At 43.4% G+C, this 71,887-nt stretch overlaps 2 protein-coding genes and 1 pseudogene across 3 annotated transcripts in view; 2 read left to right on the top strand and 1 right to left on the bottom strand.

The window, feature by feature from the left end:
* LOC125416536 (protein NEDD1 pseudogene) overlaps window positions 1–1,525 on the bottom strand; it is a 1,912-nt pseudogene extending 387 nt beyond the window's left edge.
* Window positions 1–3,341, top strand: part of Bloc1s6 (biogenesis of lysosomal organelles complex 1 subunit 6) — a 14,647-nt gene extending 11,306 nt beyond the window's left edge. The window contains exon 5 of the mRNA XM_048459529.3: window positions 1–3,341. This exon is cut by the window's left edge and continues 2,963 nt beyond it. The gene's annotated coding sequence lies outside the window, so the exon portion shown is untranslated.
* An 11,415-nt stretch (window positions 3,342–14,756) lies between these two features.
* Window positions 14,757–54,086, top strand: Sqor (sulfide quinone oxidoreductase). 2 transcript variants are annotated; one of them, XM_048459672.3, is made up of 10 exons: window positions 14,757–14,914; window positions 30,917–31,167; window positions 33,385–33,555; window positions 37,946–37,999; window positions 40,701–40,895; window positions 41,942–42,151; window positions 47,822–48,005; window positions 52,097–52,164; window positions 52,429–52,607; window positions 53,761–54,086. In XM_048459672.3, exons 2-10 carry the CDS (start codon window positions 30,934–30,936, stop codon window positions 53,816–53,818), a joined length of 1,353 nt encoding a protein of 450 aa, XP_048315629.1. In that variant the 5' UTR covers window positions 14,757–14,914; window positions 30,917–30,933; the 3' UTR covers window positions 53,819–54,086. The 2 variants fall into 2 exon arrangements, with proteins under 2 accessions (XP_048315629.1, XP_085552531.1); XM_085696405.2 differs by lacking the exon at window positions 14,757–14,914 and adding an exon at window positions 25,755–25,773.
* The last annotated feature ends 17,801 nt before the right edge of the window (window positions 54,087–71,887 follow it).

Here is a 71,887-nt window from a genome sequence, read left to right as displayed (position 1 = left end):
GGGGAGGTATTTCGAATTCCTGGTTCAGTACCAGAGGAGATCAACTTTGCAAGCTGCTTTAAGGAGTCCTTCAGCTCCTGCTTCCCCAGGTGTGTTCTCTTCGCCTCAGCTTCCAGATCATGGCTTTCACTGTCTTCTTTCCCGGAGATCCCATGAGGACAGAAGAGGACTGGAGTGCACTACCAGAGGGCTGGAAGTGACTGAATGTTTTTCCTCAGTGGGAACGCTGAGTTCAGCTGCAGTAGAAGGTCAAGGCCATCTCCTTTGCCCACAGATTCATCACCTCTGTTGAGTATAGAGCATCGTCTCTGACTGGTGAGAACATGTCACCTAAACTTCTTTTCCTAGTATCATCAAAGCTGGAGAAATCTTGACTTATTCCGCCATCTGTTTCCTTAAAATATCTCTATTTATGCTTCAAGAAGACAAGCCTGTTTTATCCTGAGCAGCAATGGCTCCTTTGGCCACAGCTGTCGTCACAGGCTGTGGGAGAACTGTGGCAGTGGGAGGGGCAGTTGCTTCTCTGACGGGCCCACTGCTGCTTACGGCAACACTCCACTTGTTCACTGATGTGCCCTTATTTGAGCAGCCATTATTTAAACTTGCCTTTGTCAGAGACGTGGACTACTGAAATGCTCTACATGTACAGATGTCTTGTGGGCTCTGATGGTTTTCACGGGTGATTTCAGCATCCTTGCGTCATACTGATATATTTTCTCACGGGAAGATCCAATAGCCAAAGTGGCTTAACCGGGCATAAAATCTACTGAGGTCAGAGGAGTGCCGGTCACTAAAGTTTTCACCAGCTTCTTACTTGAAGTGTCATAGAGGATGATTCTTTTATCCAGGCCTGTGGATAAAACAGCAGTTCATGGACAGGAGAGAAACAGATGCCTGAAGCTGGAGCCTCGTGCGTACTGTCAAAGCTACGGTGTGAGCTCTGACTGTTGACATCCCAGAGGGTTATTGTTCCGTTATCTGATACACTGCTGAGGAGAGACTTCTTAAACAGGAAGTACGTCACGTGCCGGACAGGCCGGTTACTTCCATGGCCAAAAGGTATACCAGATGTATTCGTGGTTACGTTGTACAAAACAGTCTCACCACTGAGAGACCCAGAAGCAATGTAGCAATCATTCCAATTGTGTGCCACACAAGTGACTTCACCTTTATGATCCTTAAGAGACCAATGAACTCATTTTGATTTTAAATCCCAAATATTAGCAGTGTTATTTAGGCCTCCACTTGCCAAATATATTGATGTTGAATTTAAGTGGACACACATCTGCTTTTGCCTTTCAGCAAGCTCCAAAAGCGGGATGGGTTTATATTTGCACCTCGACACCACCATTTTGTCATTGCTGTAGGTTGCTGTCACTAGGAAGTTATTATTGCTGCCCCAACATATCGAACTGATTCCATGTCGTGACGTGTGGGGGTTGAATTTATACACCAATGCCATGCACGAAGCATCCCATATTTTAATACCATTGCCTGATGAAGCAAATCTGAGGTTTTCTTGCATGACTGAGCCTCTCAAGCATGGGACCACCCGCTCCCTGCTAGATACCTTCAGTTATATTCTTGATGTGATATGTGGGGACTTATTCTGTACGGCAAATGAAGTTTCATTGTTAGAAATCAAGCGTGTATTAGTATACTTCCCCCTTTAAGTGTTTCATACACAACTGGGCTCCCTCCCTACTGTGTGTGAACAGTGCAGAACTACAAAGTAGGTACTAGAATGCATCTTTTATACTCCACGTTACACCTTTAGTATGCTGGAGCCACTACCTCCGATCTCATGCTGGCTCCAAAGATCAGATCTTTAGTGATAAAGAGATCACTAAAGATGAAAGATACTAAAAACTTGTCAGTTTAAAGGCTTAACTACTTTGAAAGAACCTTTTCTTTCTTTTAATGAATGAATGGTAGTCCGACAAATCACTGCTCTCAACCTTCTGTTTAACAATACAAATGTGTCTATTTGAAAGGCTCTTACCCTAGCCACTTGCTGTCACTGCCAGAGCAGGAGTCTCTAGAATTTGCAGGGCAATGTCATTAAATTACAGAACGTACTGTTATAATAAGATATGTGACATCTGACAAAGGCTGTAAATTGTTTTTCACGGTGATTTTTGACTGATGGTATTGGTTATTTAAAATACTGTTCCTAAACACTTTCCTCAGTCCATTGAAGTGAATCTATCTTTTATTTGTTTTGCTTAAAGTTTTCTCCAGTGATTCTGGTGTACCTCAAAGGAAAAGACACTCCCAGATCTAGTCGCCAGCAGCAGGGTTTCCCACTTTCCCACGCTAAGGCGTGTGTCCTTTTCACCTGGGAGCTTGAGAAAATATCAACATCCTTAGTTTTTACTTATTAGTTTTGATGTGGCGCTCATAGAAGTTTTAGAGTGCTAAAGACAATTCTGATGCAAGGAACTGGTGGTATAGATCATTCACTGACTACAGTTATAAGGATGGAATAGCTTCAAAGCTCTCCAGTAATTTATGGAATTCATCTTAAATGTAAGAAACAACTTGTTAACTACTGCTTTTGATATATAATCAGATTTAAAACTAAACCCTAGCTGGCAGGAAATTATAAGAGCCCTGGTTAATTAATTGAAGTTTTTGACCTATAGTAAAATAAATCATCTTTAGTGAATAAATGGCAAGGCACATGTGTTTTCAGAATTAAGTTTTAAAGACTTTTAAAATATCAAAAAGAGGGGCTTGAGAAATGGCTCAGCAGTTAAGAGCACCAACTGTTCTTGCAGAGGACCCAGGTTCAATTCCTAGCACACACATGGAAGTTTACAATTGTCTGTAACTCTTATTCCAGGGGATTCAGTGCCCTCAACTGTCCTCTGCCTGCACCAGACACACATGTGGTACACTTGTTCACATTTGGCAAAACATTCATTCACATCTAGAAACAGATAAATTTACAAAAAGAAATATATGTAATTATCCACTATTTTAAGGTCATTGGTTAATCAGAAATGTGTTAGGTGATCAAACCCTAAAACTGTAGCTGTATTTCACATATAACCTTATAATAGTCTTGCTGTGTTTTTCAACAGATAGAAATCGGCTGGAAAAAAAGTTGTGCTTGTTTTGAAACAATATTAGATATATACAGAACTGAAATGTATGGTGTTCATTTTGTGTTGACTTTGCCTTGAGTTCCATGTAAATATGCAGACGTTGAATGTAATGTAATATGTCCACTGTGAGTTTAACGGTACCAATTGTATGCCCAAATACCTTTGTCTGATTTTGATCTTATAAATGAAAACTACTTTTTATGCATCTAATAAAACATCAGAATCACGCGGTGTTATTTGTCAAGCACTATTCTGTACACATCAGTATGTATTTCTCTATGTACATTACTCTAGACATCTGACTGTTTTACTACCTCTCCTATTTTTTCCCTCTTCATGTCCTCTGTTTACTAAATGATCTTTATATCTCATTTAAAAAATTCCAGCACTCAGGAGGCAGAGGCAGGCAGATCCCTGTGAGTTCAAGGCTAGCCTGGTCTACAAGAGCTAGTTCCTTGACAGGCTCCAAAGCTACAGAGAAACTCTGTCTTGAAAAATAATAACAACAACAAAACAAAAAAACAAATTGCCAGTCCAGGGGCTGCAGAGTTCTAACTTTTCTTGCAGAGGACCCAGGTTTGGTTCCCAGCACATCAGGTGTAGTAAGGAGGCCACTTGTTCATTTCCTGGCCACCCATACTCCCAAAATAATCACACAGAAACTGTATTAATTAAATCATGGCTTTGCCAATTACTTAAGCATATCTTACATCTAGAATTAACCCATCTCCATTATTTTATATTTTAGCACGAGGCTCGTGACCTACTGGCAAGTTTCAGCATGTCTGTCTGGCAGCAGCTCCATGGCTTCTCCTTACTCTGCCTTTTTCCTCCCAGCATTCAGTTTAGTTTTCCCTGCCTACCTCTGTTCTGCCCTGCTCTGCTATAGGCTCAAAGCAGTTTCTTTATTCACCAGTGGCATTCACAGCATACAGAGGGGAATCCCACATCACCTCCCCTTTTCTGTTTAAATAAAAAAGGAAGATTTATCTTTAACATAGTAAAATTACATATAACAAGACAGATATCAAGCAAGAATTACGGTTACAATATTTCTATCTTTTATCATAACTAAGGTAAACTAATTATAACTATCAATTCTTCAATTTCGCCAAAGGCCACAGAAAGATAACATTACCTAAGTAAACAGGAAGTGCATTGTAAGCAACTTCCAAAACTCTAGGATTGACAGAGACATCTTTCTGCCTGGATAGTCACCCAAAGTTCCTCTGTACTGTTGGGGCATCCATCTTCAGCCTGCAGGTCCATAATGTCCAGCAGACTTTTCCATGAAACAGGAAGTTTCAAAGAAAGTTCCACCTATATTGGCAGTTTGTCAGTCACTTTCTTCTATGTCCTGCAGAATATCTGGCAGACTCTTTCATGAGGCAGGAACCCCAAAGGATTGTCTCGCCTTCTTTAGGCAACTTCAGCAGTCATTTTCTTCTGTGGGTCCTGCATGTCCAGTTTATAGAGCATAACACCAAGCAGTCCAGGCAAGAGTAATTTCTTGCCCAAATGGCTAGCAAACTCCATAAGGAGCCTCTTCTATGCCCATCTTCCTCTTGAAGTTTATGGATGCTGCTAGGAACAGATGTGTCTCACTGTCATGAAAAGTCCTAAATTATTAAAACATTTTAAATGCCATATTCTGTAGCTCTTTGAAGTGGTTGAAGAATACCTATCTATCTGAAATATATCTCTGTACATCTAGAAAACCTAACTAACATGACAATAAACTTGACTAGTATAGATGATTATCTATTAACCTATATTTCTTAATTATACATTACATTTTTAAATGAGCTGCACAAACAATACCTTACTCAAGAGCAGAAATATACATATAGTAAAATTGACCTTAAGTTTGTATCAATAAACCAAAATCCACACCAATGCAAATCCTTTTTAAATGTAAAGAAACATTTACAAATAATATTTGGGAATATGGGCATAGTTCTCTCCAAATTGCTTCCTGCTGTATATTGTGCAAAGTAATTTTTTGGGTTTGTTCATGGTGATCTCTCAGGGGGTCGAGGTCCATCAAGCCACATTAGCCTGGAAGGATTCCACAGGTTCTTATCCTTTGTAGAAACAAAAGCAGAACCTCTTTTCCAAAGCAATAAATCTTTAGACCCAATCTGAAGTCATGGTACCTTTAGAACATATATGCTGGTTTAGGTTAGCAGCCCATACAGTGAAATGTCTCTCTGTACTTAGCTCCTTCACAGTCAAAAAAATTCAGAGAAAACACAATAATATACATAATCCAGATGCTCTGTGTATATTCAATATTTATATGACATTTATTTTTATTCTGTTACTTTTTAATATTTATTTTATTATCTTTACTCCTTTAATCTATGACTGCACTCTGTCTCTTTAAAGACTGTTTTTTTAAACCCATTTATTTTTATAATTCTCTATACTCTTTCTTCTCTCTCCCAAGCCAATGTACATTTATCCAACACTGTGACTTGTTTAGATGTCTTTTCTATCTGGATTTGTCTTTATTGTGTATCTGTATTGTTTTCTGACCAGAATGGCTTCTTAAAATGCTAAGCACTTCTTTAAAAACCAAGTGGCAGCCTTACTAGGGTGAGCAAGGCCCTGCCTGCTTGCTCTGCCCAGTTCAGCATGGTAGAGCTCTTTGCTGCCTCTGAGAGCCATGAACCATGCTTAAAGTCCCATTTTTAGGCACACAGCCAGTCTATGTTGTCATTAAGCAAGTAGTAGCACTCTGTTCCCAAACCCTATTTTAATGCTTTATAGCTGGACCACCCAAAAGAGTCAGGACTATTCGTTCTGGCAAACCAGGAAGCCACCGTTTTGAAACCATGCTTTTTTTTTGCTGCTACCACTGAATTAGGAAGACCTATCTTAAGAAAGCTGTGGCAACTTTTCTGTGTGTGTGTGTCTAGAGTTCCCTTCCAAGCTTTCTCAGGTTTAATGTGGATATAGTTGACCATGTTGGAGTGCCAATTTGTAGTAAGGAGGCCGCTTGTTCATGTCTATCTATCTATCTATCTATCTATCTATCTATCTATCTATCTATCTATCTATCTATCTATCTATCTATCTATTATCTATCTATCTATCCATTCATCTATCCATCTATTCCATGCCTATAACAGAAACTGAATTGCATAAATATAAAACAAAGATTATCACGATATAATTCTTGAAACCAGGACATGACTAGGAGGCTTCTAGTTCTTTGATAATTTAAGCTACTCTTTTCATGCTTAATTTATGTATAATTAGGTTAAATACTGGGTGCCAAGATCTTGGGAATCAAGCCCAAAGACAACAAATGGATTGGAAAGTAGAAAAATAGATGCCAAATGCATTGTTTAGGTATGTATTTTTTCCCATCAACTAGAAGTTTCTCAGATCTCTCAAGAATTAGCTTCCGGACAAAGTGGGCAATTGGATAAAGGAGCTAGAGAAATGGACATTTTTCACAGCTTGATAAACCACGCATGGGACAATGCTGCCATCTGGTGGTCCTATGCGGTATGCTAGAACAGATTCTTACTGTACTTTTTCGCTTGCTTTGATGGCATTTGGATAATCCTTTCTTAAAGTTATTTTAGTTTATTTTTGAGACAGTGTCTTAGTACTCTATGTCAGCTTCAAACAATGATGATGATGATGATGTGTGTCATAGAGCACATGTGTAGGTCTGTCTATCTCCTTCCACCTTTATGTGGGTCCTGGGTATTGAACTCAGGTCACTAAGCTTGCATGGTAAATTCCGTTACACACAGAACCACCTCGTTATTCCTCAATTAAAGTTTCTTAATATGAGTTTTTGCTTAAACAGTGAGGTTCTGAAGGTATATTTAACAGATTTAAAGCTCCATTTTTCTAATTTTTTTGAGTCTTCTAGTTTGATGTAAGACTTGAGGGCTTGAAACCGTTCTTCTCTTAAAAACCATGACCAGTTAACTTATCATTATCTATCCAACCATCAGTCTCTCAATCACCTATTCAATTGTCTATCACCTATCTATCCCATCCCCATTTATCACTGATTATGCTTAGATTATCCCAAGGAAAGTACTGAATGCCTGCTGTAGGTAAAGATCCTGAAAGTCCACCTCTTTCCACCTGCCTTGGCTGACTGGGCTTGGGGTGGGCTCTTGGTACAAGGACAAACAGCCCGTGGGCCAGTGCACTGGCCTGGCAGAAGTTCTGTCTACATGGGGCTCAGAGTGACTCTCATCGTCCTAGTCGGTGACTGTCAGGGAATGTGTCCCAGAACACATAGAGAATCCCCTTTAGTAATCAGAGGAGAAGAGGCTGGGGGTGCAGAAGCAGAGAGCAGCTAGGCATTGAGTGGGGACCAGTCTGCAGTCTGTGAACTTGTGCTTCTTTTGAAGTGAGCAAATCAACCCCAGGTTTCAAGATGCTTTGGTTTCTTTCTGGGTTCTGTGTAACCTGCTACTAGACTTCCTTTAGGATTTGGTTACTGGGATCTTTCCTGTTTTCTACATTTCTACATTTTTTCATAATATATAATATCTCACTCTGTTCAATATGTAAGATAGCTTTATCAATTACCCATTCATTGCAACCATTTTTCATTGTCTTTTGGTAGCTCTAGCATGCTATAGTTTTCAAAAAATTTTACATGTATTATTTAATAACAGAGAGATACTTAAGCACCTAGGTATTTCCACACTCACTAATTCAGAAATTTGTGGAAAAATGTATCAATGACCAGAATCTAGATTCAGTCCTGCTATCAGTCACAGTACTGTCTTTGTTATTTGTAGGATGCTTACCTGTCTTTATCCAATTTCTTATTTCTATCTCTGGCCAGATCTAGATCCCTAGATCTGCTCCCACCATTCTGAAGATCTGCTTCCTGCCTGGTGCTTAGCACCTGTTACCTACAGCAGCAGTATGAAACAGTAGAAACGGAAGCAGGATGAGGGAGTTAAAGCACACTTGTGGAAGTGATGGGGCTGGGATGTGACTTTTGGGACCCCCCAAACTACCACACTGCAGCAGAGTTTTCTTGAGTGGGACCCCTTAGGAGTGGGGACAAAAATCAACCTTGGGTTTTATTTTAAATTTTTTGAAATAAGTAAAAGGTGAGGAATTATAGAAAATGTGACAACCTGACCAGTACTGGATGAGACTGACTCAGGAGGCTTCCTCTGCAATCATAATGGGACTTGGCCTGGCCCATTTTGCCCACTCTGTGGCATAACTGAAATTACAAAGAGAAATAATATTAGATAGCCGTATGTGTACTGAGAGAGCTAGTCTCAAATCCACCTCCCTGAGGGAGGCTTTGGGGTATTTATTTCCCTATCCTAAGGGGTGGGGAAGGTGACAGGAGGTTAATTAAGAGGAGATTAAATCTAAAGTGTCCCCCCCTCATCACCCTGGGGCTTTATCTTCTGTGGCCAAAAGACTAGACAAAAGGTACATCTTGGTATGTAGGCTGCCATTCACCAAGTCCCTGAAGTGAAGTGATACGGAGGGTCCTCAGCACCAAGGAAGTCTGTAGAGCATGGCTGATTGTGAGTTTGTGAGTATCCGCAGACATGGTAGGCACTAGGAGGACAGACAATGGGATTCATTTGCCGAGGACTGGAAACATGTCACTGAAGTACGGTGTCTACTTTGAACCTAGGCAAAAGAGACAGTCATGGAGAGTCCTGTTCATCATCAACACAAAGAGTTACCTTACTACTAAGTAAAGGTTTAGACAGTAAATACTTCAGGTTTTTTTTTGGGGGGGTCATTGACCCCCTAGTATAGCTGCTAAAATCAACTGTCATAGAACAAAAATAGAGATAATATTAAAATAAATGGGAGTGGCTGTGTTTTAATGAGAATTTGTTTATAAAGATAGGTGGTTGACAGACTTTGGTTCATGGGCCACTAAAGGGTGATCTTTGATTGGTCTGAGAGATAGACAGACACAGGGCAATGAAGGACAAGATGAGAAAAGTCCTATCAGTCACAAGTCACGATCCTTTGCTCAGTTCCAAAATGACTCAGTTTTCAGATCTGGAGCTCACTGACTGACGAGGTGGCTGAAGGAAGTACGCTGCAACATGACCAGCAGACACCTTGATGATTTCCCATGCCTTCACCAAAGGGACTGTGCTGCTTGATTTGGTAATAGTGGGAAAGGGGACAATCAGGCATTTTCAGGACTATTAGAAAAAGAGTCTGAGCTGGCATTGATACTGAGAGCTCAAAAGATATATCTGACCCCCTACTTAAATGGGACACATTGAAACCAAGGAAGGAAGAGAGTCCTGGAGAGAGTCTAGCTTACAATGGGCCCGTGTGGCCTGCTTATCTGTGCAATGGTCATACTGCATCTTTGGTCATTACCGGTCCCTCCGTCAGGATGGGTGTCTGCTGGCAGGACTGGCTGTGCTATAGCTCACACCTGCTCTAACACTCTGTCCCATTCCAGTGCCACACAAAGCTGGCAGCTTTCTGCTTTCCTCAGAGTGAGGGTAGAGAAACATCCCAGAGGTGGAAAGTGCTGTTTCCAGAACACAAGGCAGTCAACTGGAATAGATGTCCTTCTTTGTGACAATATTAGAAGACACATCCGTTTGGGGTAGGGGAAGAGATTTCAGAATGTTACCACCCAGTCTTGTAATTGTAACTCCCCATAAACAACACAGAGACACCCTCTTCTAGATGCTTCATCGGGTCCACCTTCTGAAGGGCATGTGCCTTTTCAAGGACTCCAGCACACAAGTCTCCTCCGGCCTATCCTGTTCAGTTAGCTTTGTATTGTCTTGGTGGAAAGGACTGGCATCTTTTGAATTTCTAAGAGGTTCTCATTTCTCTAATATTTTAGAAGGTGGAAGAATTAGCAGAACTGTAAGGTAAATGGCAAATAAATATTGCATCCTTTTTTCCTGTCCAGAGAGCCTTCTGTGGCACCTTCATACAGGAAATTAAAAAAATGGTACAGAATTCCACGTAGCAGAGCAGTTAACCAAGGCACCAGCTTCAAGTGAAGAAGCCATGGATCATGATCATGGGATTTCCTGGTTGTCATGAATTGCACGCTCTTCCAGAGGTAATCGGAATATAAGGCTGTTGGAGTCAGCGCGCAGTCACACTCGAAGCACCAGCTCTGAGATGATCTGAAAGGACAGCACCACTTTTCAGGACCTGCTGCACTTGTTACAACGGTGCTGGGTCCCCAGAAGGAAGGATATAAGAGTCTAGTAACCTTTCTGTGGCCCCCTGTATATGGTGAACCATTCCAGCCTTGCTGATGCACTCAGGCAGCCAGGCCTGTGCATGCAACATGAACTTTTACCTGTTGTGCTTAGAGCTTAGTGTCATATGATGCCATCAGCTACACTGATGACTGTGTAGCCCTCATAACACAATGACCTCAGAGGTCCCACCTCTTAATACTGCTATAATGGCAATAAAATTTCATCATGAGCTTTGGAGGGGGCAAACATTCAAATCACCTAATAGCATAACGACACAGTAACACTAAAACCACGCAAACAGTCATCGTCAACGGAATACTTTTTCTATGCCAGAGACAGGGCCGGTCAGTTTTAAATATTAACTAGCTTTATTTTGCAAGGATCCTATGAGGCAGGAACTTAAAAAATGACCTGTCTGCTAATACAGTTAGCTGAGGCCAATTAGTACATTCTCCTTGAGAAAGGTGATGTATCTGAACCACACCCCTGCTCTGCAGCTCTCAAAAATGTGGGTCCTCAGCAAAACCCTTTGTGGCTGAAGGGCTCGGGATCTTACTATATTACCTTGCTTGGGCAGATGGTAAATAACGTGTGAACAAAGACCTTGTACTTGCAAAGCTTTGGCAGTCATTCTTGAATCCCACTGTTCAGTATTCACTCCCTTCCCCGTTTGGGGTAGAACACCCATTGTGGTAGTCCTGGGACAAGCAGCAAGACCAAGCATATTCTCTTCCTGCTCGGGTAGCTGTGATGTTAGTGGTTTCTGTACATTCAGTCAGGTGGACACTTCCCTTGAAGACTGGGCTTCTTGGCTTCTTTTATATTTGTGGCACTCACTTTTAAGTCATTTGTGGTGATGTTGGGAGTATTCCAGCCTGTTTCCCACAATGATCAACATGGCAAAATGTACCCAAGGGTGCAATAGTGGCACTTATATCTTGGGGGTAACCAATAGCTGCCTAATAAGACTTAATGGTCACTCAATTGGAAGGAATTTGTGATTGGTGTTAGTATTTGGGCATCTGTACTGGCCTGCCCTTGGGGTTCTGATAGGCTATGTCCTCCACTGTAGCCACGCAGGGCACCTCCTGTGCAATTCACTATGTTTCTTTTCAAAAGGGCACCTCCCATCTCTCTCTCACTTTCTCTCTGTCTTATGTTCCCTTTCCCTTAATAAAAACTCCTTCATGTGAATTCTATTGCGTGGCATCTTTCTCTTGTGCACCACTTTTTTTTTTAAAATTACAACAATTCGTTTTGTGAACCTAGCCAACTAACAATGAGCCCTAGAGGAAGTCCTGTTACTGATCCTTTCCTAAAACGGAAAAATTCCCAACTTAATTTCAAATATTTATCCTTATATTCACAGATAAGTGTAGCTCTCACCGCTCACCAAAAGGTCTTTTTTTTTCTTTCAGTAGATGGAGACCATCACAGAATGCCACTACTGGTTAAAAGGCCCCAAACAACTCCTCAGGGGATCTGCATTCCTAATAGATACATCTGCAACATAACTCCATACGTCTAAGGCTCAGGGCACACTGTGAAAGAGGGGGTGGAAAGATTGTGAGTCAGAGGATCAGGATGTCTGCTGTGGGATAGTGTGCTCCACATGTGAAAGGGAGCTGCGCCGTAGAAATTTCAACAATATGGTCACCTAAACAAGACTCACACAATGCCAACACCAGTGACATCCCAGTGTGGATGAAGGAAATCTCACAGGCCTTAGCCTAGATGAAGAGCTATAGGCAATGGATTCTAAGAAAGGGGAAACCAGTATTCTCTGGGCCTGAGTGCCCTGGGATGCCAAGAGGTCAGTCCTAAACACAAATACACACGAACTCAGCAGGTGTGCATGTGTGTGCGCACGCGCGTGTGTACCAATAACAAAGAAGAGAGGTCATGAATTTGAGGGCGACATATGATGAACTGGAGTGGGGAGAAGGTAAAGTGGGAATGATGTAAACATGATGCCAATGTATGACAATCTCAAAAAGAAAATAAATTTTATATTTTAAGGAGAAAAAAAGTAACACCACCCACAAAAAGAAGCTGTTCGGGCTCTTTGATTCTTTTGAACGTCCCCAAGTCAGGTTCTCTTCCCTGTCCACAGTCTCTGCAGCATTTGGGGAAAGTTTTCTAACAACCTCACCTCAACCTAAGGTGTCCATAGCTGATTTCTTGCTTGCTACCAAGATTGCTGTTTGGGATGGAGTCCTTTGTCTTTGTGATGTACCTGTGTAGACACTAGTGCTTTCTGCCTGGAAAACAACTCGATCTTCCCTGGCACAGATGAGGACACTGACGCCCTGGAACTCGATAGCCGTTTTGGTTATTTTACAGGCAGTTTGGTTGTGAGGAAAGCAGCAGTCTGAGAGAGATTGGAACTCCCTTTTAAAGGCTACATGTAAAAAATGAATCATACTCTTTGTGTTTCTGTTCACTTCCCTTCTGGTTAGGGCACTTCCTGGTGGTCTGGTAGGACAGACAGTGTGTGTGCTGCTAGGTCCAGAAATCCCCGCCCCCAGTTCCCAATCAGTCTCATAGCAGCTGGAGATGCGTCTCTTTGGATGGGTAACTATCACAGCCAGGAAGGTTTACTGGGGCGGAATAAGCCACTTCTCTAGCTACACATTCACCCAAGGAAGTATTCGCTTCAGGGATGAGGGCGGGGCTTGCTTAATGAGCTGCAAGCAGGTGCATTTAAAGCGGCACACCCGCAGAATCGCTCTGCCTCACCTTTATTCCAGTGTCTTCACTTTTGACTTCCTTTCTCCCATTCTTTATTGCTGCTCATTCCTGCTGCCTGCCCTTCCTTCCTAGCACAGGTCTGCCTGGTTTCCCTGGATCTTCTTGAACAGGGATTTGTTCCTCTGAGCCCCTGCCCCTCCCCCGTGTAGTTCCAGCCTTCTGCCCACCCCCCACCCGCCCCGGTTGCCCTCTTACCAACCTTTAATATCTCTTAGTTTCCATCTCCCTTACTGCACACTCTTTACTCTGGGAACTTCGTATGGGTAGGAATCGGGTGTAGGTTCAGACAGCAGCCATGCTGCTTGCTTGACACTCAGCAGGCAAGGATTAGAAGGACTGGGCTGGTGAGATAAGATAGCTCAGCAGGTAAAGACGCCCCGGTTCTAAACCTGATGACCTGTGATCCACCAGGAAGGACAGACAACTTCAGAAAGTGTCAGGGCACATATGGACACACTCACACATAAAAAGTGAATAAAATGCAATAAAAATTAAAACAGGATGGCAGCAGAGTAAATTCTCGGCCCTCACCCTTGATGTCTGATAGGCCAGTCCCAACCCCTGCTCTCCCTGATGGAAAGAAGGGTCTTGGGTGAGATAATAGAATGATACACAGGTACTCCAGCGTGTGGGAACTGTTTAGGTCATACGTATTAGCGCGATTCTCCAGCCGCCAACATTAAAACACCCTGCATACAGATAACCCCTTGATTCCTTCCCTCCAGGGCTTCTTCATGGGGATGGAGAAAGAGGAGAAACGGAGAGTAGGGTGAAACAATTTGGCAATGTGAGCGTGTAGAGTTTTATTTTTGTCAAAACTTTGGGCTACGATGTTGGCGTTTAGAAGGTGGGAAGCCGAGATGGCAGCCTCTTGTACTGTGTGCAGTACCACATACCACAGAGTCTGTGCCCAGGCCTGAACAACTTTTCTGATGCCCTGTCCCTTGCCTAAACTTTTAAGAATGTGAAACATTTTATTGGTAAAATAAATTCAGTTTTAGATAAGATAATGGCAAGGGTTAAGGAATTTTGCATAGTCTTAATACACCGTTTCCAGCAATATATCTGTCAGCAAAATACAGATTACATTTTGTTTCGTTTCCAGGTTCTTCACCTGGAAATGGTCACTGCAGATAGTCACGGAGGAGGCAATGCTGCAGGTGCAAGTGTCAGGGGGTGACCATTAAACCCAGAGTCTGCATTTATAGCCATGTCACCAGATATGAAGGTAGAATGTTTGAAATAAGAGGCTCAAAAACTATTAAAATGCACAAAACCAAACAAGTGCAAAAGAAACATAGTTACACTTCTGAAGTTTTGAAAGCTGAGCCCGGTAGCAACTTTGGAGATCACAGTTGCTTTTAACACAAGGGGCCATGGGCTCTGGCTTATAAACCTTAAAACAGTTCACACGAGAAGGGGCGGAGCCGTGACCAGTCCGGCCACAAAAGTACAACTACACAGGGCTAGCAGGTTCCTGGGGAAGGCCGCCGCACGGCCTTGAGTGGCGGTGGCGTTATCTGCACCACCGGCGTGGGAAAAGCGTCTGGGCTGCGTGAGAAAGTAGCGCGGCAGCGCGGGTCGCAGCTGTGGCCAGGGAGCAAGGGCCACCTATGCCTCAGAGCGCTCCGGGTTCGGACTGGGCAACGCCCGGGGAGGCCATTCCTGGGCGGGAGTGCTTGTTCTGGGGGTGGCTGTCCGGTTCCCGGCCTCCGCCCCCGCCCCGCCCCCCGGCCACCCCTTTGCAGCCGGGCGGGGCCCCAGCGAGTCCCGAGCTCCAGAGCCACTGAAGTTTCTGCTGCGCCAGCGCTGGGGCCCACGGTGTCGCTCAGCCCGGTAAGATGCACCCCACAGAGCTCCGGCCCTCCACCCTAGGACGCTGTCACCCCTTACAAGCCGCTCGCTGTCTCCGCTCAATCCCAGCGCTTCGGGGGCCGCCTCTCTTCCTTTCCAACTCCTGATTCCCACCGCTTGAATCGCCCTAGTCTGGGACTCAGTTCGTGGACTCTAGAGCTTTCTCGGCAGTGGCCGAGCCTCAGTAATGCGGAGAGGAGGGCCGTGGCACCCTCCCCACCACACAGTCAGGACCTATGGTCTCGGTGTGTGGGAATTTCAGGAGCGTTAGTCCCACTTGTTGCCTGTCACTCAACCCTTAGTCCCGAGAGCAGCCTGCCTGCCCGGGGTTGATGAGGGCAGTGAGTCAGGGGACATGCCCCTGCGCTGGGGGTCAGAGGAGGGGGTCAGGTTAATTGGCAATTAGTACAAAGTGGGGAAAGGCTCTTTGGTAGAACCTTTTCATCTTTCTTTTACTTACCCGAGTTCCATTCCAGCTTCTAGGACTCACAGACTCAAGCAGAGCCCGCGACTTTGTACAGGATTTTTTTAAATCCAGGGTTCAGATTCATTGTGTCAGGTACCTTGGGCAGTTTTGAGTCTGGGGGAAAACGAAGGGCTCTTTCTCATAAATTTTCCCTTTTTCTTTAAACTTTATTATTTTATTTCATGTGTATGATTGTTTTGCTCGCATGTATGGGTGTGTGCCTAATACCCATCAAACTCCTAGAACTGAAGTCTGGACGTTTGTGAGTTGTCATCTGGGTACTGGGAACAGAGCCCCAGTCATTTGGGAGTAAGTTCTCTGTAAGAACTCATAACTACTGTTCCATCTCTCCAGCCCCCTTCAAAAGACTTTAAAAGCACAAAATTAAAAGTAGACCATGATGAAAGAAAACAGCTACTAAAGAATTAAAAGAATATCATGCAATGTATGTTTTTAAAAAAGCAAATAGCCACTTCAAGTTTGAAATACTAGAGAATATAGAATTCAAGATAATTACACCCCCTGTAATATAAGAAAATACTTTTAAAAAGGTCATAAATACTGCTAATATTGCTGTAGCTGGCTGTCTACACAATACTGGAAAAGTGTTCAAGTTCAAGTAGATGGCAGTGAAGGGAGAGGTTTTTCTTTCATTCAAATGAATGGGCCCCGATTTAGATAGATAACCTGTTAATAGAGAGGTAACTTGGCTTCTGAGGTTTAACGCTTCCTTGAACCTACCATTGTGCCCTCTAATCTGGGTTTCTTTGGGCCTCTGCTTCACATAAGGAGGAGAAAAAGAAAAGATCACCTGCCCCAACAAAACAAGCCAAACATCTCCCCATACCCGAGAAGCACCCAAACTAAACTTGATGCAGAGGGTGCAGAGAGATGGCATACTCACCACTCCAGACCTCCTCTGTTTCTCTTCCCAGTGTTGGCCACTGCCCCTGTGTCCCCTAACCTGGTACATCAAAGGTTTGCTGAATGTCTTGGAGAGGGTAGCTTGTTATGCTCGAGGCTTGGGAAACGACTGTTTAAAATGAACTGCTTCTTTTGAACCTGGCAGAGCAACTCCATAAACACACTAGGACTTGGGAGAGCAAAATGAAAGTCAGGGCTCTTGGGTCTGTTGTTGGTTGGCGCCCTCTTGATAGGAAAGTGGGATTCCAGGAGTTTCTTTTGCCCATGTGTAGGCTTGCAATCAGATGAGTTGTCATATAGGAAGTGTCTTGTAAAGAATGGAGACAGAACCCATGACAAAGCATTTCTAGATACACATCTCTTCCCTCTTTGTTTTTTTTTCTTTTTTCCATCCTGCCCCTCACCCATCACAAAACTCTTTGGAGATTTGGTAACTAGGAGAAAGAATGGTGGGTAATTTACTAAAATTACCAAGACTAGGCCTACTAATGCCAACTGAACCTCTATTATAGACCCTGAGAACTTCCATTGAAGTGTTGGTTCTGTAATATGACACTCAAGATGGATGAAGGGCACCCCATTCTTCAGCTGTCTAAGTTTGGGTGATTATCATGAGATTTTCCCCAGGCCCTCAAATCTAAGCTTGCATTAAATAATAGAGAAAGGTCTTTACGTTCAAGAGAATTCACCTTCTCTTATATTCAAATCAAACTTCCGAGCTCAAAGTGACCTACCTCTGGTCCTATAGCCTCCATTTTCATACTTATAAAATGGGGTCAATAATTCCCTCTTCAGCGATTGTTATGAGAAATTACATAACGTATACTTTACACTATCCTACACATAGCAACTTTCCACGAATGATTCCCCCCCCCATGCATTTCTTCTGCCTTGGACCCTTCACTTAACCATAGCTGCTTCCCAGAGAATCATGGTGCTTAATGGTGCAGAAAATGGAACATCTGGCTTCCACCCTGATTATATTGCAGGCCTAAGTATTTGACCTTGCCATTCTTTGCCACAGAAATTTAATCCGAGGATTCAGTAGACAAATATCCACACCCACTTCTTTCTCTTCCTCAATGAGACAAATGCAGTTTAGGAAGTCAAGGGGCCTTTGACCCGTCTATCCCAGCCCTTTAACCTGGTGTAAGGAAAGCATGAGCTCTATCTGGTACCATCTGAAATGTGGACCTGGGTGTCCTGACTCAGGGTATGCCCTCAGAGAAAGTGTCCTAGTGCATGGGTAACTGTGCTATCAGGTCCAGCTTAGGAGAGATGTGAGCTGTGGGGGAATCTGACATCCTGTGCCTGTGTGTATCTCATTGTGTCCTGACTACCAAAGGATCGAATTCAGCATCTAGGGTCAAACAACAGATATGTAAATTGTAATTAAAGAGTCTTTTCTCATCAAGACTCTACAAACTCGATTCCAGGTAATGGTAAGTCAACGTAATTGGCTAGTCTCTTTACAGCGACACTCCACCCTTCCTCACTTTCTGCATGTATGTTTGAATCCCAGTGTACTTTGGCTTGATGAGTAATTTTATTGTGATCATTTTAATAACTCAGGAAGCCAGGTGTGGTGGCTTAAACACCTATAAAATCTCAACACTTGGGAGATGGAGGCAGAAGGACTAGGAATCCAAGGTTATCCTTCTCTTGGAAGCTTTCCTGGACTACACGACAGCCTGCCACCTCAACCATCCATCCATCCATCCATCCATCCATCCATCCATCCATCCATCCTTCATCTATCACCCCTCCCTCCCTTCCTCCCTTCATTCATCTATCCATCATCCCTCCCTTCCTCTCTCCCTCCCTTCATCCATCCATCCATTCACCCATACAAAGAAACAAATACCAGGTTCAGGAAGTCTGGGCCTCTGCTGACCTTCGCTGTGTGACCCAGTTAATTCACTGGAGACCTCCCTTTGCAGAGGGTCTGTGGCTAGGCCCACATGGGTTTGTCCAGGCCTTGGATAGGAAACCTGACTAGAAGCCTGCTGTGAATCATGCAGTAGAGGAGTAGGGAGTCATTTGTTTTTATTTACCGTGCATTAGACTGTGAGAACTCAAACTCCCCGGCAATTAGGAAATGTAAGCGAACAGAAAACAAGACTTATTTAATTTTCGTATGCTCCAGTCAAAAACCTTAACTTTCAGCTAAAGCAATGCAATTCATTGATGCACAGTTTCCCTTTTTGAGGGCAAAATCTTTTCTTTATGTAAGTATTATCTTTGTGTTTTGGCTTTTTCCTTTGTGAAATAGTCAGTTTTATCATTATAATGATTGTTGTGATTATAAACTATTACAAAAACACACAAAAAATATAACAAAGTACTTAAGCTTGGAGGGAATTTCTCAGCCGCAAAGGAAATCACTTTTTCATTATGAAGACTTCATCAAGAATTTTTTCATTTCCCTTTTTATTTTAGAGATTATAATTACATTATTCCCTGCTTCCTTTTCATCCCTCAAACCCTTCCATACATCCCCAGGACTCTATTGTTTCGTGTGTGTGTGTGTGTGTGTGTGTGTGTGTGTGTGTGTGTGTGTGTATACTCAGTATGTACAATGTATGTACGTTTTCAGGGCTGACCATTTAGTATTGGATACAAGCTGGATAACCAACTTGTATAATCTTCCCTGGAAAACACTGTTTCTTTCACCCTTAGTGTTCCTTAGCTGCCTAAAGTTCTTTGTGTAGGGTTGGGGCTTTGTGGGCTCTCCCCCACCCACTTATTCTATTGTTGTCTTGTTCAGTTCATGCTTAGGCAGTCAGGTTGGTGAGACTTTATAGGGGCAGCTTCTAACATCCCTAGGAGATCCAATCTCACAGCAAACTGCATGGTCCTCTGAATTTTACAATCTTTCCACCCCGTCTTCTGATATGTTCTCTGAGCCTTAGGTGCAGGAGTGTTTTGTAGATGTATTCATTGGGACTGGGCTCCATAACTCTGCATTTTGATCGGTTGTGGTCTCCATCTGTTGCAAAGAAAAGATTCTTTGATGAGAGCTGCGACTGTACTTATCTGTGGGTATAAGGACCCATGCTTAGGTTATTAGGGAGTATGTTGGTTTAGTAAAGTAGTGGTTGTAGGTTTTCCATCGAGCTCCATGACTTCACCACCCCAGGGTAGCTGGCTAAGTTTCCAGTACCAGGCACAGCATCCCTCTTCTTGAGTGGATCTTCAATCCATTTAGTGAGCTGATGATTATCACACACCAAGCTATGTGTGCCGCTACTGCACCCTTATGGATATGATGCCATGTGGCTGGTTGTTGTTCTGGCTCACAGCTGGGTAGGACTGTTGCTAGCTCTTAAAAGACAATTCTAACAGTGCTCCCTGGAGAGGGGCTACAGGCCTTACAAAGTTGCATGCAACTCTTCCTGTTTTGTGGACAAGTTAGCTCTGGTCCACAGTTGGAACTCTTGCTTCACAGCTAAATAGTTAAGCAAACGCCTGCACTGATTGGAGCCCACATAGAGTCCTAGCATGCAGGGCTTAGTGGAGATTGCTTCATTTCCTTTATTTGTTAACAATATAGTAATCCAGTTCCTGTATATGCAGGCAGGGCCAGCCCAGCATTACTCAAGAGGAGGCGAGCCAAAAGCAGGGGTGAGGCCCATGTGATCCCTTCTGTTTCCAAGGAGCATATTTTTCACCTCACATCATGCTTCGGACCTTTGCTTCTCTCTGCGTAATCCCACAGGATTACTTTTGTCTTTTTTTCATCACACCCAACCCAACAAGTAGGACTAATGTCAGGGTTCAAATCCTTCCTCCTTTAATCCCCATAACTAGCTGTTTTCCTCCATCATGTTTCACGTTCACTGTAATTCTCTCCTGCTGCTGAGACCCAACCTTTGCTGGTGCCCGGAGTTCTGAAACAGCCGCTCGATGGATCATCACATTCCTGGGCTTTGCTGTGAAAGTAGACAGACTCTCACCACTTTTTGTCTGTGCCTAGCACAACGCCTGGCATGGAGTAAACACCTGGGAATGCTGACGTTAGCTAAAGTTCTCCAATTCATTCTCCCAGTTTCTCTGTCTAAATTCCACTCCATTAAGAACTTCCAAGGCTCTCACTGCCATTAGCAGGGCACAGAAGCTGAAATCCAAGCTAGGCAGAGCAGGGACCATTCATGACTCACTCAGGCTGGGTGGGGCAGTAAACTGGAACCCTTTGTAGGGTAGAGATGGCCCCACTGACCATGTAGCTCCAACTAAGTGTTTCCCTGTGTGAATGTGGGCTTCCTGTTTGTCAGTAAGACCATAGGGTCGTGTTTTAGGAGATATTTCCAAGAATTTTCACATTGGCAAGTAATTCAGAATTTAGGAAAATATAAGCTGAACAAACAGTCTACAGACGTGGACTTTGGTTTCTGCTTTCTCAATGCTGGATGGTTGATAGTGGTTGGTTCTAGATTAAGCTTTTGCTTTAGTCAGGGTTCTCTAGAGTGGCAGAACTATACTATCTGTCTGCTATCTATCTATCTATCTATCTATCTATCTATCTATCTATCTATCTATCATGTATATGGAAAGGGGATTTATTAGACTCACTTACACACTATGGTCCAGCTAGTCTAAAAATGAATAGAAAGTCTAAGAATCCAGAAGTTGTTCAATCTATGAGGCTGGATGTCTCAGCTGGTCTTCAGTATCTGCTAGAGTCCCAAAGATGTAGGTTCTAATGCCAGCGAAGAAATGGACTTGCTAGCAAGACATGAGCAAACAGGCAAAGAGCAAAAGCTTTCTTCTTCTATGTCCAGCAGAAGGTATGACCCAGATTCAAGGATATCTTCCGACTTCAAGATCAGGATCCAAGACATGAGTCTTTCTACCTCAAAGGTCCAGACTGGAAGTGGATTCACCCATTACAAACCAAGCAAAGAAAAAAAATCCCCTCACAGGTGTACCTTCCATTTCTAGGCTCTAGTTCATTCCAGATGTTGACAACCAAGAATAGCCATCACGGCTTTCAATCCTAAATGTCAGAAACATAGGCTTGTCCAGTTTCTCTCTCTTCCCAGTGCACCCTCTTCCCTAGAGCTGCCCCCCCTTTTCATCGACAGCTATGTGGGTCCCATTCCAATTGAGTCTCCTTTGTGAGCCCCAACCTCAGCTGTGCAAAACTAGCTCCATCAGGCCCTTGACATAACCTCCCTGTTCTGCTTACATGATTCCTTTCTTCTTGGCTTCCTTGTTTGCTCTCAGAGGCCCTTTCCATTTCTCGCCTACTCATTCTCTGTTTTATCTGATTATTTATTTGAATTTCAGGCCCTTATCATGTATACTCATTAAATGCAGTAGACTCGTAACAGACTTAGAGGACTGTAGTTGGGTTTATTGTTTCCTCTGATGAATTTATCCCCTTCTTATCTGATATAGAAATTTATTTCATAAAAGTACTCACCAATGAACTTATTCCTTTTAGCCAATATTTCTGAGCTTGTTCATTGTAACAAGTGTGTTAGTTCCAGGGACTAAAACCATCGGTAAACCAAGGCCCAACAGAGCTGAAGTGAAGTGGAACATAGTATGTGTAAGCTTCCCTCTCTCTGCCCCAGGACTGTGTCCTCCTGAAAAATGCATGGTCCCTGTCTCACCTTCCTTCCGCTGGAGTCTTATTATCTACCCTATCCTTCTTGGGACTTGCTTGTGGGCAAGCTTCATTTCTTTTGTTGACATTTGGATGCATCTCTTCTCTCCAGAGAGAGTGAATTTTCCTTGTGGTTTCAGATTCTAGCTTTATGTGCCACTCTGTCACTCCTGAAATTATGGAGTATCTGGGCTCTTCCTGCCATTCCCTGGGGCGCTCTGGATGGTTAGGTAGACAGGCAGAAGATCTGTGCTCCCTACCAAGAGAGTAACATCAAGCTTTTCAGCCACGTCCTTAGGAATAGTTGTCAGGACACGCTTGTATCTTTACTTTCCAGTCCATCTGCTCTAGACTAGAGGAAAGAGTAAGGAGGTTAGCTTCCCCCCAAAATCTAGGTTCGTATCCATCTTAGACTTAACTGGGGCGCTATTTAACTTCTTTTGAAGGATAGCATCAATATCTGTAAAGGGAAATAATAGTACCCACCTCTTGCTGATTTGTTGTGGAGATGAGATGACATATGTATTAGTTTTCTGAAGCTGCTATAACAAACCTCAGACTTTGTAGCTTAATGCTACACACCCGCCTGCCCCTGCCCCCATTCTGTGGCACTGGCAGTTGAACTCCAGGTCTGTGCATGCTGGGCAGTTGTTGTACCAATCAGCTGCAATTCAAATTCCAACAGCAGATTTTATTATCTTACAATAATCTACTTCAAGGTTCCAGTACAGACCTCCATAGGCTGAAATCAAGTTTCTGGCAGGGTCTTGCACTTTCTGTAAATTCTGAAGGAGATTCTGTTTTCTTCTTTTTTTTTCTGGCTTCTTTAAGTTGTCCATATCCTTGGTTCATTATCTTCATCCACTGTTTTCAAAGCCAGTGACCTTTCATCTTTATGGCCACTCTCCCGTGATCATAGCTCCCTCGCTGCTGCGAAAGTCTCTCTGTTTTGAAAGGATTTAGAGAGTTAAAGTGTGCTCACCCGACTAATTCAGGGTAGTCTCTTGGTGGAGATTTAGATGCTTTCCAAGGTGAGCTGTGTTTTCCTCTGCCGTTTTCTGAGTCTTCACTAAATGGATTTTCAAAACAATGTATGACATTTCTATCACGCTTTCAACAGTGAGATAGCTATTCTTGGTTGTCAATTTGACTATATCTGTAATGAATTATAATCCAGAACTGGAGGACACACTTGTGATCTGGATCTTGATGCAAGAAGACAACAAGCCTTTGATCTGGAACTTGAGGATGGAAGACACATGCCTTTAATCCAGATCTGGAGGGTACACCTTTAATCTGGGCCACATAGTCTTCTGGAAGCTTATATAGGGACAAGGAAGAAGGAAAGGTTTGTTCTTCACCTGCTTGCCCTTACCTTGTCAGTACATCCATTCCCTTTGTGGGGTCCCAGCTGTGGAACAAGCTGAGACACCCTGCCTCCTGGGACTGAGAAGCTACTAGATACTTGGACATTCCATTCAAAACTAGCAGTTGTTGCACTGAATCCTGCAAGTCATTCCAGTATTTATTTTCTTTAAGATCCTTTTAAAATCTCCCTTTAGCTGGACCCAATCAGAAGCCAGAGAACAAGAGAGACTGAAGGACAGGGTTTGGGATAGGAAGGTAAGAGGTGAAGCTTGGGAGGTTGTGTGGGTATAAGGAGTAACAAACAAAAAGATAAAAATGTTCTAGAATCATTGATATTTGATTTGACTCATGTTTATGGCTTGCTTTCAATACTTGGAAGTTAAATTAAATCGTCTAACATTAATAAAAGAAAGCCTTTCCCTAAGGATAGGTCCGCCTTCTACCTGGCCTGTATTACCAGCAGCTGCCAGGCTCTACTGTTCCCTCAGCACCTGAAGCTGATGAACTGGGAGTGGGGCCAGGACTAGAATGAGAAAAACATTTTTTTCCCATCAGCCCAGATCCTTGCTAGGTGCTCAGTGAGTACTCTGGAACATTCTTGAACAGCAGAGTGAGCATGACTGTGCGTATTTCACGCAATTCTATTTTTCATCAAGATAATTGTAGACATTTAGCCAGGCAACATGTTACTTGACATATCTACTCTTAGGCAGGGAATGGATCCTGTCAGTTAAAATATTGATTATATTTTCTGCTCCCCACTTTTGAAAATTCAGCCCCTGCATGATTGCAATGAGCTAAGGAGAGGTCAGAGGCTGAATTTGCCCATTAATCTTACACCTTGCAAGAGAACTCAGTCCTCAAACAGCTTTAAAGAACACACCTGGCTGGCGTGTCAAGGTCAAATGGCTCAAAGAGACACGAAGGTTTTCCTTGGTAGGGAAGACACGCCAGGTTAAGTTCCACAGAGTAGATGCTTTAGTGTGACAAGGGAAAGCATCACCAGGTGGCAGATCCTTCCAGATTAATTATTGCATTAAAAAGTCAAACTGTAGCTATGTTATGTGGCTGCAAAAATTTGGCCCAATCACCCATGTAATTACAACATTTTTCAGTAGTATGTAATTAAATTGCTTTTTAAATGCCACCTGACAGTTCCGCACACATCGAAGGAGGAGAAGCCTAACAAAATTCTGTTCAACATGTAAAATCTTCCATCTGACTGAGCAGTTGGCACACACATCTTAATGGAGGTGTATTAAAATGCACCCAGAATTTGTTTTTATCAAGTGTGGCAAGCACCACAGCTCATGCGGTGGCTGCCCTGAAGGAAGGCATTTTTGCCCGCAGTTCTCAGGAGACCAGAGGCACAGCATGCCCTTTAGGATCCTGTGGGCAAGCAGCTTTGTCAGAAGGCAGACGTGGGCGAGGAGAAACATGAGCAAAAGCCGCTGTCACGAGGCGAGGCAGGTAGAAAGGCTGTGCGGATCAGGACCGACAGCTGTGGTCATGTCCCTGCACCCTGGCTGCAGAGGCTGCTTCTGGTTTCTGGTGCCAAGGTGATGATACGAGTACTGTTGCCTCGTGGAATGTAAAAGCCAGGCAGACAAGGTGGCTCGAACTCTGTGTTCTTGATTAATGTCTTACAAGTTAGGCTGGCAGGCCATACCGTCTGTCTCCAGAAGTTAGCTGGGCCTAGGACAGACCGTCTTTTTAGGAACTAGCCAGGTCTCAAAATGTCAAATTATCACAACCACAGAAAAAATACTGTAGCTAATGCAATAGGACTCAGAATATCGTCAGGAAGGGGGATGCAGCCAGCTGTCTTGTTCGTACCATGTCTTTCACTGTATGCGTTACCTGCAGTACTTCAGGTAAGATGGAGTTGGATGAGGGAGCTATCTGTGAGGCAATTCTGGGCATTTCCTTACAGGAAATATAAATACTGCTACTCAATAGACAGTTACTATTTTTTTTATAAGCATTTCTCTGTGTTTTCCTGTTTAATTCCGTCTTGAGGAAGTTATTTTTGTTGAGAGATGTCAATAACTAGTGACAGCTTTAGGACTGATGTGATTATGGTCCAGGTCCTCCACACCTGGACAAGGCATCAAGCCTGGTTGTGTTGTGCAGTTGAGGACTGTGCGTCTCATGTGGCTTCGAACCTGGAACTCACGGGGATCTCGGCCACAAAGCAGTACAAGGTAGTTTAGTACAGGTCTGTGTGGGCAGTAAGAGCTGCCTGCTCTTGTTTTCATGTTCCATTTGGAAGTGTTCAGCCATGGTGGTCAGCTAAGGTTGGCCATGTGCTTATTGAAGCTTAAGGCAGTGTGGGTCAGCCTGGGAAGGCTTGAGAAATTATCCCAAGCCACACAATGAATCATGTATTTTTTTTTTCCTCAAGGGCTGAAAGAGCCAAGGGTTGACTCCAAACTTGAAGAGTTGATGGATCTCACATCAAGAGTTCTGTAGGTAATTCTTGCTGAGATGTTAGCTCTGTAGGAATTCAACTAGGTGTTCTGGCTGCTCACAGCCAAGTGAGAGGCATGTCAAGTGACAGAAGACTCAGGACCTTTGGACACAGGCAGTTGGTCCTGCTGATTTAGGAAGGGCCAACTGTGAGAAGGTTGCCAGTAAGTGATGTAAGTAGAGATGTCCAGGAAGCTGCTGACCCCTCAACCAGCAGGGGTTTTTTACTGTGTCCACGTGTCTATTTCCACCTTTTGAAGGGGGCACTCAATTGATTTAGGACCAGCTGGGGAATTTTTATCTAACTTAAAAGCATGGTATCATTTAATTGTAAACGATATTGAATGTGCCACTTGCAAATGAAAGCAAAGTTAGCCGTGTTTATTGATTTGTTAAAGTGTGCATTTCACTTAATAAGAATGCAGAGGTAAAGTGGCTGCTTCATTCTGTAACACTGATAGTTGAGACACTTATTGGACTGACAAGTGCATAGGTTCCAGACTGTTTTGTGAGGAGACTGGGAAGTTGTGTTAGGTTTATGCTCCATTCTTACTTTGTTACCAAGGGCTTTCCATTTCCTCTCTGCTGACATCAGGGACGAGTTTGGCCTTCCTTTCTCTTCTCTGTCTTCTGGTTAAAACTGTGTGGCTGTCACTCCCGTGACTTGCCAGATGTTCTTGCTTTAGATTTGGTTTAAGTCAATGTCAAACATGCGTGTTGGCTTCTTAGTGTTTCCTGTCCTGGCTTCTAACACCAAATATCTCTTTTGCTCATCAATATCATTTCATTCTTTGATACCAATAGAGTATTTAAAAAATTCAATTAAATATTTCTATTAACAGTAAGAGTTCCATACTCAGCCACATGGACTGTCTTCTCTTTGGATTCCCGCAACAAACGATGGCCCAGGTGACTCACATGTTTGTCCAGTTGATACAAATTCAGAACTTCCTGTGATCACCCTGAAGGTTTGATAATTACCTAGAACTTCTCATAAAACTCAGGAAACCATTCGCCTGGCATTTACTAGTTTATTATAAAGGATATAACACAAGAATTCCCGATGAGAAGGTATTGGGAACACAGCACTTCTGTGCCTTCTCTGGCTACAGCTCTGTCCCAGAGCCTCTGAGTTTGTAACCCTGAGGAAGTTCTTAGAAGCTTATTCAGTATCTTTACCAGAACACACTCTACAGCCCCACTGCTACTCCTTCCTTCTTGTGGCTCAAAGTCTCAACCCTGTAATTGTAATTAAGTTTGATTTTTCTGGTAACAAGTCCCATGCTGAGCCTAGGGGTTTTACCTTGAATCACCCCAATAGCACGAAGGCAGAAATTATTAAGGTTACAGGAGCTTTGAGCTAAATATCACAATGCATGCATGCACTCACACACACACACATATATGCATGCACACATGTGCACACATACTAGTGAACCATAGTTCTAAAGTGAGATCTTAAATATTATGCTTATGAATATTTCCACAAGGTTCTTCCTAGTCTTTGGCACTGGTTCAGGCTTTCTCTTCTTCCTTCACAGAGCTGGGTGATGGCTCTGGATTCCCTGATCTGATGTTGCATGACTAGAATAAAAAGGATGCGAAGATTTCAAGTATTTTAGGGCATGAGACATGTCCTTAGTAGATGTGTGGTTTCGGAACTGCATGTTTGAAAGGAGAATATGGCCTGAACAGCTGGGGCACTCTGCTGTTCACTAATGAAGTCGAAACAGCTAGCTTGGAAGGCGTTTCCCTAGCTGTGCTGAGCCCAGAAGCGAACTCTGGGTAAACACTGAAATCAAAGCAGAAATGGCTCTCTTGGCTGAATGAGGGAAACGTCTGTGCAAGTTTCAAAAGAATTGAGGTCAGATAACTCAAGCTGGAGTGGCTGCCAACCAGACACTTAGCTCTGCCTTCTTTTGGGTTGCCTGAAAAAAATGAAACAAACGAAACAAAACTCTTCCCCACGGAGCTAGCTGCGGGGTGAGAACAATGGAAAACATTTCCCCTTGCTGGGAATTCATGAACAGTAATCTCCTCCTCCCACTTAACATTATCATGCAGGCACTGTTTTGTTGTTTCTGATTGTCAGTTTTCCGTTCCTGTGACAAAACCTGAGGTCCTGTAATGGAGGAACAGTTCCCTTCGGCACTTGCTTCTAGGGATCTCTGCCCATTGTCACGTGGCCTCAGTGCATTAGGCCCTTGCTGAGGCAGAGCACCGGTGTGTTGTGGAAGACTGTTCACCTCATGGTGGCTAGGAAGCAGAGAGACAGGGGTCTGTCTGGAGGACTTAGAGATCAGGGTCCCAAGGTCCTCTGTGGGGCCATGCCTTCTTCTTCTTCTTTTTTTTTTAAAGTAATTTTATTAAATTATAAAAGTTTCCATTTACACCCCTCTTCCCAACACCCTCCCACTCCCCCCCCCCCCCTCCTCCTCCCTCTGACACTGGGGCCATGCCTTCTTTACCCAACTTCCTCTAACTAGGTTTCACTTCCTGGGCTACCACCACTTGCCAATAGTGCCAATAAGTTGAAGACCAAACTTTAATACCTAGGACTTGGAGGATAGTAAAGATCTAACAGAATTGTGCAACATGCATCCCAGAGGCCACATGTGTCCCAGGATACCTGTGAATGTGGCCCAGTGCATTTGTGGATGACAACCACATATCACAATGTCAAAAGGTTGGATACTCCTGAGCAGCCACAGTTGGTCAGTGTTGGTATATGCTTGTCCTGAAGAGCATAGATACAGAATAACAGAGGAATTTGAAGTAGAAGTCCTGGCGCTAGATCAGTCTGCCACCTTCGGGCTGTGTGACCTGGAGAGAGTCACAGATATGCTGTCTGCCTCAGTTTGGTCACCTAGAAATTAGGGTGATAATGGTAGTCGACTTGCAAGTTCAATGCTGGCAGAAAAGATGTCACCAATGTCACTTATTATCATTGAAATGGGTATTTTATTGTCAGATATGTATTTAGTAGAACATTTATAACATACAGAAAACCAGAAAAAAAAATCATCCAGTAATCTAAAACCCAGAGAAAGAACTTATAACTTATATAACGTTTTGGCTACTTTTTCTTTTTTAAAATATATTTTCTCTTACTTTGTCGGGGTAACATATATATTTAATATGATATGATACAGTATGTTTACTTGTTTCCCAACCTTAAGCACTTGATATATTCTTTGTACACATTAATATTTTCAAAGATCTCACGAGTCGTTGCTGTAATCATGCAAACCCAACCTCTCCTCCATAGTTGTCATTTAGAACACTCTCTGTCTCCATATAAAACTGGAGTGATCAGAAATTAACTCGGTGGAAACAGTTGAGGGCCAGGACAGCCGGAGTGGCGCGTGCTGTTGTTTGTCCCAGGGTGTCATCGGCAGCCATCCACAGACCGTTAGAAGAGGGCTGGCTACGTTATGAAAAGTACGCTGGCGACAGCTTTGTAAGACTTTTTTCTTCTTCCATATTAGAAGCTACTTCCTTCTGCTTGATCCCAAGAAACAGACGGCAGGGTGGAGGGATGACAGGTGTTGTTTTCTAGAGTAGTTGCTTTGCTTTTCCCCCCGGAGGCAAGGACGTGTGGGCCAGCTCCTCTTTCTGTGGGTTTTGGGTTTGGGAGTTTGAGGAATATTTGGCTTCACCAAAGCTCTACAACTGAGTTAACACGGATGAGAACTGACATCGGCTCCCACCCCATCCTTCTTTTCTCCAGGGGTTTCCTTTCTTTCCATCTCTTGGTTCAGTGTTCTCTACCTGAACCAAGCCCCCCACCCTCTATGCCCCATTCAACCTCCCTCGTTTCCAGTCTGTGGATGTGGTATAATAGGTCATCCCCATTCAGATGCTGGTGGCCAGGAATCTTCCTCTTCAGGGAGTGTTTGTGTTTGAATAAAGGCTTCTTGAACCCTGGTTGAACTCACAGGGCTGAAGCCAATAGGGACATTTGGGGCACCATGGCAATTTAAAGCTTAGACCCCTAAGTCATCAGGTCATTGATGTTCTCCATGCGAGGCCAGTGCTTTGCACGGAGAGCATAAAGCCAGCTCTCTAGAAGCCTCACTGTTCTCTCTGCTGAAGAACTGACTGCCCAGAGTGGATGCTCACTTTCCTAATGGGAGGAGCGTCCCTAAGAGAATCTTGAGGAGTTGTTTGTGAGGTTGATACTACAAAGAACCATTCAGCAGCAGACCCAGATTCTTTATATAAACTACAGTTTTATGATCTCTATGATACCAGGTAGGGCTTCTTTTATGACTTGTATTAATCATCTGCTTGAAATTGCTCCAAGTATTGGAGGGCTTTGCTTGTATAGCTGATGGGTTTGATTTGACTTTGTTTCCCTGGGTAAACAGAGCCTGGGGACTGAAGCCCTGATTTCCATGATCAGAATAAACTCTGAGTGGCAGAAAGTCAGACTCTTATTTGACCATTGCTCTTCAGCAAGGTCACAGGTACCCTTGTGGCAAGGACCATGACAGGTCTTTAGTTGCAGACCCATAAGTCCACTTTCATGGGCTTAAAAGCCAAAGAAACATTTGAGTGTACCTGAGAGAATGGAAGACAGCTGGAGAGAAACATATGGTGCCCTAGATGGACAAGGAGGCAGAGACAAATGATTAGTGAGATTCTAAAGGGGTAGCTAGACTGGAGAGATGGCTCAGCTTTTAAACACACTTCCTGCTTTTGTAGAGGATAGAGTTAATTTCCCATCGCCCATATAGCAACTCATATCCTCCCATAAATGACTGACAAGATGGCTCAACATGCAAAGGTGCTTGCTACTAAGACTGAAGACCAAGTCAATCCCCAGGACCCACGTGGCGGAAGGAGAGAATTGACCCCCACAAGTTGTTCTCTACCTCCACATGGGCACACATATGTGTACAAATAAAATATGAAAGGGCAGGGGTCCGTCTCTCAAGCAGTCCTAGATGGCCCAATCGGCAGAAAGGGAAGGAAATGCTTAGCCAATAGATTGCCATCAATCCATAGTTCACAAGAAGCTGGCTTCCCATAGGAAGACAGCAAAGACAGTAGGTACCAGAACTGATCTGGTGCCAGCCTCCCCTTCCTCAGGTCACAGAGTGATCGTTCCTTGGTGCTCATAGTCTCCTCTGCTTCCTTTTAGCCTGATCTAAGCTGGTGATGGCCCCGCTGGTTGCTGTTGTATCCAGTCCACGTGCCCGGCTCTTTGCCTGTTTCCTCAGGCTGGGCACTCAGCAGGCTGGACCCCTCCAGCTGCACACGGGGGCCTGCTGCACAGCCAAGAACCACTATGAGGTGCTGGTGCTTGGCGGGGGCAGTGGGGGAATCACCATGGCCACTCGTATGAAGAGGAAAGTGGGAGCAGAGAATGTGGCCATTGTTGAACCCAGCGAGGTAAGTGTCCCTTGGCATGTGTGGCAGCATGTATGTGTTAGTCAGTGTGAGTGCATGGTTTTTACATTTTATGGTTAATGCTTTTCCTGGGCATAAAATACCAGAAGGTGGTGGGGATCTGGGAGGAGTTTGGGGAGGGGAAAGAATATGTTCACAATATATTGCATGAAAAAAATCCTTTTAAGATAATAATGATAAATCACTGGGAGGGAGTGGAGGGTACCTGAGAATGAGGCAAGACCGCTAAGCCTTTTGGGTCCCTTCAGTTCTGACTCATTAGGGCTGCCACAACAGATTATTATAGCATGCGTGGTTAAGACAGCAAACACGTGTGCTATCGCATTTTTTGAGGATACTAGTCCCAAACTATTGACAGGGTCACACACGCTCTGAAAGTTGTATATGAGAAAGCAAAGGTTTCGCTCTGCCTCCCCTCCTAGATTCTAGCAGTTAGGAGCAATTGGTGTCAATCCAGGTTTGCATTAACACCTGCATTCTTGGTCCTTGTCCTCATACGGTAGCCTCTGGGTCTTCTGTGCTGTGGGAATTTTTACCTTGGGGTAGGCCAGGGTTAAGAAAAGTATACCCTGTCCCCATAGGATAGTGGAGAGCAAGTGAAACACTGTTCCCTGGAAATGGTTTAAGATTACAGAAGCTTCAGAAAAAGTAGTCAAGACTTTTGGTGGTTTGCCTAATGTTTCCCCAAGGAGAAGCTAGGTGTGGGCCAGCTGGGATCTGTACCTATGGGAGAAGAAAGCCAGGTGGGCCCAGTGCCTGTTTTGAGATAGGTGGGTAGGACAAGAAAGACATATTCCTGTTTTGTCAGGGAACGAGACTCCCCTAGGACATGCTGCAGTTATTTCAACCCAGGAAGACTACCTCAAATGGCAGTGGTCTGAGAGCTGTATCAGGCGGCTGTCTTCTCTGGCGCATTCTGTATTGTGGCCGACCCACAGTGGGTCTCCCACAGGTGCTTTTCTTTACCATGTGTATAGCTCTTCTGGGAACTGAGCGGTCATTTCTCCCACTAAAATTCTCACCGGGCCTGACCCTGCATAGCTTCAAAGATCAGACAGGCTCAGGCGCCTTGGGCGTGGACTGGCTGTAGGTTTGGGCAGTCATCTCTGTCCTGCCCTGTGAGAAAGCACTCGTGGGACCTCTCTTGACAGAGCCTGCCATGCTCAGGCTCTGGGTGCCTGCTGGGCCTGATTGCTGGCGCTGATGTTTGTAGACTGGGGAAGCCCTTGAGCTGCTGTTTTTCTTCCACTTTCTGCTCAAGATGAACTCGAAATTGATGAGCTCTCACAGCTGGAGAGCTCTGCCCTCCTCTTTCGGGAGCACAACCGCTATTGACCTTAGGGAGATTACAAACTAGTCTTCTGTCTCCTTAACCACCCTCCGAGTTCCAGGCTGCTCTGGCCAGCCAAACTGGCCAAAATGCCGACAGCATTGTCACAATATGGAGAGCTTTTGGTTTCTTGATCCACCCAAATGAATGAACTCATTAAATCAACCTGCCATTTTCCCCAAGACTAGAACTCTCACGATTAATGATGTTTAAGAATAGGCTACCCGAAGCAAGTGTGCTGCAGAAGACAATGAGAATTTATTTATGTTTTGCTTTATGGATAAGAGTATGGTGCCTATTGGACTTGTGTGTAGAACCCTAGAGAGAGGAAAAGACAAATGGACCAGAAGCATCTACAGTCCTTTGTGGGAACATAGTTTGAAGTTAGTGAAGTTTTAATGACCCCCCGTAGAAATGCCAGTGAGCTTTCTAGACTTGCTATAATCTCCACATTCTTTGAAGGAATCATGCATTGCTTCTGGACCTAATTTTTCGTTCCATCTGTACACATGAGTTATGCATATAGATAGATAAATATGATCTATATATATATATTTCATATATGTAACACACACATAATAAATACCAAGTCAGTTTTTAGCAGTGAGAAATTGTGACTAACCCAGTGGTCATTAAAGACAATTTATCATTTTTTTTTTGTTGGTCCTGGAAATACTCTTTGTTTGGGATCTTTCAGAGTTAATATATCAGAAAACACAACAGTAGGAATTAACCCTCTATGGACTGCTCTGTGTGATGCTCTAAGGGTCAGGAGGGACTAATTGGGAGTCTAGTTGAGATAATTTAAGCAAAGACTCTTTAGATAAGGCTCAAATGGAAACAAATCTCCTTAACACTTTGTTTCTCAGAGACACTTCTATCAGCCAATATGGACGTTAGTGGGTGCTGGTGCCAAACAGTTGTCCTTATCCGGCCGTTCTACAGCAAGTGTGATTCCATCTGGTGTGGAGTGGATTCAAGACAGAGTGGCTGAGCTGAACCCAGACAAGAACCATATCCGCACAGACAATGGCAAGGAGGTAACCGTCACGGCTCTTGGGCTTTCTTGTCACCAAGGGTGGCATAACCATTCTCAAGTTGTAACACTCTCATGGTAGAAGATGCCATAGATACCCGTGTTTGTATTTATATATGTGTTAAAGCTGCAAAAAAATGACAGTGTGCAGTAACTGGAAGATAGACAGAAAGAGTGAGTGGCTTTGGGTTAATAAACTAAAAAAAGTATTTGTTGAACACCTACTATGTGATATGGCGGGCCTCAATGGCTAGTATAGAGTCTTGTGACTGAAGTTTTGTTGAACAAATGCTATTTCTAGATATTAAAATAGCAGGTGCATCTCTCCCTTTCCTTTGAAGTAAGCTAGTGTTTCTGACTAACATCTGCTTTCCCATGGGAGTTGAGTATTGTGAAATACCCACACCAGTCACAGTAGGGACACAGTTAGGGGAGTCCTGTGACTAAGGTTTGTCTCAGCCCTGAGGGAAAAGTGATGTTGCCAGAGATGAAGGTCAGAAGTGCTTAACACTATTTAGACATCACTTCCTACACTAGGGCTACAAGTTTTTCAACAACCGTTTCCTTCATATTTGATGGAGCAGTTGGGAGTACAGCGGTGAGATCACAGGTCCACTACCCAGTATTCAGCTGCAGCTTGGTGTTCTCTGTCCACTTCTGAGCCCAGAACAGCAGCTGCCAGTCACTTCTCCAGTAAACAGGCCCCTGCCAGAGTTTCCTTAGCACAGAACCTGTGATGCTTCATGGCAGTGGGCATGTTATACAGAAGACATGCCCTCCTCCCCTTAACAGAACACCTCTAGAGGATAAGGTTGAATCTTCTCCTTGTAATCTTAGAACTAGTAAGGAATTCACCAATGCTTGCTGGATGAGTAGACATATCAGCAAACACTTTCGGTTGCTTGAGAAAAATTGACTCTTATCCAAGTAGACAGATAATAACATCCATCCTGATCTGTATTCTGTGCCATTCAGAGAGTCAACACCTTGACAGTCTTGGTTCTGTAGGAAATTCAGCCCCTGAAAGACATGAGAAGTGACAGGAGCCTCGGGTCTCAGATGATGCCCTGAAGGGAAAACACAGGAGCACTGTAATGGAAAGATATTCTGCTCTATGCATACCTTGGTGGTTTTATCAAAGTGTAGCACTGATTATTTGTAAGGGTTGTTCACAGACAAGCTTATGGGAGGGAGGTCATTAAGAAAGAATAAAACCTAACTAGAAAGAAAACAAAAATCAAGCCCGAAGCCGTTAGAACGAGTTTCCAAGTCAGTTGACCCAAACCCCAAGGAGCTGCAAAGCTTGTAATGACTTTTGAGCAATGGCAGAGAACAGCATAGACCTTGCCAGAAGGCCTAATATGGACAAGTATCCTCATTTCATACATGGGATTTGGGGTGTGGACAGAGTGAGGGATTCTGACACTAAGAACCTAGTAAATCAGTAGCTAAACCCTTGCAAAACTCCAACCCCACCTACTAAATAAATGTCACACAGTAATGTAGAAACAGAAGTGTGCCAACACGGGTTCAAAGAGACAAACCTGCCTTCAGCCAGTGACTAAGCTGCCCTGGCTCACGGTGAACATGCTGCCCATATTTCCTTTCCCTTTTTAATGCTCTTTATAAAATAGCAGCAACACTTCTTGAGCACGCACCTGGGCAAAGCACCGCTCTAAGTACTTTACAGGTTCCTGCTCATTGAGTGCTCAGAGCAGCTCAGCGAGGTAGGCACTGTTCTCATTTTACAAGTGGAGAAACCGAGACATGGCTTCCTTACAAGCATTGACAGCATACCTTCTCTGCCCGAGATGCCATTCGGGAGACTGAGCATCCAAGGATGAGCAGGACGGAGACTTTATCTCCTTCAGGAACTCTCCCTGATGGGAACGATAAGGGTTTCAGATAACCATACAAGAAATTACTCAGCCACAGCGTGGCAAGAGGGAGCCAATCAGGTTTGTCAGGTCAAGAGAGACTTGCCGAAAGTGAGCCTTTCTAAGTTAAAGGGCCAGTAGGAATTAGTCAGGGTTAGAGGTGGTCACTACAGGCAAATGCCCTGGGGAAAGAAGGAAGCAGAGACATTGGAGGAAACAGAAGCCAGTATGGCTGGAGAAGGAAGGGTAAGAAGGAAAACACTTAAGTTCAGAGAAGAATTAAGGCTTGTGGTCTAGAAAACAGACTGCAGAGGCAGGAGTGTCAGGGACACAGTCTAGGTCATAGCACTGACCACAAGTTCACTTCCATCTAGTGTCTATGGCAGGAGAAGGTAAACTAAGAATAGACTGATTTGGTAAATTGAATCAAGTTTGCTAAAGAACTCTGATTAATTTATGCAATCTAAAGAAAGCTTTCTGAGGACATGTACAGAATTAAAACTTGAACTTAAATGAGGCCATCTGTGGTGAAAATTGCTAACTGGGTGGTGACAAGAATCATAAATCCAAGACTCAGACATAGTGGGAGGATAAACTGAAGCCAACAAGATATTTCTCGGGACACCTTCTGTATAGTTTCTGATGCTATCAGTGTATGCTGTACTCTGCTCAATAAAGCCCTAGAAGAACACCCTACCAGATTCACCAACTTCTTCAATAGCCTTGAAAAAAGACCCTACAATTTCCCCAAGTTTCTGAGCCTTCACAAATGGTACATGGCCACAACACCTACTAGGGCTCTTGCTCTCAAGAGATGTAAGATATTGATAATCTTCAAGATAATGAACCCCACTATAGAGACTGAGGAATTCCTGGACCGCCAAGTGGTCTACTCAATGAGGCAGGCTTGGTTGTATCAAGGAGACATGAGTGGTATCATGGAGAAGCCGCTTGACCTATGAGCAAAGATTTCTAAGTAAACAAGCCATGCACATATGTGCACATATATTTACTTATATATGCTTGTATATATGCTTTTTTTGTTAGGTAAAATTAAGACCAGCTTTTTTTTCTCTTCCAGAGCAGGGTGAATCATGTAGGAAGGAAGGATGGAGAGTTGTGAATTGACCTTGAACTCAACTTGTATCAGCACTGGGCTAAGTGTCATGGAAAAGGCACAAACCGCACCTAGCTGCGGAAGAGAACAGTCCTGCTGGTTCTAGGTCATTCTGTAGAGTTCCTATCCTTTCTCCTGGGCACTTTGTTCATGATAATATTAATAACTCAAATGATATTCCAAGTAGGGCATCATCCCGTACTCCAGGCCTCTTGTCATTTCCTGTGCCCTTCAATAGCTGGCTTCCCTATGGAACAAAGAGTGTCAAGGTGTTGACTCCCTGTGTGCCAAGAGTACACAGATATGGATGTTTTTTTTATTGTCTGTTAATTTTGATAAACTTAATTTTTTAAAAATGAACCTAAAACTGTTCCTCCATATATTTATTCATCCAACAAGCATTTTTGGACCTCACTAGGTCCTAGGACTATAGGCTTTATCCTCTAGGAGTGATCTGTGAAGTGAAGCAGGGCGTGACTTCTGTATAACATACCTACTGCCATAAAGCTTCATGGGCTCTGGGCTAAGGAAGCTTTGGCACCTGTGACAAGGGTGAGAGGCACAGTGAAGCATGGGTACTCTGGAACTAAGTCTCCTTTGTGACCAAGTGGGTTCTCTTTAACAACCGCTAGACTCCCCAGATAGAGTGGAGCACTCTCACGTCTTGGCGTCCATTCTCTTCAGCTGGGGTTTGCTCAGCTTGCTGTTTCTACATTTAATCTGAGATCATGGGGATTTCCACCCATGTCTCCTTGCTGGGCTCCTGGTTCTTATTTAAGTGTTTTCTGGTTTAAATATTTTTAATTGATGTTCTTATACTTTGCACCCCTTCTACAGTTTCTCATCCCAGTGTGTCTTCCCCATGATCCTAAACATATATGTCCATTACCTTATTTATGGATATTTTTGTCTTCAGCATGTACAACCACAATACTCATTTGAATCATTAAGCATAAAAATTATGCAACATCCTTTTCAGTAACCTTTGAAGGAAGTTTCCCAATTATGATATTGGTTCAGTTTATAGTATAGATCAGATTCATAAATTGGCCATTGATCTAAAAATAATTGATTGTCTTTTGAGATTATAAAGTTGTTCTTGCCCTTTACAATATGAAAAAGCACAAACTTTGCACAAGGATTATTACCTCTTTGTCATCCTCCGGTGCATAAAATTATGGGTGCCCCAAGCTTTCCTAGAGGCCGGACACAGGAGTTTTGAGGCAGTGAGATATGAGGCTACAGAAAAGGAAGAAGGACGGCTAACTGTAGTGTGTATCCACCCCCTCCCACCCTGCCCACCACCATCCACCTGGAGACACTCACACTGACAAACGGAGGCATGGTACTGATTTTTGAGCATTGGTCTAAAACAATATATTTTTTGATATGTGTTGTAGATCTCCTACAAGTATCTTATCATCGCTCTTGGAATCCAGCTGGACTATGAGAAGGTACCTTCTTCAATTGTTGCTGTGTTATGTTTTCTGATTTATGCTAAGGCAAAACTAAAACACTATATTCTTTCCTTGTATTCATTTGTAATGGAGGAATGGTAGGGAAGTGGTTCTAAGACACTAACTCCGGCATACCAAGCCTAACTTGTTTCTTAGAGACCTTTTCATGATGCCAAAAAGTCTTTTCTAAAATTTTGTCATTGGTAACAATATGCTTTAGCTTTAAAGTTTAATCACAGTTTAGTATGTCTGTGCCCTAATTGTGCTCCTTGAAGAAACAAGCTTTTGCTGCACTCCCAGGAAGCTGCCTTGTTACACAGGGCTAGGCTGGCTTTATGGCTTTCCTTTGCAAATCAGATCGAGTTTGAATTCTTAAGCAGATTGCAATAGCAGAACACAGCAGTTAGTTCAGCAGACTCTGGAGGTATATTTAGGGGTTATTGTATAGAGATTTGAGCATTTGGTGTATGAAATGACCAGTACAATATACAAGCTGCCTAGAAGCTTTTTAGATGAGTTTTCAGCAAGCAAGGGCACCACATGTTCACTGACATTGTGAGATTTGTGTAGATATTCCTAAAATACACTAGAACAATTCATTCATTGTTATGATTCCCAGGAGCTTGTTGGGGGTTTTATGGAAGTTCTCTAGTGCCCTCCTTGCCTTGTGAGGAGGGCGGAAGAGGGCAGGACTGAGCGTTTGTAAAGCCCTCTTGTAGCAAGCTAAGAAGCAGCAGTATTTAAAGGCAGCCATTGCTATGGAGTTCCTACTACTCATCAAGAGAGATGCTGGGGACTGAGAGTGAGCCTTTACAGCTTCCTCCTTTTCATAGATGGGGGAATTGAGGCTAAGGGAATGGAACTTAACTGTGACTGGCCTACTACCAGGCAATCTTTGACTGCAAATTCTAGAAAATATCTCAAGTGAACGTAAAGCGAAAAAGAAGGCAACCATTTGCAGACATGAGATCCCCGGTGAGCACTAGGCAGAAATGTGACGGTCTCTGGCAGGCTGGTTCTCCACTCCATCTGTTGGATGTATGGAGCTCTCATGCCTGACATGGACCATCTGTCTCTGCTCTTTTTCATGCCAGCTCACACCTCAGCATGGTGTCCTGCTAATTCATTGGTCCGTCATGTGACAGACAGGCTAGTCATCAGCTCCCTAGCACACAGTCCACCTTTGTACCATCGAAGGGCAATTCCATTTCTTCTCTTCCCTGATGCTCAGGTGCTTCTCTCTGCTCCCATCTCTCTGCCTCAGCATCTCCTGAAAGCAAGTCTGATTGATGAGTGAACATAAGACACACTTCATCACACAGAACTTCCTGGGGAATTTGGTTGCCAGGTTATGGCACCCTTTCTCTTAACGGTGACTTTTAAGTACACGGTAACTTATTCAGAGTTACAACACTACCTAGTAGGAAAGGAGACAGAACCCGGATCTTTGGCATTCCAAAGGCCATGCATTTAATGCCTTGCTTTACTGCTTCACAACCTGAGAGTCTTAGCTGCACAACCCGAGAGGCAGTTTCAGTCTTATTGACATCAGAATGAATGACTCTTGGTCCTGCCTATCTTCTCAGGAAGCCATGTGGTTCTCCTGAAGGCAGTTGTGGCTGGTGTCCTGTCCTCACTCTAAAGGGGGAAAAGCTGTATCTCAGCTGCAGCCTCATGCCCAGGGAGGCGGAGTTGGGTTCGCCAAGTCTGAGCCCATTCTTCAGGCTGACAGGTGACTTTAGGGTCATGGCTGTGGTCTGAGCCTCTCATATACCCTTCTGTTCCTTGTGTGAGTACAGGGGGCTGATGCCACTGTAATGTCTGAGGGTTGCAGGCAAAGAACAAGGGCTCCAAAGCACTGTGACAAATTTTTCTATTTTTAGTACGTAAATTTGCTTTAATCTCTGATAAATGGTAAGTTTATATGTAAACCAAAAAGTGCTTTAAAGTAAGCTTCTTTGTTTTTTGCTCATATACTTATTTCTTAATTTTGTCAATTAGCATGCAAGATAATGGATTTCATTAAGACATCTTCATGTGTCTTTTCACATCCTGTCCCACATTAGTTAGTAGGCCCTTTCCTCCCTTAATATTCCTTCCTTAGTTTTCATGGCCCATGTATCCATCACTTCCTTCCCCTCCCCTCTCTTATGGTCTCTTCCTTTCCTCTATGGTTCCTTTTCTAGTTCCTTCATGTATACACATACACACACACACAGCACACCACACACACACACTACACACTTACACCACATGTACACACATACCATATACCACATACCACACACACTACACACATATACCCTACACACACACACACATATAACACACAATCCACACATCTCTCACACACACACATCACACACACAGACCACACACATAGACCAAATACACACACACACTATATATACCACACACACAGCCCACACATACTACTCACACAGACATACACACCCACACCCACACCATGCACACACATGTAAATGTAAATCTAGAACATGCATATGAAAAAATATGGTATTTGCTTTTCTGAGTTTGGTGTATTTTGCTCAATATAATGATCTTCAGTTATATATATTTTCGATAAATGTCATGATTTAATTTGTTTTCATGGCGAAGTAAAATTTCATCTATTTTTCTATCCCACACTTTTTAATCTATCTTTTTAAAAGACAAATTTCTGTGTGTTTGGTTGCAGATTAAAGGACTGCCTGAAGGTTTTGCTTATCCCAAGATAGGGTCCAATTATTCAGTGAAGACGGTGGAGAAGACATGGAAGGCCCTGCAGGACTTCAAGGAGGGCAATGCGATTTTCACCTTCCCCAACACTCCAGTGAAGTGTGCGGGCGCCCCCCAGAAGATCATGTACCTGTCAGAAGCCTACTTCAGGAAGGTGTGTCTCCTTTTCAGGACGGAGACAAGGGCAGGTGCCACCACCCAGCCCCTGTCACAAGTTCGCTGTTACCCCTGTCGTCTGACCTTTGTATTTCTAGAAGTTTTGTTCCATGTGTGCACAGTGACATAGCTGGAAGTGGAAGAGACCACTCACCACACACATTCGCTCATAAAACTCTTCTATCAATTAGATGAGGTTTCTCTGTAGACTTAAAATATATGATGACAATCATACTGTACATACAGAGTATTCCATGTTATTGATAGTCCTTGTGACATGCTTTAAAACTGAGTCTAAAAGTCCACTGGCAGACTATGTTAGAGATTGTCTAAATACTTTAGTATCTGTTATTAGGCAACTAATTATAACACACACACACACACACACACACTCCTCTCAATTGCTTTCACTCAGTCTCAAGGTTAGGAATATTTTCTGACTTTTGATACATGTATTTGCAAAGAGGCAAAATGCCAATTTTAAAGCTCAAAAAAAAACATTCTCATGGAATTTCTGAGCTTTTGGAAAGAGCTTTTGTTTTTTGTATTGAGGGTCAGGGAGATTTGCCAAAACATCTTCTGTGTGAGAGCCGTGGAGTACACTGGCATCATGTAGTGTGGTCTTTCTGCCATCTGTGACCTTTACTGAGACTGAGGCATGGTTTGACTGGAGCCATGGTAGGACGCAAAGCGACTTGTGCTTCTGTGAAAGGACAGACAGGGTCAAAGGTAGGGGCTGACTTGAGGATCTCTGTTCTTGAAGCCTGGCAGTGGACATGTGCTCCCCTGAGCTCTGTAAACCGCAGTGATCCCATGAGTGGGGAGCTCAGAGACAGCTTCAGCAATGGCTCCCAATGCTGAGGAAGTTCATTCCAGATCATAAGGGTTGGTACAAGCACTTGAAGGTCTACCAACTTAACTTCTGGTCAAAAGCTGGCAAGATCTCTACTGAGGGCTTGAATTACGGTCTGGATGAAAAGAAGAAATGAAAAACAAGGTGACGGCTGGCATGATCATCTGACTTTTCTCTTCTGTTTTTCTTAGACTGGAAAGCGACCCAAGGCCAATATCATCTTCAACACTGCTCTTGGAACAATCTTTGGGGTGAAGAAGTATGCAGCTGCCTTGCAGGAGATCATCCAGGAGAGGGACCTCACAGTGAACTATAAGCACAACCTTATTGAAGTCCGAGCTGACAAACAGGAGGCTGTTTTTGAGAACCTGGACAAGCCTGGGGAGACAAAAGTAATTCAGGTGAGTGACAGGCAGGTTAAGCTGACGGCCTGGGCTGTAACTGCTGCTCTGAGGGGACACAGTGGCACCTCCTCCCAGACTTCCTTCACAGCTTGCTCAGGAAGGCTGGTGAGCTAGGGCGAGAAGGGGAAGTGGAAGAGATGAGGGGGGAGAGACTATGTCAGTGGGGAGTGGGGAGGGCTTATCTGCCGGGCCAAGTGATTTTTTTTGTCATGTATGTATGTATGTATGCTTTTCAAGACAGGGTTTTTCTGTGTAGCTTTGGAGTATGCCCTGGAATGGGCTTTGTAGACCAGGCTAGCCTCATACTAAGAGATCTGCCGGTCTCTGCCCCCTGAGTGCTGGGATTAAAGGCGATGCTACCACCACCCGGCTACCTTTCCTGATACTGAAACTATTTTGCTTGAGTTTTTATTGCAGTTTAGGGAGGGCTTCCTCAAATGCAAGGCCCTGTGACGGTCTCAACCGTTGGTGTGTGAGAAACAACGTTGTTTATGAGTGGGAAGGAAGCTGTAGGTCTCTCAAGAAAGACAGAGGTGTTTTTCATCTGTGGAAAACGGTGTCTTTACACATCTTTCATACATGTAAACACTCAGCCCTTAAATTCTTTCTCAAGGGACTTGGCAGAGCCACCAGCCTCCTTTGGACGATTCTAGCCTGTGTTGTGTGCTCTTGGCCTTGGGCATCTGTTTCTTCTCCCGCAGAGTGGGAATACCACTTCTGTAGAGGAATTATGAAGATTAGGCACAAGATGTGCTGGTGCTGCAGACTGTTTGCTTATAACATTCTGGCGGAAGCTACCAGCAGCGAGAAAACGTGACATGCTCACACTGCACTCTGTATTTAATGACGAAGGAGTCCATAAAAAAGAATTTTGAATGAACCAGCGATTAGTCTTCTAAACATCAAAAAGCTAAATTTGAGTCTTTTTTTTTAGCTTAATCTCTTTTAAAAATACGCTGCACCCACTTTTATTTCTTAAACAGAATACATTAAATATCATTAAAAATGTTACTGATGGCTCAGGGGCATACTTTAAAAATCCTTTATTTGGAAATATCCTCAAACCTCGGAGGAGACGTAAAAACAAAGACGACAGAAATAAAATTGTGTTTGCCTTTAGCTAGAGTCACACACAGGATCTTGCAGCAATTGCTTTAGCTCAATTATTTAGTTTCCCCTCAATCTCTATTTCTGTTAATTTTCCTAAATATAGGTTGCATTCATCAAGCATTGCTCTCCTTATTTATAGAATTTTTTTTCTGAAAAACTTCCTGAGATAAGAGTACTTTTTAAAAAATGTGATCACAGTAATTAATCAACTTAGTAAATCTGGCACATCTATGATGTTTTATCCACTACCTGTATCCAGTTTTGTTGATTGACCCAATGGCTTCTACAGCGTTCATCCATCTCCAGTCCAGTGAGTTTGCTGTCTCTTTAGTCTCCTTTAATCTGGCGCATTTCCACAGCTTTCCTTTATTTCCTATGTTCTAGAACAATAGAACCTCTGAACTTTCTCAGAAGCCTTTCTCATGTCCAAGATAAACTTTGCTTTGTGCGCCTTGCACAGGTAACCCTGTGGTCCAGGGAATTGCATTTGCAAGCATACAGGCTCCTCAGTGGAGGTTTGCTCTGGTCTCCTGTTCAGATACTGTCTAGTTTCTCCACTGAATTGTTGTTCTTTTTCTCCTTTGCTAATAAGAAAGCCTTCAGAGAGACATTTTCAGGTCGTGCGTACACTCCGTTCTCTGAAGTTTCACCTGACTTAGTAACCACTGCTGATTCTCGTCTCCCTCACTTCCACTGCGGTGACTACAATATGAGTTGTTTTTTGTTTTGTTTTGCTTTTTTTGGGGCTTCCCCCCTTTTTAAATACATTTTTAATTGATATTTATTGAACTCTACATTTTTCTCTGCTCCCCTCCCTGCCTTTCCTCTCCCCCCTTCAGCCCTCCCTCTTGTCTTTTTCTATTTTCTATTTCCCATGTAGATTAGATCTATGTAAGTCTCTCTTAGTGCCCACATTGTTGTCTAAGTTCTCTGGGATTGTGGTTTGTAGACTGGCTTTCTTTGCTTTATGTTTAAAAACCACCTATGAGTGAGTACATGTGATAATTGTCTTTCTGGGTCTGGGTTACCTCACTCAAAATAATGTTTTCTAGCTCCATCCATTTTCCTGCAAAATTCAAGATGTTATTTTTTTCTGCTGTGTGGTACTCATTGTGTAAATGTACCACATTTTCCTTATCCATTCTTCAGTCGAGGGGCATTTAGGTTGTTTTCAGCTTCTGGCTATGACAAACAAAGCTGCTATGAACATAGTTGAGCACATGTCCTTGTGGCACGATTGAGCATCCTTTGGATATATACCCAAAAGTAGTATTACTGGGTCTTGAGGAAGGTTGTTTACTAATTTTCTGAGATATCGCTACACTGACAACCAAAAGGGTTGTACCAGCTTGCATTCCCACCAGCAATGCAGAAGTGTTCCCCCTTTTCCACAAACTCTCCAGCATAAGTTGTCATCAGTGTTTTTGATCTTGGCCATTCTTACAGGTGTAAGATGGAATCTCAGAGTTGTTTTGATTTGCATTTCTCTGATGACTAAAGATGTTGAACATTTCCTTAATTGTCTTTCAGCTATTTTAGATTCCTCTGTTGAGAATTCTCTGTTTAGGTCTGTACTCCATTTTTTTTTATTGGATTATGTGATCTTTTGATGACCAATTTCTTGAGTTCTTTGTATATTTTGGAGATCAAACCTCTGTCTGCTGTGGGGTTAGTGAAGATCTTTTTCCATTCTGTAGGCTATTGTTTTGTCTTGTTGACCATGTCCTTTGCTTTACAGCAGCTTTTCAGTTTCAGAAGGTCCCATTTATTAATTGTTTCTCTCAGTGTCTGTGCTGCTGGGGTTCTATTTAGGAGGCGGTTCCCTGTGCCAATGTGTTCAAGTGTACTTCCCACTTTTTCTTCTGTGAGGTTCAGTGTAGCTGGCTTTATGTTGAGGTCTTTGATCCATTTGGACTTGAGTTTTGTGCATGGTGATAGATATGGGTCTATTTTCATTCTTTACATGTTGATATCCAGTTATTAAATATGCTTGTTAAATATGCTTTTTTTCCATTTGATATTTTTTTCTTCTTTATCAAAGCTCAGGTGTTTGAAGATGTATGGATTGATATTGGGTCTTCTAATTGGTTCCATTGGTCCTCTTGTCTGTTCTTATGCCAATACCAGGCTGTTTTCAGTACTGTAGCTCTGTAGTAGAGTTTGAAATCAGGGATTGTTATGCCTCCAGAAGTTCTTTTATTGTACAGGATTGTTTTGGCTATCTTGGGTTTTTTGCTTTTCCATATGGAGTTGAGTACCATTCTTTCGGAGTCTTTGAAGAATTTTGCTGGGATTTTGATGGGCATTGCATTGAATCTTTACAATATGAGTTTTTAGACCCCAGAATTTTATCCACATTTACTAGTATGTGCTTGGCATTTTATCAGCAAGTTTTCAATTAATTACTGGCATGAATTCATTGATGCTCATTTTCTCCAATGTTTTAGTACTCATTAATGCTTTTATAATTATTTTCATGGTCAAATTGTCTCAGATTTGGTCAGAAGCCTCTTCAAACTGGCTTTTGTGTCCTGGTGACACATTTCTTTCTTTTCCCAGCACTTCTGTGCTGTCTGCTGTGATACTTCATTCCTGCTCATCTGGGTTTGGTCTCCTCCAGATCAGGGTCCCTCGCTGAACATCTCTCACGTAGCCCAGTGCCCAGGGCCCACTGGTGGCCATATGGCTGCTAGCTATCATTTTACACCAGGATCTCCACTCTTCTTTGTGGTTGTTGTTGTTGGTTTTTGCTTTCCATTTTTCTAGGTTGTCAGGAAGTTGTGAGTGTTGGAAGGTCCTCCCACCTTCAGACTTTTTAAACTTGCTGCTCCCATTATTTTTCTTCTGGAAAGCAAGTGAGCCACAATTGCCACTTTTATGCAAGTGGAAGTGAATGAGCCGTGAGTGTCTGTCCAGAGCAAATGTCTGTGCAAAAAGTGTGAGCTTGAGCAAAGGAACTTAATTGTGTGTGTGTGTGTGTGTGTGTGTGTGTGTGTGTGTGTGTGTGTTTATGTGGTTTCCAGCTGTGGTCTGGGAGTTGAGGCTGCAGGTAGAGACCTGGATGAATGAGTGGATGTTTCCTTTTACCAAGATTGTAAAGTAGGGAGATATTTGTGTCACCGTTGAGTGATAAGATTTCAGCTCAGATATTTCAGTTATGCTCTTAGCCTTAGGAATATCAGAAAGGTCATTGGAGGTTTTCATGTAACTGCTCTCAGCACCAGAATCATCTAGGAAGCGTTTCAGATGTACTGATTCCTGGGTCCCCATGATACAGATTTTGATTAATTGGCTTGGAGAGTGGATTGAGGATGATTGAAGACTGAGTTTCTAACATTGCTCCCTGATTCTCATGTTCAAGTAAGGCTGAGAACAGCATGTAAGAAATAGTGTGCCCTAAAACTGAGTGGTCCTAGACACGTTATAAACAGCATGCTAAGTGGTCCAAGTTTCTCCATGCTCACTGACACACAGACCTGGTGTCAGGGACTCATGCCCTCAAAAGGTCCCTCAAGGGTATCACGGTAAAGAGTACCAACCATTTGCAACATGTTCCTCAGCTTAAGTAATCATCTAACAGACAGATGGTTTGAATAAATATAATTCATCTTTTTGATTTCTGGCTTCTCAGTGTTTGTGGAGTCCAGTGGAGGGCACTGCACACTAGGGACTACTGGCTGTCACAAGGCTGAAATGATTTTTAATGTGTTAACATTTTTTTCCCTGATGAAACATGAATATTGGAGTAAATGTGTCCTGGAGTAGACTTGACCATCCATTGAAGTTATGACACGTAATTGTAAAATAAAATGAATAAGACATGATCTAGAAAAAATGGAAGAATATTCCATAAACACAAAGTTGATGAATGAATGAAAGCTTCAGCAAAGGCTTGTCAAGGGCAGCCTTCATTTATGTGCCTGGGAAAAGAAAACCCATCCCCGTATTCGACACTACTTTAAACCTAAAGGTAGACACAATCCCTCTTCTCCAAGTTGTCAGAGACATTTATCACTCAGTTTGTTCTCTTATGCTGGTGACTGGCACTTTTCTTTATGTTGAGAGTTGAGGCCTATTTGGGAATGATGCTCACACCAGTTTTTAACATGATATTTGCAGGTTTCAGAGACTAAATATCTCCTTCCAGAATACAACAGAAGAATCAAACCCAGACATTACTAAGTTGACAGCTGAGGGTCAGAGAAAGATGGACAATAATGCCATTTCTCAATTTTTATCAAAAATGGGAGTGTCAGTGAATTATTTCAGAATATTAGTGAATTCTATTTCAAAATACTGGGTTCCCCCATCCCTTCTGTTGAAGAGACATGGGCTCAGTAGAGGCAGATTGTATCAATCTTTGAGGACAGCTGTTTAGTTTCTCATCATCCTCCACAGAGTACATAAGGTCTTGGAGAGCCTATGGATCAGTATAATCCCTAATGCACAATGTTCCCTGCAGCCATTATGATGTACATAATGAAGGGGACAGAGAAGAGCTTGTGGGCCGTAGAGACATTGAATAGACAATAATTGGGATGTTTTTGTTTTGTATAGTATGAAATGCTTCATGTCACACCACCTATGAGCCCACCAGATGTCCTCAAGACAAGTCCTGTGGCAGATTCTGCTGGCTGGGTGGACGTGGACAAAGAGACTCTGCAGCATAAGAAATACCCAAATGTGTTTGGCATTGGGGACTGCACCAACCTTCCCACCTCCAAGACAGCTGCTGCAGTAGGTAGGATAACCAGCGGTGCTTCCCCTCTCTAAAACCGATGTCTCCTCAAGGTTCCACCCAAATAAGAACAGAAGTGTAGCCTAAGCTTTCCTCATTTAATAATTTTTAATAATTATTAAAAATTAAAAATATTGTATAATATAATGCAATATTATATTCAGTAATGAAAAAAAACTGTCTTGTGGTTTAAAAATGACTCTGTCTTCTCCAAGGGAGAATCAAGTCATCAATGAGCCTGGTGTTGTGTGGAGTAGAAGGTAGCTTTTAAGGACTTTGCCAAATTACCCAAACTGTCCTCACCTGTCACAGAGACTGTTTTCAGGGCAAGGATGACCTGAAAGGGTATGACCCTTTCCTGGCTCTCTAAGTTTGACACCTTTTCTGAGTGCCATGCTTGCATCTCTGCTACTCTCGGTCCTTGATACCAGGCAGGTTGGCTATTTTTCTTCCACCTAAACCACTGGAGAGCCAGGGATGCATTTGTTTCCCCAGGAAACACATGCAAGTCAATGAAAGCTTGCAGACCAGAAAATTGTTCTGTATAGACAAGCACAGTGGAGCATGCCCTGATTGGTACACGATTAAGGCCTCAGCCTGGAAAACTAAATTTCTTTACCTAGATGTTCTGCACTAGCAGTGATGGGAAGAATTGCCTTTTAGATTCTGTCCTCCACGGAGAGGAGCTGTCTTCTGTGGATGCCATAAAACATGGACCTCCCTGACGATGGGGCGATAGTGTTTCGTGTGAACTAGACACGTGTGGAGCATGTTGTGTTACTTTCATTTTCTAAACATTAAGAAAGACTTTCTAGCTGAGCAGTGGTGGCGCACGCCTTTAATCCCAGCACTCTGGAGACAGAGGTTGGCGAATCTCTGTGAGTTTGAAGCCAGCCTGATTTACAGAGCAAGTTCTAAATAGTAAGCTACACAGGGAAACCCTGTCTTGAACAACTAAAAAACAAAACAAAAACAAAACAATCCCTAGCTCAAGAAAGAACATGAGATCTATTGAATGTCTTTTTCATTGTCAATATTTATCTTCTATCTCTTTAATTTCAAATATCTGAAAAAATACATGTTTGACTTACTATTCTTTATACTTTTATATTTTTTCTTTTCTTTTTTAAATACTTTTATATTTTTTATGAGTCATTTGAAAGTAGTTGAGGCATCATGATATTTTGCCTTAAATACTTTAACCCATTTCTCTTAGAAAGGACATATTCTTCCATAGCTACAGGACCTTTATTATGTCCAAGAAATTTATCATTGTATAATAAAACCATCTCACATGCAATCTAACCATATTTTCTCAAAACATTCATGGTAGCCTGTGAAATTAATTTGTCTAGTCTTAGATAAGGCTGGACTTCATCACTTGGTTGCAGTAGTGGTGCTTGCTGGTTTATTTTTTTTCATCACAAAAAGATCTTTTAAAAAATGTAGTTACATTTGTTTGTTTGTTTATTCATTTATTTATTATTCAGGGGAGTGCACTCATGGGGGTTCAGACAGCTTGGAGTTGGTTCTTTCCATCCAGCATGTGGGTTCGGGGGATTAAACCTAGCAACTCATGCTTGGTGGCAAGCACCTTTGCCTGCTCAGTCATTAGCATGTTTTTATCTTGGTAATTGTAGATAGCGCGTCAGACAATGCTTTTAATTTATATCCACATTACATGCATTTCTGTGGTGGAAATACCTGTTACAAGAGGCTCAGATTGCCTGGCTTTTAGCCTATGCCAGTGTTTCAGAGCGACAGATTGAATACCAGTTATCAAGCGAAGCCTGCCTTCCAGCCTTGCCATCCCCCTAGTCGGCGTTGGCGTTGCTCAGCTCTGTAAACAGCATCCCCATTGCTTTTGCATCTGCTTTTTTACAAACCATGTTTTATTGTGTGATTGCTCCCGAGCTTACTGGAAAGTCCTGCTTATACTTGGGTAGTTTCCGCGCCTTCTGTTTCCACAGAACTGCAGTGAGTGCCCATCTTTGTCACTGCGCATGAATACTTGCTTGTGTCTTTCGTGTCTTAGTTAGGGTTTTTATGGCTCTGAAAAGACACCATGACCACAGCAACTCTGTAAAGGAAAACATTTTATTAGGGTTTGCTTACAGTTTCAGAGGTTTAGTTCCAATTATCATCATGGCGGGACATGGCAGCATGCAGGCAGCCATGGTGCTGAAGAAGGAGTGGAGAGTGCTTGATCCGCAGACAGCTTCAGGAGATTGAGTACTGGTCATAGCTCGAGCATATATGAGATCTGAAAGCCTGCCCACTTAGTGCTACATTTCCTCCAACAATTTCCTGATAGTGCCACTCTCTAAGGGCCAAGCATTCAAACACTAGAGTCTATGGGAGCCATAGCTATTCAAACCACCGCTGTGTCTAAATAACAAGGACTTAAGCTTTCCCCAAGAATTTCTTACTCACATCCCTTCCCCAAGCTCCCTGAACGTCCTTGTGCAATGCCTGCACACATCCCTCCTTGGGTGCGCTTGCCTCCCAGACTGTCTAGATCACTGTAAGCAAGGCCATGTCTTACACATGGAATGTGGCTTCCATGGGTTATGTCTCTTTCCTTGCTTCTCTGCCATGAGACTCTTGGGCAAAACAGAAGAAGACTATAATAGAGGGCAAAACCACAGCTCAGGTCTGCTTACACACACATACTTTTTCAACTTCGCTTTTGGGTGTGTCCACTTCCAGGCCTGGTTTCTCTGCAGTGGCACCTACAGACAGCTTTTCTCCTTTGCCGTTGAGCTTGGCATCCTGTGCCAGGGCCTCCTCACGTATTCTCAGTGCAGTTTCCAAACCCTTCATGCGCTCGGTAGTATCGGAATCCCTCAAAGAGGGGGAAGGTTCCCTGCAGATGTCACCTTGTCAGTGGTGAAGACAGTCACTGAACAGTTTCATTCAGTTGTTTACTTCTGGAAGAAATAAAATCATCTTTTTTTTTTTTAAATCTGAGTGCCAGTAAACTATTGTTTTTCAGGCAAAATTACTCTGTGGCCTATCTTTGAACAACCAGTCAAGAAAGATTTCTGTACACGAAACCTTTGTTCAGTTCAATGGTAGTTTCCTACATTTTTGTACTCAACCTCAAAAATACTCCATTGATCCATGAATGAGAACTAATAGACCCATATAATGCATATTCTTTGAATTGTATGAGTAGGACTTTCTATTTTTCTCTCCACTCTTTCTACACACACACACACACACACACACACACACACACACACACATCTATAGACTCTATCTATCTATCTATCTATCTATCTATCTATCTATCTATCTATCTATCTATCTATCTATCTATCAACCTACTTACTTACCTACCCATCTACCTAGGTTTCAGTCAGTCAACACTTAGAGAGGAAAGCCCAGTATTTGCCTTAGCAACTATGCCTGAGGCTTCCGATCTAGGCTGTTTATTAACAGGGATACCAGGTGCCACAAAATATGGCACCCAGACCAAACTGAAAGTCACCAACCCCTAGGAGTAGGGGAAATAAAATTTGGGTAGGGTTACTGTTATTATCCTGTTGGAGAGGAAAAGGTCCTTAATTTCAAACTAATAATGACAGCTTTGTGGCCTTTGATGAACTAAGGGGTTGTTTCTGATGGTCAGAACTTCAAGTAAAGGAAGAATAATGCTCTACTCACAATCTACACAAAGCAGGCTTTGCTAATGGGACCTACTCTACAGTGCCATTTCTCAAGAATTGTCAGTAACCATTCAAGGACTCCCAAGCCTCAGCCACACTTGGAGAACCTGTGACTCTGGAACCCCTTGGAAGAGTCAAATGACCCTTTCACAGGGGTCACCTGATACCATAGGAAAATACAGATATTTACATTATGACTTGAAACAGTAGTGACATTACAGTTATGAAGTAGTAACAAAAATAATTTTATGGTTGAGGGCCACAGCACGAGGAACTGTATCAAAGGGTCACAGCATTAGGAAGGTTGAGAACCACTGCTCGAAAAGGTTGGGATAGAATCACCATTAAGTTGTTAACAGTAATGTTATATGCAAACTCGTTTTCATGGGAAACCTGAGGCTCTTCTTTTCCATTCTCTTGTAGCTGCCCAGTCAGGAATCCTTGACAGAACAATTTCTCTGATTTTGAAGAATCAAAAGCCCACAAAAAAGGTTTGTATGCCTGTACGAATTCTTGCTTCATTTATCCCTTTCCCTTCTGTGTGAAGCTAGTGTTCTTCCACAATTCTGGCACTTTCTTATCAGTTTGGGCTTTAATTTTTGTTTTTTATATTTCATTGCATTATTTGCATTTTCCATGGTATAAAAAACTAGAACACACACACCAAAAGAAAAGAAAATGCAGTTGCCCATCAAACAATAAGGTCTCCATGTATTACCATGATGGAAAGTGTTTCTCACTCATTCTCATTTCAGTATGATGGCTACACCTCATGTCCACTGGTGACCGGCTACAACCGGGTGATTCTTGCTGAGTTTGACTACAGAGGCGAGCCTCTGGAAACCTTCCCCTTCGATCAGGGTAAAGAACGACTTTCTATGTACCTCATGAAGGCTGACCTGATGCCGTTCCTGTACTGGAATATGATGCTAAGGTAGGCGGCTCATCTGGTACCTGTGCCGAGGGCTGTTTCTGGGGTCCTTCCAGCTTCTACGCAAAACAGGCCTTGCTAATGGGACCTGCTCCACGGTGTCATTTCTCAAGAATTGTCGATAACCCTTAAAGGACTCCCGAGCCTCAGCCACACTTGGAGGAGAGGTTAGAGGGATGTTTGCAGTATCTCCCGCTTGTGACAGGATGCCTTCCCTTCACTTCATTTATAGGAGGAACCAAATCTTCTGTCTTCCATTCTCTGTTCTCTTTTTGTTCCTAACTAAATTAGATAAATAAAAATGCTAATGACAATAGTATAATAAAAAATCATTTTCACATGCCAAGTACTTTCTAATCTATTCCCTTCCTTTGGTTTTCTATTATGTTCGAGAAAAAATTAAAAGTAATTAAGAGAACAGAGAGAGACTCCAGTTCTGACTTACTTTTGAATAATGTTTCTCCCATTTACTAGCTGAGCAACTCGATTAGACTACGTTTGGTTTCTTATCTGAGAAATGAAAATAACATTAAGGAGATAATACACGCAGAGGCTGAGAATGGTGGGTGCTCATTGAGAAGACTACCACAAATTAATAACTCTTCCTCTTCGCTCAAAGTAAATACTCTTTGACTTTTCCAGACACATGTGAGATTGGTAAGTCAGGATATCTACACCAGTGATTCTTAGTCCAGGATAATTTTGGGAACATTTTACAGTATTTGGAGACAGTTTTGGTTGTCATAACTGGAAGGATGCTGTTGGCAGCTAGTGAGCAGAGGTGTGCAGGGCCAACTCCTGTGGTGAGGAGCCACCAGGTCTTGATTGTCAGTGAGGATGAGAGACTCTGTCCTGCTTCTGTCCTGCTTTGAAGTCATGAGGCAAAGCAAAGCAAACAGTAGAGTTTGAGGTAGCAGCTGCTTCATGGGGTTCTGCCAAGTGGAGTCAGCATGCTGGGCTCACACAGCAAGTTCAGTGTCAAAGCTAGGACTCAAGGCAGATTGTTCCAGTCATGAGATTCTTTCCACCTCAGCAGACACGTCTTGCCTTATATGCTAATAGGCAGGCATCCCTTGTAACCTCTCGTAAACACGGTGTTGGCTGATGCCACCCTACCTCTTTCGTCTCCTTAGTCTCTCTGTGTTGTTTCTTCCAGAGGCTACTGGGGAGGTCCAGCCTTTCTGCGGAAGCTATTTCATCTGGGCATGAGTTAAGGATGGCTCAGAGCTTGCTCTCCTTGGATGGCTTCCAGACCAAAATCGCAGTTACTGATTGACTATGAAGGACACGAAGGACTCAGAACCTCGCCCTGTAAGGAGATTTTCTTACTACTTACAGGAGTAAGGAGATATGGTGACCTCTCTTGACCTCTGAGTAGCTATCATGTGGACGGCCCAGAATGAGCTTGATTCTTTGGAGATAGTCAAATGAAATAACAGACTTCTATTTTCTGAATAAAACGTTGTCATTGATTGACTTGAATGAGAAACGATCTTGCCTAGCAGGAATGGGAAGCTGCAGCACTTGGGAGAAGAAGCTGGTGCTGTTTGGGATGGCTTTCTCATTGTCCACTTTGTACAGCTGGCATTACTTTACAGAGCCCGAGCCACTGAGCAGAATGATTCCACGACAGCCTTGCAAAGATTGTCACAGCCCGACACACTGCCGCTTAGAACTCGTGCTGCGGGAGCCAGCGTGGAGATCTGAGAGTCCAGATGCCTCTCCTTGGGTGCTCAACTGTTTGAGCTGAATCTGTGCTTTTCCAGCCAGTGGCAGGCACTGTGCTTGCTAATCTCTGCTAATCCTTTGGATACAGGGTCCTATGCTGGACAGTTCTGGCTCTGGGAGCCCTATCAGCTTGGCCGAACCTAAGGTTTTTCTTTCCTCTCTCTTTCATTGAGGGTACCACCCACACCATAGTCTGAAGGTCAGCCTTACCCCTTCCACTTCTTTCTCCTCTATCCTGCAGGGCATTTCCTCTACTAAATTTCTCCTTAGCCTAATTCTCTCATGGCACCCATGTTTCCTAGAGAACTTAGACATGCTTAGTGATGTTGAATTTGAAGACTGCCAGTGGGTGTGGTGAGCATTGGCTTAGCTCAGCTGCAGTTTGCCCGATAAAGTGTGGTGAGTTTGCACTGGAGACAGCTCCGGTTTCTTTGGAGCCCAGCAGCAGCTCCAAAGGATTTGCTCCCAACCAGTTGATTATAGAAGTTTAGTTTCAGTCAGTCTAGAATTTTAAAGGCATGTGTATTTCATATTCATAAATGTGTTAGATTTTTATAACACTTTAGAAATGAAACCATTTTTATTTGTCACCAAGTCTCTCTGGGTGCCCGGAGTTCTCCTTATGACTCTAGAAACCCCATTCAGACATTTATTCATTCAACAAATATTCATTCAACACCTACTAACTGCTAAGGACTAGTTCAGCTTGGGGGATGCAGTGAGAAACCAGAGTGACAAGGAGTCTGCTCTCATTTTTGTAGCCTTGGTGATAGCGTCTTTCCTGGGATGCCAGAGAGCTTGCTGAATTAGACATGACTTGATTTGGGAGAACAGTTTCCTTTTGACTCTGGGGGAGAGTGGGACACCAAGCTAGCGGGAGGCCCTAAGCTGGTGGGAGTGGAAGACTTTCCCTGGAGTTGACCATGCCAGTCACTTTCCTGCTGAGCACCCGTGCTGGTCCAGACATCAGTGGCAGTCCTTTCATTCTCCAGGATATCCCTGGTTGGAGAGTAGCCAAGAACTACTTCCTCATTCTGCTCCTAGGATGGCCAAGCCATGCTGCCCATGGTGCTTATATTGGCCTGGCCACTTGCCTTCATGTAGTGCGCAGAAAACAATCAGAGAAGACATTGTCTTTTAAGGTCTCTAGCTGAGAAGCCCTGTGCTCTCCTGGAATCCCTGTGCCATATCTTGTGCAGGATTTGGGTTGTGAGTTCATTCTGTAACATTCTTCACGACAGACTCCACGAAGACCTGGGAATAATTCAGAAGGGATTGACTCTCTGGATGTGGGAAGAAATGCTATAAGAATGGGGCATGATTCCTGGTAATGGCTGAGACTCTTGGTGGAGAAAATTTGAAATCCTTTGCAGACTTCACACAACCTTCTGGGTCTGCTTATGCTACTGCGTTCTGAACAAGCAGGGAACTGCTTCAGAGATCATGTGTACAAGAGTCACTTTTGGCCACTGCTGCAGGATCCATGACCTACTGGTCCACACCTTGGTCTCCAGCTTTCAGTTTCCCAGGCTGGAGAAGAGAGCAGCTGTGCTCAATTCTAGAAAAGCTCAGCATTTGAAACCTTTCCACTTCATTTGCAGGTCTGGGGCTGGTCAAAGGAGAGGGCATGTTTGGAATTGCCTTTAAATTAGGAGCAAGGCTCAGGAGGAGGAGACTGAGGCTTGCCATGGGGTAGGGGTGCAGGTTTCTGGGAGGGCAGTGTCTTTGGGTGGGATGATGTCACAGGTTCTGCTGGTAGACATAAACCTTATACACATTTCCTCAGAACCCGGAAGTGACAGGCTTGGGCCTATTGAGCTGGGGAATCTTTTTTACCACTTGTTACCTTTGCCTTCAGAGATTCTTCCTTCTAATTCCTATATCTGGAGTTACAAATGATTATGAGCCATGGTGTAGGTGCTGGAAATAGAATCTGGCTCCTCTCAACCCTGGGAAAGTGGTAGGTGAAGTTGTTGACAGAGGTTTCTGTCCCACCAGGTCCCACAGTCATTAAATTCCAAAGAAATACACAGAGGTCTACATTAATCATAAACCGATTGGCCTGTTATCACAGGTATCTCATTAACTCTTATAACTTACATTAGCCCATAATCCTTGTCTGTGTTAGCCATGTGGTGCGGTACGTTTTTCAGTGAGGCATTCACATCTTGCTTCCTCTGCGTCTGGGTGATGGCTGCAGACTGAAACTTCCCTCTTCCCAGAATTCTCATTGCCCCGCCTCTATTTCCTGCCTGGTCGCCCTGCCTATAATTCCTGCCTGGCTACTGGTCAATCAGTGTTTATTTAAAATACAAGCGACAGGGTGCAGACCATTGTCCCACAGTATGAAGTGACTGACGGAGCTAGGCCATTCTTCAGAGATATAGGGAGGAGACTGGACTTAAGTTTCAGGCCAAGGTTTGAGGTTTAGATTTCTTTCTTTTGTATAATGCATGTGAAAGTTTCCCTCATATTTAGATTTTGTAGAAAATATAAAGAACAGAAACAAAAGGAATAAAAGTGATCAGTTTATCCAACATCAAGTCATGACAGCAAACAGCAGGCAGGTGTCTCTTCTTAAGCTTAATATTACCAACTTGGTTCAGACTGAACAGGTTATATTTATGAGTATGTATGTATAAACATGTACATCTGTGCATGCAATAGCAATTACTGAGAAAAGTGGCCATGAATTTGAAGGAGAGTGGGGAGGGGTATATGGGAGGCTTTGGAAGGAGCAAAGGAAAGGGAGAAATGATGTGATTAAATTATAATCTCAAAATAAATTTCAAAACAAATTATTGTTCTTTTTGAGGAAGGTGGCTTTTGTAATTCAATATGTAAAAGCAGTTCATGTTATTAAAAATGTATTGGAGAGCTGTGAACTGATTTAACTAATTTTTTTCCCTGTAGTTCTGGGAATTGAATCCAGGGCCTTGTGCATGTCAGGTAAACACTCTGCCAATCTGAGCTGCATTCCCAACTCTCTGATCTGATTTTCTCCTTTATGCCCAGAGACCACAGGGCTTTAACTCAACATAGACTTATTTTGATTATCTCAGGCATGAAGATATAAGAGAAATTGTTTGGATGAGATGAGGCTTTCTGATTAGGTTAATAAACATTAGTTCTCTCTGTTTGCTTAACTGCCAAGTAGCTAAGGAAAGTGCCTGTCCACACGATGGAACAATTTAAGGCCAGTCCTAGGCAGTAGATGGAAAGATCCCACGAGACTGAGAAAAGAGGAGATGGAGACACACTTTTCTATTCCAATATTGATTATATTTACTTTACTTCCTTGTTTCTCTGCGTGTGGGTGTGAGAGCCACAGCATACATATGGGAGTCAGAGGACAGTTCACAGGCATCAGGTTTCCCTTTCTGTCACGTGGGTCCTGGAGCTCAAACTCAGGTGGGCAAGCTTGTCAGCAAGCACCTTCACCCACTGAGCCACCTCGGCGTATTCCTTAAACTTCTCTTCTGACATGTATGTGCATGCTGTGGCACACATGCACATGTGCTTGCTTTCATATGTACTGTCACTCATGCACACATGAGTTCCCGTATGTGCTCTTATTCATGCATGCTGTGGCACACATGCATGTTGCAAAAAGAGCATTCCCACCGGGATCCCGACTCCCCAGCTAGTTTACACCCGAAATAATTACACGGAAGCTGTATTCATTTAAACACTGCCTGGCCCGTTATCTGTAGCCTCTTTTTGGCTAACTCTCACATCTTGACTAACCCATTTCTAATAATCTGTGTGTCACCACGAGGTCGTGGTTTACCGGCATGAGTGTAGTCAGCGTCCGTCTTGGGAAGGGAAATCATGGCGTCTGCCTGACTCTACTTCTTTCTCCCAGAATTCTGTTCTGTCTACTCCACCCACCTATGTTCTGACCTATCAGGCCAAGCAGTTTCTTTATTAATTAACCAATGAAAGCAACACATAGAAAGAAGACCCACCTACATCACATGCACACATGCTTGCTTCCATATGTGCCCTCACTCTCTCTCTCTCTACCCTTTGCCCCAGGAGCCCATTACATGTGATCTATGTCAATTGTCTCTTCTTGTGTCTGTTTTCTGGTTGATGACAAAAGGAGATGGTGGGATGGGGAGAGGGAGAGTAAGTTGTCCCTCTATTCCTCTGATTCCACCCTTGCAGTCTGTCTTGACTTCACAATGAGATTAAAAATAAAAATCAAGACTATAAATTTATGAGGTTTTATAGAAATTTTATAAAGTTTTTCACCTTTTGGATCTAATGATTTTAGGAACTTCATTTAGTGTGTTTTCCAATCTCACATTTCTAATCATTTTTTAAAAGATATTTTATAAGAAGTCGTAGTCTAAGAACAAAACAAATAGGAAATGTACAAACCTGGTCCTTCTGCTTAGATTGTTGATAAAGCCCTGCTGTGGGTTCTGGTACCTGCTTCCTGGCTTCTGCTGGGCTGGATGCCAGAAACAGTATATAACTCCAAACCCTGAGTGACAGCATTGTGCCCTTGCCTGTGCCTCACCTACATCTGACTTTGCCATGGTGCCTTGGCCCATCTTGAATTGATCCAGCAAGACTCCTTATTTGCTCCTTATTGGGACCTAACTGACACTAGGGAAACCCAAAGCGAGGCAGTGATGCTGAGAGAATGTATGGAGGAGTGACAAGAGAGGGTGAAACCACAAGTGAGTGTTGACTAGAGGGAAGCTGAGTGTGTGTGTGAGAGAGAAAGAAAGGGGGCGGGGAGAGAGACAGTCATAGTCATAGCAAGGGCCAAGTAACTTCAAGATGAATAGGGCTTAAGCCAAGGTTGTGGCACCAGAGGTGGGTGTTCACAAATATTCAGGCTAGGTGTCATATCATCAGGACTGCAGAAACCACTGTGTAGATAGCTTCAGCACAAGAATTCAATACTGTGGCAGTTGTGAAATTATGACTTGTGAGGCAAACATAGCCTACTATCCGTTCTTGAAGTAAATAAAAGTACCTTCGAACACGGTCTTGCTTATGTGATGACTCAGGTGTACTTACTCTATGAGGACACAGTTGGGGAAGGATGAGAAAGCCCACGTGTGGTCTGCAAAGCCGGAGATATGTACAGTTTAGCTCTGGAGAAAAAGTTTGAGGACTCTGGAAACAAGAACCTGGGAAGCTGTTGCTTTTCAGAAAGTTGTGGAGCTGTAGAAACTCTGGCCCCAGTGGTCCTGGCTATTTCAAGGCCTAGGAGATGGCCTGGACCTTCCACTGTCTCGCCTGATGTGGATGCCCTAACGTTCTGAGTGATGCTGGGTATATTTGTGTAGCATTCCAGGTGATGAGAGACGGCTGGGGAGTGGGTGGGAAGCGGTTTTTCTCCTGACTTCTCTCTCTGTATGTTCTCTTCATGTGCCCATCAGAGTGGGCTGTAGCTCAGATGACCTGTCACTTTCCTTAAGCCATCACGGATCTGTTCCTGGGGGAGGGTTCTGAGTTGGCTTTGAATGAGGTTGTAAGACCTGAGAATGGGCTTCGTCTCCAATGAGAGCTGGTGTTACAAGGATAGGAAGCTGTGAAGGCCTGCCTGCTCAGTTACCTGTTCTCATTCCTCCATCATTCTGCAGTTATGGACTGTATGGGCCCTGCCAGGTGCTGGAGCTTCTCAGGTAACTCAGATGGAAACCAGCCTTGGAGGAGGTGGGAGGAGCTTGTGGTCTAAGAGGAATCCACAGGAAGGACCCTGTGAACCTTACACAGCATCCTCTTGGCAGGCAGGGAAACTGAGGCTTCTCCAGGGAGGATGGGGTTCTACCTGCTGGCACTTTTTTTTTCCAGACAGTACCTGTTTACAATGCATGGTCACAGGGGCTCTTGGTGGGCTTTCCACTCAAGCCAGTGATATTATGGTATACGGAGGAGAAGGAAAGGCCAGAACCCTCTTGGCTTTTTCCTGTTGTCCCACAGTGAGTGTCACCTGCCAGAAACTGGAGGGCCTGCCTCAGAAATCTGCTTGGCCATTTTTCTTCCTGATCTGCTTCATGAACTCTGCCTAGAAATGCTTAATTGACTAGATACAAGGTGTGCCAAGCTATATCTTACCTGCTTGATTGGCTGACATTACTTTGAGTGCTGCACAAAGGAACCTAACCTTTAGTCACCAGAGACTCCAATCCATCTCCCCAGTTCTCCCTCCCTATAACTCTAGAGGACCCATCTCTCCAGATGTGCAGAATGCTTTTATTTCCTTCCCTTTCTGCTGTCAGGATGCTCCATCCCTTCTGTGCCGCAAGCTCCCATTTATTGATTAGGACTCCTTCCAAGAGCTAATCATAGGCAAGAAAGATGTCCTTGTCTCCATCCTCAGGGCATTATCCTCAAAGGGCTGCTCATCGTGATTCCAGTTCAGAGAGCTCAGGAAACACTCCTTACAAAAAGGGGTGTGTAAGTGAGGTGATGCAGAGGCTAGTGATTACCACCATACAGATGTGCAGGGCTGTCTTCGCTCATTGTAGCCTCATACACCATACAGATGTACAGGGCTGTCTTCGTTCACAGCAGCCTCATCCACCTTATGTATAAGGCATTGACAGCAACCTGACTAATACCGATGTCTAATTTTCTTCTATGAGATATGACGTTTGGGAAACAAGATGCTAAATCAGTAGGCTAGGGTTGTACGTAGGACAACAGAGGGAACAATACTAATTTGCTAATGGGACTGCTTTGGTTGAGTGCTGTTGGTGCTAGGAAGAAGGTAATGCTGTTTCTTCTGAAGCTGTGCTTGCTTAGTCTTAATCCCATGATCGGTGGTCAAGCGCTTTGAAGCACACAGCTGGTCAGAAGCTTTGCATCCAATTTTTTATCACATCCTCAGGAATTCAGTAAGGGAAAGCCTGTGTTTTAGGGAAGATCCTGGGCTGAAAGAAAATAACTTGCCCAAGTCATGTAACTAGGAAGTGACAAGGGCAGGTCAGAGCCAAGTTAGCATTCTTCACTCTTCTCTGTGTGCCAAAGGCTCTGTCTTTTCTCCGGGGTGCCTTTGGCAGGCGTAAAGTACACACAAGTACCTTCCTTGTTAGCTCGTTTATTTCAGAGGGCGGGCAGCACTGAGCATGTGAGGCTGGAGGGAGACATTTCTAGAACTGGAAATTATACCACTTCCAGTCCAACAGAGAACAAACCCTCAATTTGATTCAGTTTAAGAATCTTGTAGAAGTCTGTGCTGTTTACTGTCATATTAAACAGAAGGAAGCTAAGGCTGAGGGGCCTTTGTCAGCTGTGGTTGGCAGTTCACATGTGTGTGTGTGTACACATGTGTGTATACGTATGTACAAGCTCACATAGTAAACTAGAGTATTCCCCAGGTCTATTCTCAGTTCTCCTTGAGTTTGCTAACATTTTGCCCCGAAGCCTCCTTCAACACATGTTTGCTGCCCATGTGAGCATCCCCAGCACTGCCTGTCCAATTTTATCCGCTCTCCACAGAGCATCAACTTTGGCCTCGTCTCGTGATTTTATCTGTGAGGAGTCACTCTCTATGCTGATGAGCAATTCATTAAAAGCGATGGCTTTCAAGCTTTCTTTCTTTCCAAAAAATTATTAATTTTATTTCATATAATATATTTTGATTATATTCTTTTTCCTCTCCAAACTCCTCCAAGATCCACCCTACCCATCCAACTTCAAAACAAAACAAAACCAAAAACTAAAATCAAAGTCAAATAACAAAAGACCAATAATACAAAAAAATACCAAACCAAAAAAAAAAAAAGAAAAGAAAAGAAAATAGAATAAAAAGCTCGCAAAAACAAACAAACAAAAAGCATGGATTGTCTCCACCATATTTTAGGCATTTTGAGAACAAAGCCCTCCTAATGGCCCGTTCCCCTCTAGTGGTAAAACCTTCTCTGCCTCTGTTGGGTGGGAAAGCTGGGTGACCCATGGTTCTAAACTTGGGAGTACCTTCCATCAAGCTTCTCAAAACAAAACCCAGTTTCCCAGACATTCACCAGGAGGTCCTGTCTAGCTCGACTCCATCAATCCTGTGTAATGTGAGCAGGTGGCTGCCGTCCACATGGCTTGGGTCTGCTGGTAGGGCCAGCACCTCCTTGCTCTTGAGTGTCTTTGAAGGATGCTGATGAGGAAACCTGTCTGCTGTGCGGAGAGCTCTGAAGAAAACTATAAGCTGTAGTTTTCCATGTCAGTTCTGTACGCAGGAGGTGGGGCTTGAGGACCTGAGCTTCTAAGAGCTCTTACGGTGAGTTGGTGCTCTTCCAGGCTTGGAAGTCACCTGGGGTGGAAGGAGGATGCAACACAAAGCAGAAGGAGCCAGGACTGAGTCTTAGAGCCATGCCATCCCATCACAGTTGGGTGAGGCTCCTTGCTACTGACTTACTCATATACTATTTTCTCATCATAAACCCGAGGTCAAGATATCAAACGGGATAAGTGGACGAACTACTACTGAATATGTTAATACATGTAAGGCATGTAAAGTAGTGTATGAATTTCATGAGAGCCTTGTTAAACATTAGCTGTTTCTTGCAAATAATATGCAAATGATATGCAAATGATATTGCAAAGCAGTGGCAGAAGCATCCAAGGATGTATCTGATGGTTTGGTATCCGTTGGCCCTTCTAGACCCCTGGGGAAGACGTGACTCCCTTCCCTTCCTCCTCTTCCAGCATCTGAAAGTCACAAAAAACTGTAAACATGAAATAGCACAACAATCAACTAGACAGACTTTACTCAGATTCACCTACTAGAACGTTTTATTTAATGCTGTGTACAGTACGGCTCCAGAAACGTGGACCAGCCTGGGTTGGTGAGGGATGAAGAAAAGACAAACACAGATAGATCCAAGCACACAAAGGCTGGATTGGGTGGTGTGGGCTCACCACTGGAGACAACTAAGCATTCCGGAAGCGCAGAGTGTTCATTTTATAGCGCTGAACAGAGAGGCGGGGTTATTGAACACGGCGCAGGGCTCAGGGTACACAGCTGTATCGAGGAGGCTGGTTCAGCTAATCTCAGTAGGAGCAGTCTTCAGACTGTAAATATCCAGGAAGGAGAAAGCTATGGCAGGCATTTTCTGTACACATTGTCAGCATTTACACACTGATCAGGTCAGGCTGAACATCCATGTGGGAGAATGATACGGAGAACAGTTTCTGTACAGACTGTCAACCACCTCACATGAAACAGAAGGGACAGATTTGTCGTTTCCCCCTGAGTTCTTGACGTGACTGTACCTATGTTGACAGCGCACATTGACTTAGGACTTAACTTACTTTGGGATTCCTCTACTCCCTGTAAGTTGTCTTTCTTCCTATTTCTCTATAAGCTTATAGTTATGTATATTTATATACATTGTTTTGCATAATTAAACTTTAACACCAGGACTACTAAAATACTAATTAGGGATGTTCTTTTGTGTGAACACAATGTGGTTGTCAACCTCACAGATTAGTAACTTATTTGATCTACTGTCCATATTCTGACTTAGAAGCTGATTTAGGATGTCCTTCAGAGCCCTACTTCAATCCAGACTCCAGTCTATGGCTTGGCTACACCCTTACATGTCCAGGGTCTATTGCTTCATCATTTCATCTGGAACATTTCCATAGCCTTTCTCTGTCTTTTATAGCATTGACTCTTTTAGTGTTTGCATTAATTTATTGATTTATTGTGTGTGTGTGTGTGTGTGTGTGTGTGTGTGTGTGTGTGTGCATGCACACAAGGGGAGATCAGAAGACAGCCTTCCAGAGTTGATTATTTCCTTCCACCATCTGGGTTCCAGAGAACAGACTCGGGTCATCAAACTTGGTAGCAAGTGGCTTTACCTGCTGAGCATTCTGACTGGTCCCATAGCGACATCTCTGAAGGATAAATAATATTCCCCTCTTTTAATTTGTTGTTATAAAAACATTCATTTTTTTAAAGGCAGGGTGTCTCTACTTACCCTGAACTGACTTCAAACTCACAGTCCTCATGCTTCATAACTTGGGGTGGTGTAATTACAGGCATGTGTGACCATGTCTAGTGCATATGCCACCATGTCTGGCTGTCCTAAGTTTTAATAGGTGTTTGGTGTTTCTGATAGGTTGTTACTGTGTCCTTGGTCACTACATACTGTAGTCTGGGGTTCACTGGACAGGGATGTCATTTATAATCAGGCACAATGATGACTCCATAGCTGTTTTGCTCACTCCCTGGCCTGACACCAGAGGGGAAGTCAGAGAACCCCAGTAGGAACAAAGCTACAACCATCAGGAAATCTTGAGTGCTGTTTTGGGAGAACCATCTAATTGCACAAACAGGAACACAATGAGAAATTAAGTCACTAACGCCAATCTGATCATGGCCGTCCCCGGGTTAAAACCAGCTGTGCATTTTGGTTTGTGAGCAAAGGCTTTCCCTGACTATAAAATAGATGGGGTTGGAGTCTGCATATGCCAGCCCAGAGTTGCTATCATTATATGCATTTTAAAACGAGAGAGCAAGGTTAGAGGGGCAGTGAATTTTGAGTAAGATCCCATAGTGATCACCAGAGCAGGAGTTAAGAGTCCAAGCCCGTCTGAATGCCTGTGGTGCTCCACAGGGGAGAAATTCTTTACACAGAAAATTCAACTGTTCCTTTGAGTTCTGTAACTACATCAGGGAAGCCCTGGATAGGATAAATACCAACTGTTCAGAGTTTCTAAATCCGTTGTCTCTTTCTGATGCTCACTCTTGATAAACCACTGTGAAATGTCTTGGGTTCAGAGACTTGTTCCTTCTAGAAAGAACTGTTTAAACACACTTAATAGTCTGCATTCCTCTGTTTGTGACCTTTCCAGTTGCCATAACTGTATCTGCTGATAGCAGCTCAAGAAGTTGTCCTTGGACAGCTGTACTATATTGAAAGAGAGTCCCAGAAAAGGGGTAGGTAGCATGGGTGAAAATACAGAGGTGAAAACTAGAAAAATGATCTCTCGAAGGTCACATAGCCTGCTCTTCGGAATGAGGGTCTGGATGGTTTCATTCTGAACTGTGTATGTGTACAGAATGCTAGGGTTTTCCTTTGAGCACGAGAGAGGCCTCTGTGGTCCAGAGAACAGCAGGGTGTGTGGTTTGTATGTGTGTATACACTTTTGCTTCTCTGACTGCAAAGGTAAACCATTATCTTAATTATTATTTATTTAGTGCTTCTCTGAGGTCTCGGGACTGTCATTTCATCATGATGACAACCATAACGATAATGTACAAATACCAGCAATAGTAATGGCAATTGTCTGTTTTGTTGGAGTGCTATGGGGGCAAATGTGATAGATTATAGTTCCTGAAGTGCTTTGGAATTCAGAAAGAGCTATCATTACACTGGCTGAGTATCTGCTGTGATCCTGCTAACCAGACACTGGGACTTGGTCACCATGTAGGTTTCACCTCCGATGCTGGAAAGAGGAGCAGATGCAGCCTTAGCATTTTCCTTGGAAAATTATTATTTTTCCTTGGAAGAGACAACTAACTGGTGATGCAGATTGGCCATGTGCAAAGGGAATTTCAAACACTGTCTTATGTAATTAAAACAAGACCTTGAAAATTATTATACGTAGTCATTATTATTATTACTTCTTTTAAATGAGATATTTTAGGGCAGACTGCAGACATGATGCTGCAATCCTTTTAAACATACCAGTTAGGCATTCCTGAGAAGGGCAGTTTTCTAAACAGCTACCACAATGTCTTCCAAATCAAACAATAAACAACATTGGTGTATTTCTACATGCTGTATGATACTATTCCTGGGTAGACACGAACAAAGGTCTACTTATTCTACACAGAACTTAAAGAGAGACTAAAGTAAGGCTATCACTGAGATCTAGCCAGCGAATTTTATTCGGGTTACTTTCAGGAGCAGAAACAACTCAAGCGGCCTTATCACCAAAAGTCCATCCCCAGCATGGGTGACAGACAACTTGAGGCTCTCTGCACAGCCTGCAGGCAGCTCAGCAGGCTGGAGAATGTCCTGGAAGCTCCATCGCTCTCTGCTTCTTTTCTTCCAAGCAGATCAGCTTGTCTGAGATTATCTCCCATCAGCACTCAGTGCTTATATAATCTTGGTGAGGGAGGGCACCAGGGAGTCTGGTTGGTACCAAGGACTGTCTGAAGCTTTTGTGTTGCTTACTTCCTTTAAGCAGCAGGATAGAATATTTTAGAATACCCCACTTCTTAATGATCTCAGCTCTAAGACGACTACCCACAACTACGCAGTCTCCAGATCCACAGACCCAACTGTCCCATTGATGTCGTGTTTGCCATTCTGATCTAAGATCTGGCCAAGTCACACTCTGCTGCTTGGTTGTCGTCTCTCCTTAGCCTTCTGCCACCTGGACCGTCTCAGCGTTTCCCTGCCATTCACGATCTAGAAAAGCTTAGAGCATCGGTCTTTCATTCTGAAGGCCAATCTGGCTAGACGCTGGCTGTGTGTTCTTAGAAGTCACAGAAATGACACTGTGCTCACACTGGGAGGCAGGTGATGCCAACTCCTCCCTTGATTTTCACCCTGACATTTAGTCAAATTGGCTTCTGTCACATTTCTTCACCGTGGTCACTATTTTTTCACTATGATTACTATTTTGTTGGGAGCTATTTGAGTTCCTCAGTCACGACTCAGTTCACCAGTCTTTTCAGTTCTTGGTGACTTCCTTTGTGATGGCTTCCCGATGGTGGTCCCCTGTTCCCGTCTTGTTAGTTTGGCGCTCACCCTCTCATCTGTTGATTAACCTGTTTCTTTAATGTCTCATGGCTTTTCACTCTCTCCAATGGCTTGTGAACCATCACTACCATTGCTTTATTTAAAGTTCAACACTTCAAAGTTTAGCTAGTGGTGCCCCTTTCAAGCTGGCTGTTGGGTCCTTTTGGCAGATCTCCATTAATCTATGGGCGCCTCCATGCAACCAGACAGGATATTCTAGACTGACACTCATTAATTTGTCTTTAACCTTAGATGTGCATTTTGTTCCGTGGTGTAACAAAACTATCAGCATATGACATAGAGTAATTGATTCATGTCCAGTCATCTTTTCCCTCAAAATCCATCCCAGTCAATTAAGCTTTGAAGACTTTGGCATAGTCACCACCATTATCTTCTGAACAGCTTTGGGGAAACAGAAATGAACGCAGTCTTCTGGTCCAGCATCAGGGCTTCCCCCCACTCCCTTCTTTCCCTGCCCCTTTCCTCTCTCTTTTTTTTTAGATTTATTTATTTATTATGTATATAACATTCTGCTTCCATGTATGCCCACACACCAGAAGAGGGCACCAGATCTCATTACAGATGGTTGTGAGCCATCTTGTGGTTGCTGGGAATTGAACTCAGGACCTCTGGAAGAGCAGTCAGTGCTCTTAACCTCTGAGCCATCTCTCCAGCCCAATGCCCCTGAACTGGGCATTGAGAAGAGCAGCGAGAATAATGTAGATCCTGCACTGTTTAGCTTATCGTGGGGAGAGAGAAAGAGAGCGTACAGATACACGTCAACCAGGTGATGATAACTGCTGTGAGGAAGACCGAATCACACTAAGGGAATAGCGCAGAACTGAGTGTGACAGTGACCCTGTCTCCAACTGGTGTATGTGTGGGTCTGTACGTGTTGTTTTACATAGTACACAGCTAGTCATCCTTTATTAGCTGTGTGATTATTCTCTGTTGACATTTGAGCTTGATCTTGAAGTCCGATTTCCTCATCTTTAGGAAATCATCTTTGAGTCAGATTCAGTGATCTTTCCATTCTCCAAGCAAATAAAGGTTGGTAGAACACCTGGATCTGTGCGTGGGTTTGGTTGTACTGAAGGGACAGGGTAAAGCCTGGTAGTGCATGTTTTGAAAAGCTGGGATTCCCTCTTTGTGTTCCTTTCTTTCTTTTGATCTTCCCTCGTCCTCTGTACCTAGTATTAGACGTTTGATCATATAGACAAGATAGACGGAGAGGGAGACTTCGAAGAACTGGAGAAAAGGTAAATCCTTTTGCCAGCCAATCCACAGCTGCGACCACACCCAATTCCACTTTCTGTAAGGTTGAGGATTCTACGCGCTAGGGCTTGTTTGGTAACTTCAGCGAGGGCAGACGAGGGATTGCTCATTACACATCGTATTTCAATAGCAAATGCTCTTGACAATTATGTCTGACTGATTGTACACCCCGGCGACTTCCTGAAATAGGTCTTGAAGGAAATATAACCATGTTTTTAGAAGCTCTTATCCGAAAACAAACACCCCAAACTATATAATCAATCAGGCATATAACCAATCAGCGACGAAGCCTCTTTCTTGCCGTGTTCTCCTCCCCCACACATCCCAAATAAACATAATAACCACTAACTTTAAAAAGGCTGCTCTCAGGGGCGGCCTTTGAACAGGGTGGTGATGAGTTACGCCTAGAGAGCTGTAGGTGGCGCTGTGGGCTTGGTGCATGGTGTTCTGAGCATCTTTCAAGATTTCCATTGCAAGACTTGGAGTCTGGCATCTTTTCAGTTAAATTTCATCCTATCTGCTCAGCTTTTGCGGAACAAGTCTGAGAAACAGATTAGCCGATTTTTGACCCTAAACGGAAGGTCAGCCGTTCTGTGCTCAAATATAGCATCTCACCGCAGCCTGGATCATGTCCTGGGCCGGGCTTTGGAATTTTGCCCATAGGCTGTGAAAATGACCCCAAGGTGTTTCTTAGCACCTTTCTTTGCCTGGGTGTCCTTTCTAGGTTTTGTACTTAAAAGGAGAAGCCACATTAGCGTCGTATTCCTGGCCCCTGTGGTGTGCATATGCATGCGTGATTGGGTTTCATCAGCTGCAAGGCTGCTTGATGTTTTAGGTCACTTTCTGAACCCAGTATTACGGTAACAGCGGGCACCTGCTCGAATGAGGCCCTTATTACCCCCACCTGGTCCCCAAGTCTCTGGGACTTTTTCTTTATTAGAAATCACGACCGCCATTAGGGAGGATGGGCCTCACCAGGTTGCTGAAGCTCCGTGGCTGTAGCGCAGAGCCACTGAATAGCAGAAAATTGTACCATTTGTCAGCCACGCTGAGGGATTTCAGATTCCTTAATTAAACTTGCCTGTTTCAGATTTCATAAAATGAATCTGTGTTTTATGTGCATAGAATGTGAGCATGCAGAATGGAGGGAACTGAACCTTGGTGGCCTCCTAGACTGATACAATTCAAATTCCCTAAACACATTTGCTAAAGGCATGCCTGGCTTTCAGTGTCTCTTAGATTTTCGTGTATCGAAGGGAATGAGATGACACTTCCCATCACATTTCTATAATGAAGTTATTAGGGCTGATTTATTTTTGTGCTCCCCACACTCACCGTTTTCGACTGAGTCCGTTTGTTTGCTTCCTGATGGCCAGTAGATGGCTCTGTGGCATTTCTAGAGTTGACACGTGTTAGTTTGGTGCCTCTTAATATATGAGAGTAATTTACTTTCCCTCTGGCCTGTGGGGAAATCTCGAGCTGTTCCATTCAGCCACATGGATGAGGAGAACGGCTGATGACGGTTCTTTTTCTCCCTAAGTTGTTGGGAAAGTGTGTGTGTGTGTGTGTGTGTGTGTGTGTGTGTGTGTGTGTGTGTGTGTATGTGTCCCCTGCTGAAGTAGCCAGATAATGACCTACTATGGACATAACACCTTTGGGATGGGCAGTGTGCATGTGGTGGTTACTGCTGGCCATAGATCCTACCCGGATGCCAGCAGGAAGCATTGACTAAGCATGGCTCCTAAACACCAGCTGTTGGATCTCCCACTCCAGTGGAGAGGGATGTGGACTTGCATAGCTGACTCAGTTTCCACTTCTCTCCCTGGGGCTGGGGTCTGTTGCTCAAATGCAGTAAAGCAGGTGGGTACTCCTCTGGACGCTGTGCCTCTCTCTACACAGTGCTTCCCGATGAATGCTGTTCGCTCTTTCTCCCATTAACTTCCTTTGTTCTGCCTTCCTGCCACTCACTGTAGGATTGGGGATGGGGGAGACTGTATGTGCTCGATTACCTATTATTCTCAGTCTTCTCTTCCTATTTTTTGAGGCTGAGATGGCAAGCGATTGCCCACACCTGATTCTTCTCTCCTTCCAGGTACTCATGGAGATGAAGGGTTTTAGATCCTCTTAGAAGTTAGGTGGTTTGTTGTAGTCAGTAAAATTTAAACAGGATGCCAGGATGTTATGGGCTGAATTGCATCCTGAAGTTGAAGTCTTACCTTTCAATGGAACTATATTTGGAGATTAGGCCCTTGAAGAGGAGGTTAAGGTTAAATGAGGTTGTAATGGTGGGGTTCTAGTCCAATATTCCTGATGCCATTATAAGAAGAGGGAGAAACACTGGGGTATATACACACAGAGAAAGGACCAATGAGGACAAGAGACAGGATGGCCATCTGCAAGCCAAAGAGAGAGGCCTCAGCAGAAATCGAATCTGCTAATACATTGATCTGGAACTTCCAGCTTCTAGAACCATGTGCATTAAATCTCTATTGTTTGAGTCAATGAGCCTTCAGTACTTGCTGTGACAGCTCTAACAGACTGAGGCATAGCTGAGAATTTAAAAGTGTTGGCTACTCATTCTTTCTTCTGTCTTGTTGACCTTTGGTGATAGGTTCCTGATGATGTTGCTAGAAGATGGAGAGGCCAAGCCCAAACAATTTGTCTTATACCAAGCCACTGATGGTTCTGATTGTGTGTTGTTGCGGTATGGTTTGACACTAATTAGGCAGACCAAACCAACCTGAACCCTTTTGAAGGCACAAGCCAAGTGTCTGATCATTTGTGTGGGATGAATCCTTTTGTAAGCAATGAATGCCTCATGCCCAGATAAGGGAATTTGGTTGGTTCGTAAGATAACTGGGATCATGGAGATGAATAAAGTTGGGTAATTCATCACAATATTATACACAATATTATACTGCTGTAATTACACATGGCCCAAAGAGATAGTGAAGCTTTCTGTTTGGTTTTAGACTGAACCCTCCCAGTTTCAGAGAGCTGCTGAGATGGCTCAGGTGGAGGTGGGGAGGAAGGTGAACCTCTCACTTTTCTCCCTTTAATAAGAGCAACTATTTTTATGTGTGAGGGGTTTTGTATGTAATTTAATTAGATGAATGACTGTGTTGCTAACATTTTTAAAAAACTCACACTTGTGATTTCACAGGTAAAAAATATAGATTTTTAAAAAATTTCTTATCTATATATGTGTATATGATTTTTATGATTATATATGAAACTTTTAGAGCTTGAACTTTAGTCTGATTCAGTCAGATCTTCTTTATTGGTGTGTCTATGGTCATAATTCTCACTTCAAATCAGTTTCTTTGTTTTCTAACTGGTCTGTAAAATATCTGTGGGGGCTAGAGAGATAGATGGCTTAGTGATTAAAAAAACAGTCAACTTGTTACTCTTGCTGAAGACCTAGGCTTGATTCTCAGCACAAACCTGGTGGTTCACAACCATCTGTAACTCCAGTTCCAGGACTCTTATGAACTCCATGGTCAGCAGACACACATGCGGAACACATATGTACATGCAGGCAAAATCCTCATTGCCAAGAAA

Source organism: Myodes glareolus, chromosome 10 (assembly GCF_982192425.1).
Source record: "Myodes glareolus chromosome 10, mMyoGla1.1, whole genome shotgun sequence".
Taxonomy (NCBI): Eukaryota; Metazoa; Chordata; class Mammalia; order Rodentia; family Cricetidae; genus Myodes; species Myodes glareolus.
This window is presented reverse-complemented; position numbering and strand designations above follow the sequence as displayed.

Coding starts and splice junctions, on each gene's coding strand:
- Sqor (XM_048459672.3), top strand. CDS start 30,934: ATGGCCCCGCTGGTTGCTGTTGTATCCAGTCCACGTGCCCGGCTCTTT. Junction 48,006..52,096: donor CAAGACAGCTGCTGCAGTAG/GTAGGATAACCA, acceptor ATTCTCTTGTAG/CTGCCCAGTCAGGAATCCTT. Junction 52,165..52,428: donor ATCAAAAGCCCACAAAAAAG/GTTTGTATGCCT, acceptor TTCTCATTTCAG/TATGATGGCTACACCTCATG.